This window comes from Cherax quadricarinatus, unplaced genomic scaffold (assembly GCF_038502225.1).
Source record: "Cherax quadricarinatus isolate ZL_2023a unplaced genomic scaffold, ASM3850222v1 Contig1523, whole genome shotgun sequence".
Lineage (NCBI taxonomy): Eukaryota > Metazoa > Arthropoda > Malacostraca > Decapoda > Parastacidae > Cherax > Cherax quadricarinatus.
The window spans coordinates 2,206-74,294 of NW_027196549.1; the positions used below are offsets into that span (position 1 = coordinate 2,206).

At 41.1% G+C, this 72,089-nt stretch overlaps 1 protein-coding gene and 1 long non-coding RNA gene across 2 annotated transcripts; both read right to left on the reverse strand.

Annotated features, from left to right (window-relative positions):
• Positions 1-21,840: 21,840 nt before the first annotated feature.
• On the reverse strand, positions 21,841-60,062 carry LOC138851674 (uncharacterized). The gene is made up of 3 exons (XR_011391342.1): positions 59,262-60,062; positions 41,080-41,173; positions 21,841-22,202 (listed from the first exon to the last, which is right to left on the reverse strand). It is a non-coding gene; the product is annotated as an uncharacterized lncRNA (long non-coding RNA).
• On the reverse strand, positions 49,524-57,010 carry LOC128705043 (uncharacterized). Its single transcript, XM_070081036.1, has 2 exons — positions 53,113-57,010; positions 49,524-49,812 (listed from the first exon to the last, which is right to left on the reverse strand). Exon 1 carries the CDS (start codon positions 54,833-54,835, stop codon positions 53,465-53,467), a length of 1,371 nt encoding a protein of 456 aa, XP_069937137.1. The 5' UTR covers positions 54,836-57,010; the 3' UTR covers positions 49,524-49,812; positions 53,113-53,464.
• Positions 60,063-72,089: the final 12,027 nt, after the last annotated feature.

Genomic DNA, 72,089 nt, shown 5'->3' on the forward strand with positions numbered 1-72,089 from the left:
AGAATTACTACATTATCGTGCCTTGTGGCCTTAACAATTTCCTCCCATAGTAGTCTCCCTTGGTCCCTAAGTTTGGGGGACGGTATATCACTCCTAAAATCAGTTTTTCATGCCCCTCTGAAAATTCTATCCAAACAGACTCTGTATGTGTTACTTCAGACTTAATACCCGTTTTTATGCAACAGTTCAAGCGATCTCGGACATACAATGCCACCCCACCCCCCTTCCCGATACTTCTATCTACTTGGAACAATTTAAAACCCTGAATATGACATTCCGCAGGCATGTCCCGACTTTTTGAATTAAACCACGTCTCAGTTAAGGCAAATACATCAATGTTACCTGCACTAGCAACTAATCTCAACTCGTCCATCTTATTCCTAGCACTACGGCAATTAGCATAATAAACATTGAAAGACTCTCCTTTCTCTTTACCCTTCCTGCTCATTTCTGTTTTTCTACTAAACCTATTACTGTCCTTATCACCCAAAGTCCCTGACTTTTCAATATCTACCTCGTTCTGCTTATTACTAGTTCCCCTAGAACTCGTAATATTACTACACTGGGACTTCACTGTTTTCCTGCCAAAACCCATACCACTAACTATTCCTAGTTTAAAGTCCTAACTGCTCCCTCCACTGTAGTTGCCAGTGCTACCACCCCAGACCTAGATAAGTGAACCCCATCCCTGGCATACATGTCATTTCTGCCATAGAAGATGTCCCAGTTGTCAAGGAATGTTACCGCATTTTCCTTACAGTATTTGTCCAGCCAGCAATTGACACCAATTGCCCTACACAACCATTCATTTCCAACTCCTCTCCTTGGCAAAATACCACATATGACAGGGTTCCCACCCTTACTCCTAATTATTTCTATTGCTGACCTATACCTGCTAATCAGGTCTTCACTCCTACGTCTGCCAACATCGTTGCCTCCAGCACTGAGACAGATAATAGGATTGCTCCCATTACCTCTCATGATGTCATCCAGACGGCTAACAATATCCTCCATCCCAGCCCCAGGAAAGCAAACTCTCTGTCTCCTACTCCTGTCCTTCAAGCAGAACGCCCTATCCATATACCTAACTTGGCTATCCCCAACAACAACAATATTCTTACCTTTCTTGATGTCGTTCGTCGTGACGTTCCCAGTAGTCGACTCACATTCGTCGGGTAGCACTGAGAATGTATTAGATGTTTCCACAACAGTTTCCACGGCAGTCTCTTTCTTCTTCATCGTTTCTACCTTTCCATTCGTCTTCTTGATCGTCAACTTCGTTCCCTGCTGTCCAGCCATTGACCAGTTTCCCTTCTTGACCTGAGGACTCAAAACAGGAGGACTACTCCGAATCTTCTTGTTTTCCTCGGTCAGTCGCCGAATCTCCACCTTCGCCAACCTCAATTCTTCCTTAAGCTGTTGGTAAAGTTGCTCGATGGAGGGCATCTTGCTTCAATTCGTAGAGAGCGCGCAAACAGGTCTTCACAGAGCTAAGTACACGTCAACACTGCGCAAAAGCCAACTCAATCAGGAGCTACTGCGCAGCACGTCCGCACTGCCCAATAGTTTTGGGGGCTGATACTTACCACAGGTAAAATTAACGAGGTGGTGTTATTTTGCTGACGTGTTTACCGTCAAGCTTATGTAGCGCAGAATTCGTCTTTATTGAAATCATAACTAAATCTCCACCTAAATTTTGCACGAATGTGTAATTTTGTGTTTATTGTGTTAGGTGGGTTTGAGTACTTATTAATGTATAGGAGGCTTGTGCATAGTAGTAATGAAGGGTGTTCGCTGTTAACCGCTAATTTGCGGTAACATTATCTGCTGGGAGGAAAAAATACGAAATTTCATACTTTGTGTTATCATACAACCGTCTCACGCTCCCTCCTAATGGCTGCTAGGTTTAACGGTGTTATGAACAGACTCCGCTCACATGATGCTGCGACTTAAAACGAGGTTGTGTGAGAGGCAACTCTGTGTTACAGACGAAATGGTAGTGTGAAAAATTTTCTCCATCGCAGGTTACAGAATTGTAATTGGTTATGAGTGCTTGTAGAGAGTAGTGCTTGTGACTTTTGATTTCTGGATTTAAATGTTCATGTGCGAGACTAGAATTATGTTGAGTATTGTGCTTGTTAGTTGTGAATGTTCGTGAGTTGTGAGGAATGCTTTTTTCACTAGAGTTATGTGGACTGTTGTGGTTGTGAGTCGTGATTTATAGATGTGAAATTGTAGAGTGTGTTTGGTTATGAGCTGCAGAATTGTGATTTTTGGTTGTGAGTTATGAGGAGTGCTTGTAGAAACTTGCAGAGAATGTTTGTAAAGACTTACAGAGAGTGCTTGTAGAGACTTGCACTGGTTGTGATAGTGCTTCTAAAGAGTTGTAGTATTGCTATATAGAGAGAGACTTGTAGAGTTTGGATGTGAGTTGTGATTTTTTTGGATGTAGAGTTGTGATTTTTAGATGTGAAATTGTAGAGAGAGACAAGTTGGGGGGGGGGGATGGGACTCTTATATATTTTCCCTCGTAGGTGTGTCGATAAAATGAAAAAGCCAGGATCACCTTTCCTCACGCGCACACCTATCGTATGAATCTGATGGTCCCACCGCGGAATCTGACCACCGTGTTGCCTCAGGATGACAGGTGACCTAGTCCAGTCCAACTCATCTCGTAGACACCACGAGTATCATGTCAAATATTTGTGTATACCTCTGTTTAAACATAACTGGAAAAGTTTCATTAACGTAGATAACACTTACACCGTAACACCACTATGCTTTTAACTTTTGTTACCTATGGGACCAAGAGCACTTGTTTACTCTTGGGGGACCTAGAGCTGTATCTTATGTGCATTATAATCTTAACATCCATATATATCCATGGGGACTTGTAGATGATGTGTCTTAAGATCCACACAAGTGGTCAGACAAATCCTCTTACCAATGCTTATCCTTCAAGGAATCAGGAGATATACCTTTGGTAGAATGAATATACCTGTGAGTGTACCAGGAGTTGTAGCTTATTACCTTGAAGGACCTAGAGATGTCTCGGAAACATCTACTTTGGGACACAAAATTCGTAGCACAGATTCATCTATGACTAATACTAGTAAAAATGTGCAAGTCCATGAATACTCTAAGAACATCAGTGATCACATTTCAGTAACTATGAAAAATCCCAAAGTGTGGCATGCGACGAGTATGTTACATTTTATTCGGTGTATGTCACACACCCATATACGCTGCCTCCCAGAAAGCAAACCAGGTGTTAAGGATTTAACGGTCGATAAGGTACCAGCCGTTAATTCAGCTCCCCGATTCGCTACGCAATCACAGACAAGCCTGCCAAAGCTGAAGCAATGTGGTTCACTTCTGGTCGAGCACGATGCATTTTCTGGGTTTTAATTTTGTTCTCTTGTTTCACCATGTTATACACTAATTATTCCACCACTGTGAAATAATGTACATAGTGTACATCCTTGTAAATACAAGCTTGTTAATATTTGGTGAAGCAAAATACAAGTCATGTACTATTGTTGAGTTTTGTTTGCTCCACTTAAGTCCCATTATGATCACGTACACATGCCATACTATACCTGTGTTCGTAAACAAATCATACCAAGGACAGGGTTAGAACCCGTGATCTAACCCCGCTCGTGGTATGGTTTGTTTGCAATCGTGTCATTACGATTTCGTAAATCCTGTGTTCGTAATATGAGAGCTCTAACCAGGAGCTGGAGCTGGTCGTAGTATCGTTTAGACTGTGTCATGTATTGCTTTTGGCATTGCTTGTCAGCATTGCTAACACTTTTAGTATTTAGTTTCAACCTTGCTATCGATTTTACTATTGAGTTTCAACCTTGCTGTCACTTTTACTATTGACTTTCAACCTTGCTGTCACTTTTACTGAGTTTCAACTTTGCTATCGCTTTTGGCAGTGCGTGTCGGCCTTGCTATTGTGCGTATCCTGCAAGTCGTAATGTGCTATTGCTGCATGTTGCTTGCATTGTAAACGACGTTTTGTTATAGCGGGTTATGCCACCAACACGTGTTAGGCACATGCACAAAAATCCTCGCACTCTCTCATACTTACTGTTGCCATTTTCCTTTTGTCCCATCTACCTCTTACTCTAACTGTAGCTACAACTAGATAATGATCTGATATATCCCGTGCCCCTCTATAAATATGTACATCCTGAATCCTACCCATCAACCTTTTATCTACCAATACGTAATCTAAAGAACTACTTTCATTACGTTCTGTATCATATCTTGTATACTTATTTATCCTCTTTTTCATAAAATATGTATTACTTATTACCAAACCTCTTTCTATACATAGTTCAATTAAAGCTCCCCATTTTCATTTACCGCTAGCACCTCAAATTTACCTACTACTCCCTCTACAATATTTTTACCCACTTTAGCATTGAGATCCCCAACTACAAGTGCTCTCACACTTGGTTCAAAACTCCCCACACACTCAACGTTTCCCCAAATCTCTCTCTCTCTTCTCCAGGTGCATGAACACTTACTATAACCCACTTTTCACATCCAACCTTTATTTTACTCCACATAATCCTTTAATACATATACATTTATATTCTTTCTTTTCCTGCCATAACTTATCCTTCAACATTATTGCTACTCCTTCTTTATGTCTATTAGAAACGCCTGACCGGACAACCAGCTTCTTGTCATTCATAACATCCACACTCAACTCTTTATCATTAGCACTACAACCACGCACATTCAACCATTCCACTTCGACGGGTTTCTTTTTCTTTTTAGTAAGGTATATGGGAAAAGGGGGTTACTATCCCATTGCTCCCTGCATTTTAGTTGAATTTTACAACATGCGTGGCTTACATAGGAAAGATTCTTATTCCACTTCCCCATGAATACGAAAGGAAAAGTAATAAGAACAAGAAAACCCAGATGAGTGTGTATACATAATGAGTACAGTCGATCCTCTGGTCACGAACGCTTCCGAACACAAACAAATCGGTTTATGATTAAAAAAAAAAGTCAGATTTTTGCATCTGGTCACGAACACATAATCGGGTGCCGAACAAACAAAGCCACGCCAATTTTTACATTCAGCACCGTTATTTTCACAAGTGCCAATTATCCCCACTTCCTGTTGTTTGTGTACACGTAAAAAAGACCCGTCGCCTTGTAGTCGGTCTCGGTACGTTTTTTTCCTTTTATTTTTTCTCTGTTAAACTGTACATCATTTTGTATAATTAAGATTTTTTTAAACTTTGATTATTTTCTCTGGGCTAAAAAAAAAAAATAAAAACGGAATACTATTACACTATGCATTCTATAGTACAATTAACTATTTTTATGCTTAAAAGTCTTAAAAAAACAATATTTACGTACAGTTCGTAGGGGTCGGGAACGGATTAATCATATTTCCATACAATCCAATGAGGAAATTAGGTTCGGGTCACGAGCAAATCGGGTACAACCAAATCGGGTTGTGACCAGAGTTTTAGAACGAATTATGGTAAGAGACCAGAGGTTCCACTGTACATGCAAGTGTAGTGTGACCTAAGTGTAAGTAGTAGTAGTGAGACGTACTTGAAATCTTCCATGTTTATGAGACAAAAACGACATAAGCAAGCCTACCATCATGTAAAACATAAGAACATAAGAAAGAAGGAACACTGCAACAGGCTTATTGACCCATGCGGAGCAGGTTCATGGACCCCCCCGGATTAGACCAATGACCCACCCACCACAGATTAGCCCAATGACATACCCAGTCTGGTCACCTCCACTCAAGGATGGAGCAAGGCACCAGACCCAGCAGCACAAGCTAGTCAGATCTAACTCACACCCACCCACACCAACTCATGTATTTATCTAACCTATTTTTAAAACTACACAACGTTTTAGCCTCAATAACTGTACTCGGGAGTTTGTTCAACTCATCCACAACTCTATTACCAAACCTGTGCTTTCCTATATCCTTTCTGAATCTGAATTTTTCCAACTTGAAACCATTGCTGCGAGTCCTGTCTTGGTTGGAAATTTCCAGCACGCTATTTACATCCCCTTTATTTATTAACGTTTTCCATTTATGCACCTCGATCATATCCCCCCTAATTCTACGCCTATCGAGAGAGTGCAGATTCAGGGCCCTCAGTCTATCCTCATAGGGAAGATTTCTAATGCATTGGATCATCTTTGTCATCCTCCTCGGTACGTTTTCCAGAGCATTTATATCCATTCTGTAATACGGTGACCAGAACTTAGCAGCATAGTCTAAATGAGGCCTAACCAAGGATATATAGAGTTGAAGAGCAACCTGAGGACTTCTATTATTTATACTTCTAGATATTAAGCCAAGAATTCTGTTAGCTTTATTGCGAACACTAATGCACTGTTGTCTTGGTTTAAGATTACTGCTAACCAAGACTCCTAAATCCTTTTCGCAATCAGTAGTTTTAAGATCTACATTTAATTTACATGTGGCATGGTTATTTTCCTGTCCAACATTTAGAACTTTGCATTTGTCAATATTAAACTGCATCTGCCACTTCTCCGACCATTGCCTCAGTCTGTTCAAATCATCCTGGAGTGCTCTAGTGTCCTCATTAGAATGAATTGGACGGCCTATTTTGGGGTCATCAGCAAATTTGCTTATGTCGCTGTTTATTCCCTCATCTATGTCGTTTATGTAAATTGTGAACAACAACGGGCCCAACAGAATGGGGGCCCGCTTGTGACGTGCCCCCATTCTGATTTCTCCCCATTTATGCAAACTCTCTGCTGCCTATTTGTCAGCCATGCCTCTGCCTAGGAAAAAATTTCTCCTCCTATTCCGTGTGCCTTAAGTTTCCTCAATAGCCTCTGTCGTGGAACTCTATCGAAAGCCTTACTGAAGTCCATATACACAATATCATATTCATTACCATGATCTACCTCCTCAAACATCTTAGTGAAAAAAGTTAGTAAATTCGTAAGACAGGAACGCCCCTTTGTAAAACTGTGTTGAGATTCATTAATCAATCTGTGCCTGTCAAGATGGCTACGAATTGCTTCGGCAATTATTGATTCCATAAATTTTCTCGCTATGAAGGTAAGGCTTATTAGTCTATAGTTCGAAGCCAAGGACCTGTCACCTGCCTTGTAAATAGGTATTACATTTGCCATTTTCCACTTATCAGGCACTATGCCAGTTTGTAGTGGTATGTTAAAAAGATTAGCCAAAGGTATGCTAAGTTCCTCTTTACATTCCTTTAACACCCTTGCAAACAGTTCATCAGGGCCTGGGGATTTGTTAGGTTTTAGTTTCTCTATTTGTCTGAGGACCATGTCACTAGTTACCGCAATCGTGCATAGTTTATTATCCTGTTCTATATAATCTATTATTTCAAGAATATCGCTAGTATTTTCCTGGGTGAAAACTGAGAGGAAGTAGGTAATGAGAATTTCACATATATCCTTATCACTGTCAGTGATCTGACCACAGTTAATCTTAAGTGGGCCAATCTTGTCCTTAATCTTACTTCTGTATACCTGAAAGAAGCCTTTTGGGTTAGTCTTTGAATCCCTTGCGACCTTAGCCTCATAATCCCTTTTCGCTTTTCGTATTCCTTTCTTTATTTCTCTCTTTAATTGAATATATTGATTTCTTAACTGCCCCTCCACTCTTTCGATATGCCTATATATGCATCTCTTTTGACCAATGAGATGTTTTAATCTATTGTTCATCCATTTCGGATCATTTTTGTCAGATCTTATTTCCCTACTCGGAACAAAATTTGTCTGGGCAGCTAGAACTATGCACTGAAAAACGTCATATTGGCAACCAAGATCACCTATCTGACCCATAGTCAGGACATCCCAATTTAGCTCACCCAGGTAATTTTTCAGTCCCATGAAGTCGGCCAAGCGAATATCTGCGACAGAGATTTGATTGCAGTTACCTGGGTAATTCCATGATTTATTGAAATTAAGTGATTTGTGATCACTTTCCCCAAGTTCATCATTAACCTCAAGATTATTAATTAGTGAATCTTTGTTGGCAAGAACCAAGTCAAGCAGATTGTTTCCTCTAGTTTGTTCTCTCACAACCTGTTCTAAAAAGCAATCCTGAACCGTATCAAAAAAGTCACTAGACTCAAGATTTCCTGTTATATTGTTCCAATCAAATTGTCTAAAGTTAAAATCTCTCATTATCGCAACATTTTCATATCTAGATGCCTTATGAATTTCGTCCCATAACAGCTTACTGCACTCTCTATCAAGGTTTGAGGACCTATAAATCACACCCAAAATTAATTTGTCACGTCCCTCGAGAAACTGTAGCCAAACAGATTCTGTGTTCGATGTTTCTAATCTTACATCATGTCTAAGACAACAATTTAAATTTTCTCTGACAAAAATTGGCTCTCCGCCACCCTTCCTGTTGACCCTATCAGTGTGGAATAGTTTATAACCCTGTATGTTGCATTCAGAAGGCATTTCTCTATCTTTCAGGTTGAACCAGGTCTCTGTTTTACCAATAATATCTTATTACCCACACTTGCAAGTAATCTTAGCTCATCTATCTTATTTCTTAGACTCCAGCTATTTGTATAGCAAACCTTAAGGGAGCTAGTCACTCGTTGCCCTCTACTATCTCTCTGTTTGTTGATAAATTGATTTGCCATTACTAGCATCTTTATTTTGAATATAGTCTTTTAAACATATCCCTGAGGCATCCCGGTAATAACTGCTATTTTTAACCCTAATGCTGCAGTCTGATTGTTTCCCACAAACACCCATACCTCTATAATCTGTCAGTTTAAATTCCTAGACAAGTCATCAATTACCCTATCAACTGAATTGGCTAATGCAACCACTCCATCCCCAGAGAGATGAACCCCCTCCCTTGCATACATATCACATTTGCCAAACAATAGGTCCCAGTTATCAATGAATGAGATTGCAAGTTCCTTGCAGTACCTGTCTGGCCAGCAATTTATACCAATTGCCCTAGACATCCATTCATTGCCCACTCCCTTTCTAGGCAAGATGCTACATATGGCTGGGATCCTTCCCTTTGACCTAAGTACTTCTATGGCTAACCTGTACTTATCCAGCAGCTCCTCTCTCCTGCCCTTCCCAATGTCATTACCCCCAGCACTAAGACAGATACTGGGCTTGTTCCCATTACCTGCTATAATATTATCCAACCTGCTGACTATGTCACCAACACCAGCTCCAGGAAGGCACACTCTCTGTCTGACCTTTCTGTCTATGTTACAAAATGCACGGTCCATATGTTGGGGATTTTCTTTCTTTTTGGGTCACCCTACTTCAGTGATCTATCTTACCTGAGAATCGCCTACTATTAAAATATTCTTACCTTGATTAGCACGGGAATCAGTGATACCTTCAACCTCACTAACCACTGAAGTACACTCGTCTTGGAGAACAGAGAATCGATTTCCTACCTTCACATCTTCTCTCATCTTCCTTCTTCCTGAACTGTGAACCATTGCCACTTAAAGCGGCTGCCACTATCACTGCTGGTGACCATTCCTTCCTTACCAGCTAAATCCTTCTCACACTCACTCCCAAACTCATCTATGCGAAGCTTCAGCCTCCTATTTTCCTCCTGAAGAAGTAGAATCTCCTTCTTCAACACTTGAACCTGAGATTCTAAAACACTACAACAAGCCATGGTGCTTGGTAACAGCCCGCGCTAACTCCCAAGAGCTTAGGCAGGCTTCCATTTAACACTCACCTCGTAGGACGGTAGTACCTCCCTTGGCGGTTGCTGTCTAGCAACCTATATATATATATATATATATAAATATGTATATATATAATATATATATATATATATATATATATATAGTAGGTTGGTATATATATATATATATATATATATATATATATATATATATATATATATATATATATATATATATATATATATATATATATATATATATATATATATAAATATATATATATATAATATATAAAGAATAGCAAAAATCTCCACAGTCATACAAACAGTTGAGGCTTTTTTTCTCTTGCTTTCAGATCACTCTCATGCACAAACTTCAAGCTGAAGTCGGACACTAAACTTATCGTCAGGTTTCCCCGATATTTCTTCTCTATAATGATGTCGGTGAAATCGTTCACCCTGTGGGCTCTGTTTCACAGAAATTGTACGTGGAAGAAAACTAGTTAGATTCGAATTTAACGGGTCAAAATTATTTAGAAATATATGTTTTTAAACGTAGCGATAGGGACAAAGGCTATAGGAGTCAAAAATGACAGTCACAGCACGATAGTGGCTCAAAAAATATTTAAAAAAGTAAACGACGAGCTAGTGTTGAGTGGTGTTCCACAAAGTTATTCCAACTGTACGAAAGCAAAAATCCTCGTTGAATTAGAACTCTAATGACATTTAATTTAAACAGACTTGGAACATATGATAAATAGTCTAAGCCTAGACCAGTGACTGTTAGTTTACGAAACACAGAAATCTCAAAACCATTAGCGTTGACTAATTCAAATACCTATGAATGAGGGGGGTATTTTCCATTTGGGTCTCCACAGTAAATTTAATGTAGAGAGAATGGAGCGAAACAGAGTGACTTCAAGAGTGTATCAGTCTGTAGTGTAAGGAAGGCGGGGTAGGGGTCGGCCTAGGAAAGGTTGGAGAGAGGGGCTAAAGGAGGTTTTGTGTGCGAGGGGCTTGGACTTCCAGCAGGCGTGCGTGAGCGTGTTTGATAGGAGTGAATGGAGACGAATGGTTTTTAATACTTGACGTGCTGTTGGAGTGTGAGCAAAGTAACATTTATGAAGGGGTTCAGGGAAACCGGCAGGCCGGACTTGAGTCCTGGAGATGGGAAGTACAGTGCCTGCACTCTGAAGGAGGGGTGTTAATGTTGCAGTTTAAAAACTGTAGTGTAAAGCACCCTTCTGGCAAGACAGTGATGGAGTGAATGATGGTGAAAGTTTTTCTTTTTCGGGCCACCCTGCCTTGGTGGGAATCGGCCAGTGTGATAATAAAAAAAATAATAAAAAAATCATAATATGGCCTTCCTTTCTGACGAGCTAAAAAATATTAATAGTTTAACGTCTGTTAAATACTGGTTTAAATTCATTAAACGATGTGTTATAGGTAGTCATATTTGAAATGTATTAATTTCAGTTACATGAGTATAGTTCTATTGTTAATCTGTATTATATTATACATAAGAAATAAACCTAGTACTATAATTCGTGATTCTGAATTGTTAATTTTTCATTACCCAAAGAAAATCTGCAATTTTGTAGCCTGTGGATTAAAAACAAGAAATCTTTCTAAAACAAGAAATCTTTCTATATTCATATGACAAGGCATACGATAATTCATTCTTGCAGATAAGTAATCAAAACTGCTGCCAATCATTCATATGACAAGTAGGCAGATAAGTAATCATTCATATGACAAGTAGGCAGATAAGTAATCACCAGTAATTGGTACGTATTTACAAGAATGCTCAGTAGTTTTCCTGCTTGTTAAGAATCATATTCACATTATTATGTGGTAGGTTGCGTCAGTAATATACTGAAAAAATTATGTGAAAACAAATAATCCTCACTCGAAATAGAATATTCTCTGGATCAATTTCTATATCAAAAGATCAGTGGAAAACTGATGCTGTAACTGCCAATGCACTCGTCCCTGTACACGACATAGCCCTCGTACCTAATTCCTGCTCCTGACAGTCCCCCTCCTTCTTGGTTTCTGCACCTGACTTCGCTCCTGTACGTGACTTGTTCCTGCACCTGCATTAGTTCCTGTGACTACCTTTGATTACAGGCTTTTTAAGCAGGATGATGTTATTTTATTTGATAGGGTGAAAATCTTACCTCTAGAAGCTAGTTGATGCTTAACCACAGGCATATGCCAGCAGTATCCAGCACCTGTTTAAACATTGGTACAATTGGCACCAACGTCAGGAGACACTTTTTCCCCGGCTTCTGGCGAACAAAACACTTCCAATAGTGGTTTCTCACTCGTTCTCTTTTTTCTCTCTCTCTCTCCTCTCTCTCTCTCAGGTGCCATTTTATTGTAAATATGTAAGCTACTTTGTAACATGAATGGTAGTGCAGGGTGAACAATGTGTGTAGAATTGTGTAGCACAAAGTATATATATGTAGCGACGAGTAAATGTTATTGGGTAGTGTAAAAAAATATGTAGGGTGGTGGAAAGTATATATAGTGTAGCGCTTAGCATTTGTTGGTTGGTGTAGAGAATTTGGAGGATGGTATATAGAATAACTAGGGAGGCTTAAATTATGTAGAGAAAAAATATGTGATGTAAGATATAGAATATGTAAAATGGTGTAGAGAATGTGTAGGATGGTGTAAACGAAATGTAGGCTAAGGTAGTATATCTAGGATGGTACTGTATTTGATGGCAAATTGGTTCATATAAACAAAAAAAAAAGCTTAGCTACCATAATCACAGCAACAAGGTGTCAACATATGAGGTACACGATAAATCAGTCTTCTACCAAGCCCTCACGGGGGTGACGGGTGTGTTCGTTGAAGGATAAGGATCGAACCTGATTCATTCATTTTACCACGTACTGTATTACTCCAACGAGTTTACTGATTCCCACACCAATATAATAATATTTCTACTGATGGTAGGATTGCTGGTTTCTTTTTCTGTCTCATAAACACGCTAGATAACAGGGATATCTTGCTACTCCTACTTACACTTTGGTCACACTTCACAGACACGCACATGCATATATATATACATACATCTAGGTTTTTCTCCTTTTTCTAAATAGCTCGTGTTCTTCTTTATTTCTTCTATTGTCCATGGGGAAGTGGAAAAGAATCTTTCCTCCGTAAGCCATGCGTGTCGTATGAGGCGACTAAAATGCCGGGAGCAATGGGCTAGTAACCCCTTCTCCTGTAAACATTTACTAAAAAAGAGAAGAAGAAAAACTTTATAAAACTGGGATGCTTAAATGTGCGTGGATGTAGTGCAGATGACAAGAAACAGATGATTGCTGATGTTATGAATGAAAAGAAGTTGGATGTCCTGGCCCTAAGCGAAACAAAGCTGAAGGGGGTAGGGGAGTTTCGGTGGGGGGAAATAAATGGAATTAAATCTGGAGTATCTGAGAGAGTTAGAGCAAAAGAAGGGGTAGCAGTAATGTTGAATAATCAGTTATGGAAGGAGAAAAGAGAATATGAATGTGTAAATTCAAGAATTATGTGGATTAAAGTAAAAGTTGGATGCGAGAAGTGGGTCATAATAAGCGTGTATGCACCTGGAGAAGAGAGGAATGCAGAGGAGAGAGAGAGATTTTGGGAGATGTTAAGTGAATGTATAGGAGCCTTTGAACCAAGTGAGAGAGTAATTGTGGTAGGGGACCTGAATGCTAAAGTAGGAGAAACTTTTAGAGAGGGTGTGGTAGGTAAGTTTGGGGTGCCAGGTGTAAATGATAATGGGAGCCCTTTGATTGAACTTTGTATAGAAAGGGGTTTAGTTATAGGTAATACATATTTTAAGAAAAAGAGGATAAATAAGTATACAAGATATGATGTAGGGCGAAATGACAGTAGTTTGTTGGATTATGTATTGGTAGATAAAAGACTGTTGAGTAGACTTCAGGATGTACATGTTTATAGAGGGGCCACAGATATATCAGATCACTTTCTAGTTGTAGCTACACTGAGAGTAAAAGGTAGATGAGATACAAGGAGAATAGAAGCATCAGGGAAAATAGAGGTGAAGGTTTATAAACTAAAAGAGGAGGCAGTTAGGGAAAGATATAAACAGCTATTGGAGGATAGATGGGCTAATGAGAGCATAGGCAATGGGGTCGAAGAGGTATGGGGTAGGTTTAAAAATGTAGTGTTAGAGTGTTCAGCAGAAGTTTGTGGTTACAGGAAAGTGGGTGCGGGAGGGAAGAGGAGCGATTGGTGGAATGATGATGTAAAGAGAGTAGTAAGGGAGAAAAAGTTAGCATATGAGAAGTTTTTACAAAGTAGAAGTGATGCAAGGAGGGAAGAGTATATGGAGAAAAAGAGAGAGGTTAAGAGAGTGGTGAAGCAATGTAAAAAAAGAGCAAATGAGAGAGTGGGTGAGATGTTATCAACAAATTTTGTTGAAAATAAGAAAAAGTTTTGGAGTGAGATTAGCAAGTTAAGGAAGCCTAGAGAACAAATGGATTTGTCAGTTAAAAATAGGAGAGGAGAGTTATTAAATGGAGAGTTAGAGGTATTGGGAAGATGGAGGGAATATTTTGAGGAATTATTAAATGTTGATGAAGATAGGGAAGCTGTCATTTCGTGTATAGGGCAAGGAGGAATAACATCTTGTAGGAGTGAGGAAGAGCCAGTTGTGAGTGTGGGGGAAGTTCGTGAGGCAGTAGGTAAAATGAAAGGGGGTAAGGCAGCCGGGATTGATGGGATAAAGACAGAAATGTTAAAAGTAGGTGGGGATATAGTTTTGGAGTGGTTGGTGCAATTATTTAATATATGTATGGAAGAGGGTAAGGTACCTAGGGATTGGCAGAGAGCATGCATAGTTCCTTTGTATAAAGGCAAAGGGAACAAACGAGAGTGCAAAAATTATAGCGGGATAAGTCTGTTGAGGTGGCCCGGTGGCCTGGTGGCTAAAGCTCCCGCTTCACACACGGAGGGCCCGGGTTCGATTCCCGGCGGGTGGAAACATTTCGACCCGTTTCCTTACACCTGTTGTCCTGTTTACCTAGCAGCAAATAGGTACCTGGGTGTTAGTCGACTGGGGTGGGTCGCATCCTGGGGGACAAGATTAAGGACCCCAATGGAAATAAGTTAGACAGTCCTCGATGACGCACTGACTTTCTTGGGTTATCCTGGGTGGCTAACCCTCCGGGGTTAAAAATCCGAACGAAACCTTATCTTATCTTAACCTGGTATAGTGTATGGTAGAGTTATTATTGAAAGAATTAAGAGTAAGACAGAGAATAGGATAGCAGATGAACAAGGAGGCTTTAGGAAAGGTAGGGGGTATGTGGACCAGGTGTTTACAGTGAAACATATAAGTGAACAGTATTTAGATAAGGCTAAAGAGGTCTTTGTGGCATTTATGGATTTGGAAAAGGCGTATGACAGGGTGGATAGGGAAGCAATGTGGCAGATGTTGCAGGTTTATGGTGTAGGAGGTAGGTTACTGAAAGCAGTGAAGAGTTTTTACGAGGATAGTGAGGCTCAAGTTAGAGTATGTAGGAAAGAGGGAAATTATTTCCCAGTAAAAGTAGGCCTTAGACAAGGATGTGTGATGTCACCGTGGTTGTTTAATATATTTATAGATGGGGTTGTAAGAGAAGTAAATGCGAGGGTCTTGACAAGAGGTGTGGAGTTAAAAGATAAAGAATCACACATAAAGTGGGAGTTGTCACAGTTGCTCTTTGCTGATGACACTGTGCTCTTGGGAGATTCTGAAGAGAAGTTGCAGAGATTGGTGGATGAATTTGGTAGGGTGTGCAAAAGAAGAAAATTAAAAGTGAATACAGGAAAGAGTAAGGTTATGAGGATAACAAAAATATTAGGTGATGAAAGATTGGATATCAGATTGGAGGGAGAGAGTATGGAGGAGGTGAATGTATTCAGATATTTGGGAGTTGACGTGTCAGCGGATGGGTCTATGAAGGATGAGGTGAATCATAGAATTGATGAGGGGAAAAGAGTGAGTGGTGCACTTAGGAGTCTGTGGAGACAAAGAACTTTGTCCTTGGAGGCAAAGAGGGGAATGTATGAGAGTATAGTTTTACCAACGCTCTTATATGGGTGTGAAGCATGGGTGATGAATGTTGCAGCGAGGAGAAGGCTGGAGGCAGTGGAGATGTCATGTCTGAGGGCAATGTGTGGTGTGAATATAATGCAGAGAATTCGTAGTTTGGAAGTTAGGAGGAGGTGCGGGATTACCAAAACTGTTGTCCAGAGGGCTGAGGAAGGGTTGTTGAGGTGGTTTGGACATGTAGAGAGAATGAAGCGAAACAGAATGACTTCAAGAGTGTATCAGTCTGTAGTGGAAGGAAGGCGGGGTAGGGGTCGGCCTAGGAAAGGTTGGAGGGAGGAGGTAAAGGAGGTTTTGTGTGCGAGGGGCTTGGACTTCCAGCAGGCGTGCATGAGCGTGTTTGATAGGAGTGAATGGAGACGAATGGTTTTTAATACTTGACGTGCTGTTGGAGTGTGAGCAAAGTAACATTTATGAAGGGGTTCAGGGAAACCGGCAGGCCGGACTTGAGTCCTGGAGATGGGAAGTACAGTGCCTGCACTCTGAAGGAGGGGTGTTAATGTTGCAGTTTAAAAACTGTAGTGTAAAGCACCCTTCTGGCAAGACAGTGATGGAGTGAATGATGGTGAAAGTTTTTCTTTTTCGGGCCACCCTGCCTTGGTGGGAATCGGCCAGTGTGATAATAAAAATAATAAATATACTGTCTGACGGCAAGTTATCCACGACTACTGCTGGCGCTGTTATCCACGACTTTTGCTGAAACTTATCCACGAATACTGCTGCCACTTTTATCCACGGCTACTGCTGATACTGTTATCAACGACTATTGATGACACAGTTATCCAGCAATGCTCTTGGCTCGTGTACCTCGCCGTGGTTGTTTATCCAACTCGTCGGGTTTAGCGTCCATCAACCAGACTGAACCCTTGTTGACGGACACTGTTTTTTTTTTTACAAGTTCACACTTGTGCCAGAATGCTTTTGTGCAGCTTTGTCAATTTGTGGGTATTGCAGCGGTATTTTGATTCATGTGTTGTAGCAGAGTCATGATTGATGTGCTGTATTCTTAATGACATGTATTAGTGATATGTTTAGATTAATGTCATGTAGCAATGGTGTTACTGATGTGCAATAGTGGTTGTTTAATTTTGTGGCAGTAGGGGTGATTGGTGTGCTTTGAAAGTGATGTAAGCTATATTGTAATAGTGGAATGATTGTTATGTTATAGTACGGGTGTGACTGATGTGTTGCAACACTGATGTGTTACAGTTATGATGTATCTCGTGATTTGCCGTTATTTGTGCTTCAGTGGCCTGATGAAAGGTGAGCGCAGTTCCCACTGTTTCTGTCCTTTTTACATGTCATACTTGAACCAGGTAACCTGTCCTCACCTCCCCCTATCATGCTTTTGGAGTAACCTGCACTTCCATCTGAATATTCTTTGTATCTGCATGTAGAACAAGCCTAATGCTCATCTGGCCTTTGGATTTTGTATCACCAGTCAACTCCAAATAATTGTTAGGATCTCGGTACATTTTGGTCTCAGTGGCATTCATAGTTGTGACTGCTTCAAGCCAGAGAAGAGGGAGAACTCGGGAACCATAGGCAGAGAAATTTGCTCTGCTACTTTGCCAGCATTACTGATTTGCTTTTCTGATTAACTTTATTTTGTATACCATGATAAACATTTTTTCTCTTGCTACATAAATCTTTTGAATGTGACCAAAGTTACTCAACAGAAAAACGAGTTCAAAATTTCCCTATTCTCTCTGATTGATAATCTTCTCGGCGGCTTTTCTGTGCTGTGACAATCAGTGAATCGTAGAGATTCAATAACTGCTGCTCTCTTGTAAAGCCTATTTTGGGTAGTCTTTATTTGAAAGCAACCAATAGATTTTGGATTCTTAACCTATTTAATATCTCGTTTCAGAATTCTGTCCAGTTCTCCATGGCAGACGTACGGTGTGTGTGTGTGTACTCACCTAGTTGACCTCACCTAGTTGAGGTTGCGGGGGTCGAGTCCGAGCTCCTGGCCCCGCCTCTTCACTGATCGCTACTAGGTCACTCTCCCTGAGCCGTGAGCTTTATCATACCTCTGCTTAAAGCTATGTATGGATCCTGCCTCCACTACATCGCTTCCCAAACTATTCCACTTACTGACTACTCTGTGGCTGAAGAAATACTTCCTAACATCCCTGTGATTCATCTGTGTCTTCAGCTTCCAACTGTGTCCCCTTGTTACTGTGTCCAATCTCTGGAACATCCTGTCTTTGTCCACCTTGTCAATTCCTCTCAGTATTTTGTATGTCGTTATCATGTCCCCCCTATCTCTCCTGTCCTCCAGTGTTGTCAGGTTGATTTCCCTTAACCTCTCCTCGTAGGACATACCTCTTAGCTCTGGGACTAGTCTTGTTGCAAACCTTTGCACTTTCTCTAGTTTCTTCACGTGCTTGGCTAGGTGTGGGTTCCAAACTGGTGCCGCATACTCCAATATGGGCCTAACGTACACGGTGTACAGGGTCCTGAATGATTCCTTATTAAGATGTCGGAATGCTGTTCTGAGGTTTGCCAGGCGCCCATATGCTGCAGCAGTTATTTGGTTGATGTGCGCTTCAGATGTGCCTGGTGTTATACTCACCCCAAGATCTTTTTCCTTGAGTGAGGTTTGTAGTCTCTGGCCCCCTAGACTGTACTCCGTCTGCGGTCTTCTTTGCCCTTCCCCAATCTTCATGACTTTGCACTTGGTGGGATTGAACTCCAGGAGCCAATTGCTGGACCAGGTCTGCAGCCTGTCCAGATCCCTTTGTAGTTCTGCCTGGTCTTCGATCGAGTGAATTCTTCTCATCAACTTCACGTCATCTGCAAACAGGGACACCTCAGAGTCTATTCCTTCCGTCATGTCGTTCACAAATACCAGAAACAGCACTGGTCCTAGGACTGACCCCTGCGGGACCCCGCTGGTCACAGGTGCCTACTCTGACACCTCGCCACGTACCATGACTCGCTGCTGTCTTCCTGACAAGTATTCCCTGATCCATTGTAGTGCCTTCCCTGTTATCCCTGCTTGGTCCTCCAGTTTTTTTTTTTTTGTGTTTTTTTTTTTTTTTTTTTTTTTTTTTTTTTTTTTTTTTTTTTTGTGTGTGTTGTGTGTGTGTGTGTGTGTGTGTGTGTGTGTGTGTGTGTGTGTGTGTGTGTGTGTGTGTGTGTGTGTGTGTGTGTGTGTGTGTGTGTGTGTGTGTGTGTGTGTGTGTACTCACCTAGTTGAGGTTGCGGGGGTCGAGTCCGAGCTCCTCTGTGTGTGTGTGTGTGTGTGTGTGTGTGTGTGTGTGTGTGTGTGTATGCGTCTCGCCCCTTTGCTCGCCGTTACAAGGTTTGCTCTCTTCTGGTTTCGAGAGCCCCATCATACCTCTTCTTAAAGCTGCATCATTTATCTTCTTCTACCATTCAACTCTCCAAGTTGTTCCACTTCCTTGCAGTCCTAACCCTGAAGAAATGCCTAACATCATTGTGTCTCATGTGTGTTTTCAACTTCCTGCTGTGTCTTTGTGTTCCTGTTTCCCGTCTCTCAAATAATCTGTTCTTGTACACCCTATCAATTTCCATCAGTTTTTCATGTCATCATAAGGCCCCTAAACCTTCTCCAGTTTTTTATTTGCTTGATCAAAAGTGTGTTCCATACTAGTGCTACACATTCTAATATGAGCCTGATATATGCTGTATAAAGTGCGATAAATGACTGCTTGTTTAGGTTAATGTAAGTTAATCTTAGATTTGCCAGAAGCGCGTTTGTTACAGAATTTATTCTACCGACGTGTGCACCAGGCGATATGATGAGTACAATGCTCACGCCATGGTCCTTATAAATGAGTAAAGCTTGCAGTCTTTGTCCCCGAGCCTGTACTCCTTTACCTGTTACCAATCTTCATGACTTTGCAGTTGCTGGAGTTATATTCTAGTGGTCATTGTCAGACCAGACCTGCAGTCTTTCTAAGCCCATTTTTTTTCTGGTCCTCACCTGTTAGTAATCTCTTCGTTAGTTAACATCTGCGGACAGGGGTAACTGTCTTGAGCAATGTGTTAATTCTTTCGACATTGTGAAACCATAACGAATGAAGCACTTACATTATGACCCCAGTCCTCTTGACTAAATTGGTGATTAGCAATGCACTAAACTGAACCTTGTACCACTGAGTATTGCATCTAAAAGTTCAATTCATTCCTGCTGTTGTTAAATGATTTTGCTTGTTGTTAAATGATTTTGTTCCAACAGATTGGCCCAAGCTCATTCTTTAGGCCTTCCAGGCAATTTGCCACTTTTCCTTATGCATTTCTTTTCTGAAAGACATTCCTGTGTCCGGGTTAATATGTTTTGCCCTGACTTTCTCCAGGTTGAAGGCGTCCCTCAGGGTAGTGTTCTCATCACCACTCTTTCTATTCGCTCACAGTTACCTTACCTGTCTCCACTGTGATATTTGGTCGTCACTTTATGTTGATTTTGCTATAGGTTGCGCAGGCACTGTCACTTAGTCGCAGCCTCTGTCCAGAATGCTACTGTGTTTCCCTCTGGGGCACTAATAATTTTTTTTTTAATTTTCCGCTACTGAAGCCCATTTCTTTCACAAAAAGATCTGATGTCTCTAAATTCAGCCTTTTATCTGTATGGTTCTCATTTCCCAGAAAGAGATTGTCAGGTTCGTAGGCATTTTGTTTGATTTGCCTGATTTCTTGGAAATGTAGCAAAACCTCCCTGAAAATAATTTGCTATAGCCGACTGAACCTCCTTAAAAATCTTGCCCATGTTTCTTAGGGGGATGATAGACGAACTTTTCTTTGTCTTAATTCTGTTATCTTATCAAAACTGGATTATGGCGACAAGATATATTCTGCGGTCTCTCCTGGAGCTCTTCATTACGTCCATGGTGAGAGCCTATATGCAGAGCTGAATGTTCCATGTTTGCAAACTTGGCCTGATGCCCATTGTCTCCGTTATTTTATCTGCTCTCATTACCTTTACAGTCCTTCTACATCACTACATCCTTCCCTCATCACTACGTCCCCATTCTTTCCTTATTCACTCTCATGGCTACCCTTCATTTACCCTTCATTCTGTATGTCCATCAAAGCATCTAACTTGTATCTTCCACCTTTGGAAGTTTCAACAATTCGTGTCTGTTCTTCCTCACTTCCTTGTGCGAAACCTCTATTACTTACTGTAGCCTTTATCTCCCTTTTTCATAACTATTCCCTATTTCATTCTTGTACTACTGCAGTTTACAGTGATGGTTCTAATTCCTTTGACCGTGTGGGGTTTGTAAGTTTTTCCGGACAGTTATACGAAGTCATTTAATAAACTCAACTAGCATTTTTACAGCGAGTTACATGTAATTCTCATGATCTTTATACCTATTGCTTCATTACCTAACCTCAGCATCTGTAGTAGTTTCAGACTTTCTAAATGCATTAAATGCTATCCCGAAATTTTCTTCTCATCCTATCGTTCATCGTATACGAAATTGGTTGCGCCGCATTTCTGTTAAAACTTCTGTGTCCTAGAGGTATTGCAACAGAAAAAAATGAACTGTCAAACCCCCTTCGAATAAATAAATATTTGATGTCGCTATTAAAATACTAGGCATTTTAGTATATAATACCACTCCAATGTCGGAAGCTTCATAAGAAAAAAGAAGAAACGATATTTTCACAAAATCTGAATAAAGATCGAACAGAAAAATAATAGTGTAGGCTGTGGAGCACACATACATAAGTTGCTCAGGCTGCTGTTGATATTTTACTAATATATTCTCATGTAGGTCTGTGGAACAAGTGTCTGTTTTTCTTTACCAATTCACAGAATAGAAAGTCTTTATTCCTTTAATGATTTTGTGGAAATCGACCATGAAACTATTTCGTGGATTAACGATATGCAATATATGCGCAAAGATTTTTCATGAGTTTTTAATGAACAAGATATTTTTCATCTTTCTTGTTTTTCAAAACTCGGATCTAAAAGTTTTCAGAGGCTATTTCGCGAATGAAACAATAGGAGACTGCAGCATTTGAAGTTAAGAAAAAAATTGATGTCGTTATTAGGAAGACTCCGATGTGTCATAATGAACAGAGTTTTGCATTGCACTTTGAAAACAGAAATAAAAATCTTTCAAGAAGCTTTGATGACAGAAAAACTATGTCTCTGATTTTTAATATATCTGATTTTTACTATGCCTCTGATTTTTACTATGACTCTGATTTTTACATTACAATATATTCAAGAATGGTCCCCCCTTTCACTTAGTGTATTTGCAAAAATGGAATGGGGTTTCTAAAGTACATCTTTTGGTGGGGAAAAAATAACAGAATGTGCCCGAGAAATGAAGATTATCTTGCCAACCTTCATTACATACGAAGAAAGCCTCTTTGATGATTTCAGTGATGTCACAAATTATGCAACTGAAAGTAAATTAAATGAATGTAATAATGGTAATTGTAAGATATGAGTCATTGAAAAGAAATCTTTGAACGTCTTTAGAAGGATCAGATCACCAGCAGTGAGAGCTGCTAGCAAGTTTACATTTTACATTGACAGAATCTGATTCTTCAGTAGAATTCGTTATGAACTGGAGAGAAAGCCAACTTAAATTGGACGCACTTAAATCAATACTGATTATTAAAACCTATTCTATGGGTGAATCATGTTCAAGGTTTTCGATGTCATATCCTGAAAAAAAAGCGTTTAGAAATATCAATACTTCTAGTATATTTAATGCTTATATCAGCAGTGACGAAAGAGATATCTTTTGAAGGAGGAGAGCCATTAAAAAGCCACTAACAGGGAGGAGTAAGAGGAGTCTGGAGTTACGTAGAATAAGTTATTGGTAAAAAAAATGGCTTACTTAACTTAATTTCTAATCTAATAATCTCTAACTGATTAGTCAGGCTGTTGGTAACTGCGTCATTAATTCACATGAACGTGTAGCAGAAATAAGCCAGTCAGTTTGGCCTTTGTATTTACTCAATGTGTCCAAATAAGAAATGATGAGTCAGATTATTCAGTTGGGAGTCAGTGACTATACTATGATGACTAAGCACTTACGAGTAATGGCGAGTACAAAGGGAGAATAGCTGATCGGAATGCTAGAAAACAGAAGAAACAACTTTTTGTGTAAGATTGACTTCCGTAAATTCAATGGTACAACGTAATAGAGAAACTGACCTGGTAAACTATGATGATCTGCTTCACCATGGAGTGCTGGGGGGCTATGGAGTAGTTCAGACTAGTAAAGAATAACAGGGAAATAAGAAGAGAGAGCCAGTGATTCGTACTGTTCTAAAAGAAAGAAAGAGTAATAGAGCATAAAGAAATGGGACAGACTCGAAGGCAATAAAGACGTGAACGAACTGGTTAAAAAGGGCGGGAAGCCAAACTACATACATAGCTTTACAAGAAGGTATCATCAGAAATAAGAAGAAACTTTGCCACACAATTAGAGATTAAGAAACCGTGTTGTATGCTGAAGATGGACGACCAGTACTACCCTCTCAGGCATTGTTTCAGAGGCAGGAGAAACCAATTAACATTAAGGTGCATCCCACTCCTTCCCCCCTCTCCCTCTTCCAATATTGCACCTAAGTGGCGACTAGGATCGGCAAGACTTGTGGAAGCCGGTAAAATATTCGTATGGTAGTGTGTGTGTGAGCGAGAGGCCGCTGCTTGATACCTGAGCATGTTTGCTCCAGCCTGGATACTGCCTCCACAATGTTTGCTGCAGTCTGGATACTGCCTCCACAATGTTTGCTGCAGTCTGGGTGCTGCCTCCACAATGTTTGCTGCAGTCTGGGTGCTGCCTCCACAATGTTTGCTGCAGTCTGGGTGCTGCCTCCACAATGTTTGCTCCAGCCTGGATACTGCCTCCACAATGTTTGCTGCAGTCTGGGTGCTGCCTCCACAATGTTTGCTGCAGTCTGGGTGCTGCCTCCACAATGTTTGCTGCAGTCTGGGTGCTGCCTCCACAATGTTTGCTGCAGTCTGGGTGCTGCCTCCACAATGTTTGCTGCAGTCTGGGTGCTGCCTCCACAATGTTTGCTGCAGTCTGGGTGCTGCCTCCACAATGTTTGCTGCAGTCTGGGTGCTGCCTCCACAATGTTTGCTGCAGTCTGGGTGCTGCCTCCACCTGCCTCCACAATGTTTGCTGCAGTCTGGGTGCTGCCTCCACAATGTTTGCTGCAGTCTGGGTGCTGCCTCCACAATGTTTGCTGCAGTCTGGGTGCTGCCTCCACAATGTTTGCTGCAGTCTGGGTGCTGCCTCCACAATGTTTGCTGCAGTCTGGGTGCTGCCTCCACAATGTTTGCTGCAGTCTGGATACTGCCTCCACAATGTTTGCTGCAGTCTGGGTGCTGCCTCCACAATGTTTGCTGCAGTCTGGGTGCTGCCTCCACAATGTTTGCTGCAGTCTGGGTGCTGCCTCCACAATGTTTGCTGCAGTCTGGGTGCTGCCTCCACAATGTTTGCTGCAGTCTGGGTGCTGCCTCCACAATGTTTGCTGCAGTCTGGGTGCTGCCTCCACAATGTTTGCTGCAGTCTGGGTGCTGCCTCCACAATGTTTGCTGCAGTCTGGTTTGCTGCAGTCTGGGTGCTGCCTCCACAATGTTTGCTGCAGTCTGGATACTGCCTCCACAATGTTTGCTGCAGTCTGGGTGCTGCCTCCACAATGTTTGCTGCAGTCTGGATACTGCCTCCACAATGTTTGCTGCAGTCTGGGTGCTGCCTCCACAATGTTTGCTGCAGTCTGGGTGCTGCCTCCACAATGTTTGCTGCAGTCTGGATACTGCCTCCACAATGTTTGCTGCAGTCTGGGTGCTGCCTCCACAATGTTTGCTGCAGTCTGGGTGCTGCCTCCACAATGTTTGCTGCAGTCTGGGTGCTGCCTCCACAATGTTTGCTGCAGTCTGGGTGCTGCCTCCACAATGTTTGCTGCAGTCTGGATACTGCCTCCACAATGTTTGCTGCAGTCTGGATACTGCCTCCACAATGTTTGCTGCAGTCTGGGTGCTGCCTCCACAATGTTTGCTGCAGTCTGGGTGCTGCCTCCACAATGTTTGCTGCAGTCTGGGTGCTGCCTCCACAATGTTTGCTGCAGTCTGGATACTGCCTCCACAATGTTTGCTGCAGTCTGGATACTGCCTCCACAATGTTTGCTGCAGTCTGGGTGCTGCCTCCACAATGTTTGCTGCAGTCTGGGTGCTGCCTCCACAATGTTTGCTGCAGTCTGGATACTGCCTCCACAATGTTTGCTGCAGTCTGGGTGCTGCCTCCACAATGTTTGCTGCAGTCTGGGTGCTGCCTCCACAATGTTTGCTGCAGTCTGGGTGCTGCCTCCACAATGTTTGCTGCAGTCTGGGTGCTGCCTCCACAATGTTTGCTGCAGTCTGGATACTGCCTCCACAATGTTTGCTGCAGTCTGGGTGCTGCCTCCACAATGTTTGCTGCAGTCTGGGTGCTGCCTCCACAATGTTTGCTGCAGTCTGGGTGCTGCCTCCACAATGTTTGCTGCAGTCTGGGTGCTGCCTCCACAATGTTTGCTGCAGTCTGGGTGCTGCCTCCACAATGTTTGCTGCAGTCTGGGTGCTGCCTCCACAATGTTTGCTGCAGGCTGCTGCCTCCACAATGTTTGCTGCAGTCTGGGTGCTGCCTCCACAATGTTTGCTGCAGTCTGGGTGCTGCCTCCACAATGTTTGCTGCAGTCTGGGTGCTGCCTCCACAATGTTTGCTGCAGTCTGGGTGCTGCCTCCACAATGTTTGCTGCAGTCTGGGTGCTGCCTCCACAATGTTTGCTGCAGTCTGGGTGCTGCCTCCACAATGTTTGCTGCAGTCTGGGTGCTGCCTCCACAATGTTTGCTGCAGTCTGGGTGCTGCCTCCACAATGTTTGCTGCAGTCTGGGTGCTGCCTCCACAATGTTTGCTGCAGTCTGGGTGCTGCCTCCACAATGTTTGCTGCAGTCTGGGTGCTGCCTCCACAATGTTTGCTGCAGTCTGGGTGCTGCCTCCACAATGTTTGCTGCAGTCTGGGTGCTGCCTCCACAATGTTTGCTGCAGTCTGGGTGCTGCCTCCACAATGTTTGCTGCAGTCTGGATACTGCCTCCACAATGTTTGCTGCAGTCTGGATGCTGCCTCCACCATGGTGGCTGCAGCTCTGGGTGCTGCCTCCACAATGTTTGCTGCAGTCTGGGTGCTGCCTCCACAATGTTTGCTGCAGTCTGGATACTGCCTCCACAATGTTTGCTGCAGTCTGGGTGCTGCCTCCACAATGTTTGCTGCAGTCTGGGTGCTGCCTCCACAATGTTTGCTGCAGTCTGGGTGCTGCCTCCACAATGTTTGCTGCAGTCTGGGTGCTGCCTCCACAATGTTTGCTGCAGTCTGGGTGCTGCCTCCACAATGTTTGCTGCAGTCTGGGTGCTGCCTCCACAATGTTTGCTGCAGTCTGGGTGCTGCCTCCACAATGTTTGCTGCAGTCTGGGTGCTGCCTCCACAATGTTTGCTGCAGTCTGGGTGCTGCCTCCACAATGTTTGCTGCAGTCTGGGTGCTGCCTCCACAATGTTTGCTGCAGTCTGGGTGCTGCCTCCACAATGTTTGCTGCAGTCTGGGTGCTGCCTCCACAATGTTTGCTGCAGTCTGGGTGCTGCCTCCACAATGTTTGCTGCAGTCTGGGTGCTGCCTCCACAATGTTTGCTGCAGTCTGGGTGCTGCCTCCACAATGTTTGCTGCAGTCTGGGTGCTGCCTCCACAATGTTTGCTGCAGTCTGGGTGCTGCCTCCACAATGTTTGCTGCAGTCTGGGTGCTGCCTCCACAATGTTTGCTGCAGTCTGGATACTGCCTCCACAATGTTTGCTGCAGTCTGGATACTGCCTCCACAATGTTTGCTGCAGTCTGGGTGCTGCCTCCACAATGTTTGCTGCAGTCTGGGTGCTGCCTCCACAATGTTTGCTGCAGTCTGGATACTGCCTCCACAATGTTTGCTGCAGTCTGGCTACTGCCTCCACAATGTTTGCTGCAGTCTGGGTGCTGCCTCCACAATGTTTGCTGCAGTCTGGGTGCTGCCTCCACAATGTTTGCTGCAGTCTGGGTGCTGCCTCCACAATGTTTGCTGCAGTCTGGGTGCTGCCTCCACAATGTTTGCTGCAGTCTGGATACTGCCTCCACAATGTTTGCTGCAGTCTGGATACTGCCTCCACAATGTTTGCTGCAGTCTGGGTGCTGCCTCCACAATGTTTGCTGCAGTCTGGGTGCTGCCTCCACAATGTTTGCTGCAGTCTGGGTGCTGCCTCCACAATGTTTGCTGCAGTCTGGATACTGCCTCCACAATGTTTGCTGCAGTCTGGATACTGCCTCCACAATGTTTGCTGCAGTCTGGGTGCTGCCTCCACAATGTTTGCTGCAGTCTGGGTGCTGCCTCCACAATGTTTGCTGCAGTCTGGGTGCTGCCTCCACAATGTTTGCTGCAGTCTGGATACTGCCTCCACAATGTTTGCTGCAGTCTGGGTGCTGCCTCCACAATGTTTGCTGCAGTCTGGGTGCTGCCTCCACAATGTTTGCTGCAGTCTGGGTGCTGCCTCCACAATGTTTGCTGCAGTCTGGGTGCTGCCTCCACAATGTTTGCTGCAGTCTGGATACTGCCTCCACAATGTTTGCTGCAGTCTGGGTGCTGCCTCCACAATGTTTGCTGCAGTCTGGGTGCTGCCTCCACAATGTTTGCTGCAGTCTGGGTGCTGCCTCCACAATGTTTGCTGCAGTCTGGATACTGCCTCCACAATGTTTGCTGCAGTCTGGGTGCTGCCTCCACAATGTTTGCTGCAGTCTGGGTGCTGCCTCCACAATGTTTGCTGCAGTCTGGGTGCTGCCTCCACAATGTTTGCTGCAGTCTGGGTGCTGCCTCCACAATGTTTGCTGCAGTCTGGATACTGCCTCCACAATGTTTGCTGCAGTCTGGGTGCTGCCTCCACAATGTTTGCTGCAGTCTGGGTGCTGCCTCCACAATGTTTGCTGCAGTCTGGGTGCTGCCTCCACAATGTTTGCTGCAGTCTGGGTGCTGCCTCCACAATGTTTGCTGCAGTCTGGGTGCTGCCTCCACAATGTTTGCTGCAGTCTGGGTGCTGCCTCCACAATGTTTGCTGCAGTCTGGGTGCTGCCTCCACAATGTTTGCTGCAGTCTGGATACTGCCTCCACAATGTTTGCTGCAGTCTGGATACTGCCTCCACAATGTTTGCTGCAGTCTGGGTGCTGCCTCCACAATGTTTGCTGCAGTCTGGGTGCTGCCTCCACAATGTTTGCTGCAGTCTGGGTGCTGCCTCCACAATGTTTGCTGCAGTCTGGGTGCTGCCTCCACAATGTTTGCTGCAGTCTGGGTACTGCCTCCACAATGTTTGCTGCAGTCTGGGTGCTGCCTCCACAATGTTTGCTGCAGTCTGGGTGCTGCCTCCACAATGTTTGCTGCAGTCTGGGTGCTGCCTCCACAATGTTTGCTGCAGTCTGGGTGCTGCCTCCACAATGTTTGCTGCAGTCTGGATACTGCCTCCACAATGTTTGCTGCAGTCTGGGTGCTGCCTCCACAATGTTTGCTGCAGTCTGGGTGCTGCCTCCACAATGTTTGCTGCAGTCTGCGCTCTGCCTCCACAATGTTTGCTGCAGTCTGGGTGCTGCCTCCACAATGTTTGCTGCAGTCTGGGTGCTGCCTCCACAATGTTTGCTGCAGTCTGGGTGCTGCCTCCACAATGTTTGCTGCAGTCTGGGTGCTGCCTCCACAATGTTTGCTGCAGTCTGGGTGCTGCCTCCACAATGTTTGCTGCAGTCTGGGTGCTGCCTCCACAATGTTTGCTGCAGTCTGGGTGCTGCCTCCACAATGTTTGCTGCAGTCTGGGTGCTGCCTCCACAATGTTTGCTGCAGTCTGGCTGCCTCCACAATGTTTGCTCTGGGTGCTGCCTCCACAATGTTTGCTGCAGTCTGGGTGCTGCCTCCACAATGTTTGCTGCAGTCTGGGTGCTGCCTCCACAATGTTTGCTGCAGTCTGGGTGCTGCCTCCACAATGTTTGCTGCAGTCTGGGTGCTGCCTCCACAATGTTTGCTGCAGTCTGGGTGCTGCCTCCACAATGTTTGCTGCAGTCTGGGTGCTGCCTCCACAATGTTTGCTGCAGTCTGGGTGCTGCCTCCACAATGTTTGCTGCAGTCTGGGTGCTGCCTCCACAATGTTTGCTGCAGTCTGGGTGCTGCCTCCACAATGTTTGCTGCAGTCTGGGTGCTGCCTCCACAATGTTTGCTGCAGTCTGGGTGCTGCCTCCACAATGTTTGCTGCAGTCTGGGTGCTGCCTCCACAATGTTTGCTGCAGTCTGGGTGCTGCCTCCACAATGTTTGCTGCAGTCTGGGTGCTGCCTCCACAATGGAGATTAAAGCGCACTTCACGAGCAAAAATATCAAGGCATCACCAGAGGTGGAGAGGGAGGTAGGTAAGATCGAGAGTGGAGATGAGAAGAGAGGAAGAGGTGAGGCGGACATGAAAAAGACCTTTTTGCACAAATCGAAGTTATCTATTAAACTCCTTTTCAAAAGCTTCGTTCCAAATTAATGCATAAAGTCTATGTGGATAAAAGAGGTAACAGTAGAAGTATCTGTCCTCTCCCTTCCAATTCCCGTCTATTATGAAAGTCGAGCGATGAAACATTATGCTGTACGGGAAAAAATGCGTTAATATAATTTTGAATGGGGGGATAAATGAGAAACATAGGTTTAAAATAGCTACTAATACTTCTAGACATATTACAACTATCGCTATTTTTGCAGATACCACAACTATTACTTCCAATACTACTCCGACAGAAATTAATTAATGGCAACTTTATAACCCACAGAACATACGGTGCATGAGAATTAACATACGCAATTTATGATCAAGCCATATGATAACGCATATTAAGAATTAAATACATCAAGATTTGAATATTTTTTTTATTTGTGTGTAAGGTGAGTCCCATGTATATTTCAGGTGATTTTTAATACCTAAACATTACGTGGATAATTACAATTATTTTATGTAAATTATGAACACACTAAATATTGACTAGTATAATAGAACTGAAATTTCGACTCTCCACTAGGGACAAATGAACTCATCTACGTCATCTGTGTTTTGAATTTATACGGGTAATAAATGGTAAAACGATTTAGTACAAACGTACCCAAGTACTGCATTATTTAATTTATATCACTGGGTTCCAAAAATTTTATTTGGGGACACTGGCATACAGAAGTGAGCCAAGATTTTGCCTGTACCAAGTTGACTGGTACATCATTTAAAACCTCTGTTTTATACCGTAGCCAGCAACCACCCAGGGAGGTACTACCATCCTGCCAAGTGAGTGTAAAACGAAAGCCTGTAATTGTTTTACATGATGGTAGGATTGCTGGTGTATTTTGTGCCTCATAAACATGCAAGATTACAGGCATGTCTTGCTACTTCTACTTACACTTAGGTCACACTACACATACATCAACAAGTTTATTTATACACACTCATCTGAGTTTTCTTTGATTTTATCTTAATAGCTCTTTTTTCTTATTACTTTTCTTTTACATCCATGGGGAAGTGGAATAAGAATCTTTCCTCCGTAAGCCATGCGTGTTGTAAAAGTCAACTAAAATGCGGGGAACAATGGGCTAGTAACCCCTTTTCCTGTAATAATTACTAGAAAGAATAAGAAGAAAATTGTCAAAGTGGGAAGTCTGAATGTGCGTGGATGTTGTGCAAATGATAAGAAAGAGATGATTGTGGATGTTATGAATGAGAAGAAGCTGGATGTCCTGGCTTTAAGTGAAACAAAGCAGAAAGGGGTGGGAGAGTTTCAATGGAGAGGAATAAATGGGATTAGGTCAGGGGTTTCAAACAGAGTTAGAGCTAAAGAAGGAGTAGCAACAATAATGGCAGGAAAAGAGAGACTATAAATATATTAATTCAAGGATTATATGGAGTAAAATAAAGGTTGGATGTGAAAAGTGGGTTATAGTAAGCGTATATGCACCTGGAGAAGAGAGAAGTGTAGAGGAGAGAGAGAGATTTTGGGAAAGGTTGAGTGAATGCGTGCGGAGTTTTGAACCAAGTGTGAGAGTACTTGTGGTTGGGTATTTCAATACTAAAGTGGGTAAAAATGTTGTGGAGGGAGTAGTAGGTAAATTTGGGGTGCCAGGGGCTAAATGAAAATGGGGAGCCTTTAATTGAGCTATGTGTAGTAAGAGGTTTGATAATAAGTAATACATATTTTATGAAAAAGAGGATAAATAAATTAGATTATGTATTGGTGGATAAAAGGTTGATGGATAGGCTCCAGGATGTGCACGTTTATAAAAGGGCAACTGATATATCGGATCATTATCTAGTTGTAGCTACAGTTAGAGTAAAAGGTAGATGGGACAAAAGGAAAATGGCAACAAGAAGTAAGAGGGAGGTGAAAGTGTATAAACTAAGGGAGGAGGAAGTTCGGGCAAGATATAAGCAACTATTGGCAGAAAGGTGGGCTGGTGCAAGTACGTGTAGTGGAGGGTTTGAAGAGGGTTGGAATAGTTTTAAAAATGCAGTATTAGAATGTAGGGCAGAAGTTTGTGGTTATAGGAGGGTGATGGCAGGAGGAAAGAGGAGTGATTGGTGGAATGATGAAGGGTGTGATAAAAGAGAAAAAGGTAGCTTATTAGAGGTTTTTACAAAGCAGAAGTGTTATATGAAGAGTAATATAAATGGAGAGTAAAAGAAAGGTGAAGAGAGTGGTGAGAGAGTGCAAAAGGAGAGTAGATGATAGAGTGGGAGAGGCACTGTCAAGAAATTTTAATGAAAATAAGAAAAAAATTTGGAGTGAGTTAAACAAGTTAAGAAAGCCTAGAGAACGAATGGATTTGTCAGTTAAAACAGAGTAGGGGAGTTAGTAGATGGAGAGATGGAGGTTTTGGGTAGATGGCGAGAATATTTTCAGGAACTTTTAAATGTCGACGAAGAAAGGGAGGCGGTAATTTCATGCACTGGCCAGGGAGGTATACCATCTTTTAGGAGTGAAGAAGAGTAGGATGCGAATGTGGAGGAGGTGCGTGAGGCATTATGAAGAATGAAAAGGAGTAAAGCAGCTGGAACTGACGGGATCATGACAGAAATGTTAAAAGCAGGGGGGATATAGTGTTGGAGTGGTTGGTATTTTTGTTTAATGTATGAATGAGGGGAAGGTACCTAGGGATAGGCGGAGAGCGTGTATAGTCCCTTTATATAAAGGGAAGGGGAACAATAGAGATTGTAAAAATTAGAGAGGAATAAATTTCCTGAATATACCAGGAAAAGTGAACGGTAGAGTTATTATTGCAAGAATTAGAGGTAAGACAGAATGTAGGATTGCAGATGAGCAAGGAGGCTTTAGATTGGGTAGATGATGTGTAGATCAAGTGTTTACATTGAAGCATATATGTGAACAGTATTTAGATAAAGGTAGGGAAGCTTTAATTGCATTTATGGATTTAGAAAAGGCATATGATAGAGTGGATAGGGGAGCAGTGTGGCAGATGTTGCAAGTATATGGAATAGGTGGTAACTAAATGCTGTAAAGAGTTTTATGAGGATAGTGAGGCTCAGGTTAGGGTGTGCAGAAGAGAGGGAGACTACTTCCCGGTAAAAGTAGGTCTTAGACAGGGATGTGTAACGTTACCATGGTTGTTTAATATGTTTATAGATGGGGCTGTAAAAGAAGTAAATGCTAGGGTGTTCGGAAGAGGGGTGGGATTAAATTATGGGGAATCAAATACAAAATGAGAGTTCAGAGAGCTACATTTTGCTGATGATACTGTGCTTATGGGAGATCCTAAAGAAAAATTGCGAAGGTTAGTGGACGAGTTTGGGAGTGTGTGTAAAGGTAGAAAGTTGAAAGTGAACATAGAAAATAGTAAGGTGATGAGAGTATCAAATGATTTAGATAAAGAAAAATTGGGTATCAAATTGGGGAGGAGTATAGAAGACGTGAATGTTTTCAGATATTTGGGAGTTGGCGTGTCAGTGGATGGGTTTATGAAGGATGAGGTTAATCATAGAATTGATTAAGGAAAAACGGCGAGTGGTGCGTTGAGGTATATGTGGAGACTAAAAACGTTATCTATGGAGGCAAAGAAGGGAATGTATGAAAATATAGTAGTGCCAACACTCTTATATGGGTAGGAAGCTTAGGTTGTAAATGCTGCAGCGAGGAGGCGGTTGGAGGCAGTGATGTCCTGTCTAAGGACAATGTATGGTGTAAATATTATGCAGAAAATTTGGAGTGTGGAAACTAGGTGTGAAGTTAATAAAAGTATTAGTCAGAGGGCTGAAGAGGGGTTGTTGAGGTGGTTTGGTCATTTAGAGCGAATGGATCAAAGTAGAATGACATGGACAGCGTATACATCTGTAGAGGAAGGGAGGAGGGGTAGGGGTCGTCCTCGAGAAGGTTGGAGGGACAGGGATAAAGAAGGTTTTGTGGGCGAGGGGCTTGGACTTCCAGCAAGCGTGCATAAGTGTGTTAGATAGGAGTGAATGGAGACAAATGGTATTTGGGACCTGACGAGCTGTTGGAGTGTGAGCAGGATAATATTTAGTGAAGGAATTCAGGGAAACCGGTTATTTTTATATAGCGGGACTTGAGTTCTGGAAATGGGAAGTACAATGCCTGCACTCTAAAGGAGGGGTTTCGGATATTGGCAGTTTGGAGGGATATGTTGTGTATCTTTATACGTGTATGCTTCTAAACTGTTGTACTTTGAGCACCTTTGCAAAAACAATGATTATGTGTAAGGTGAAAGTGTTGAATGATGAAAGTATTTTCTTTTTGGGGATTTTCTTTCTTTTTGGGTCACCCTGCCTCGGTGGGAGATGGCCTACTTGTTAAATATATATATATATATATATATATATATATATATATATATATATATATATATATATATATATATATATATATATATATATATATCGTCCACTCCCAAATATCTGAATACGTTCACCTCCTCCATACTCTCTCCCTCCAATCTGATATTCAATCTTTCATCACCTAATCTTTTTGTTATCCTCATTACCTTACTCTTTCCTGTATTCACCTTTAATTTTCTTCTTTTGCACACCCTACCAAATTCATCCACCAATCTCTGCAGCTTCTCTTCAGAATCTCCCAAGAGCACAGTGTCATCAGCAAAGAGCAGCTGTGACAACTCCCACTTTGTGTGTGATTCTTTATCTTTTAACTCCACGCCTCTTGCCAAGACCCTCACATTTACTTCTCTTACAACCCCATCTATAAATATATTAAACAACCACGGTGACATCACACATCCTTGTCTAAGGCCTACTTTTACTGGGAAATAATTTCCCTCTTTCCTACATACTCTAACTTGAGCCTCACTATCCTCGTAAAAACTCTTCACTGCTTTCAGTAACCTACCTCCTACACCATACACTTGCAACATCTGCCACATTGCCCCCCTATCCACCCTGTCATACGCCTTTTCCAAATCCATAAATGCCACAAAGACCTCTTTAGCCTTATCTAAATACTGTTCACTTATATGTTTCACTGTAAACACCTGGTCCACACACCCCCTACCTTTCCTGAAGCCTCCTTGTTCATCTGCTATCCTATTCTCCGTCTTACTCTTAATTCTTTCAATTATAACTCTACCATACACTTTACCAGGTACACTCAACAGACTTATCCCCCTATAATTTTTGCACTCTCTTTTATCCCCTTTGCCTTTATACAAAGGGACTATGCATGCTCTCTGCCAATCCCTAGGTACCTTACCCTCTTCCATACATTTATTAAATAATTGCACCAACCACTCCAAAACTATATCCCCACCTGCTTTTAACATTTCTATCTTTATCCCATCAATTCCAGCTGCCTTACCCCCTTTCATTTTACCTACTGCCTCACGAACTTCCCCCACACTCACAACTGGCTCTTCCTCACTCCTACAAGATGTTATTCCTCCTTGCCCTATACACGAAATCACAGCTTCCCTATCTTCATCAACATTTAACAATTCCTCAAAATATTCCCTCCATCTTCCCAATACCTCTAACTCTCCATTTAATAACTCTCCTCTCCTATTTTTAACTGACAAATCCATTTGTTCTCTAGGCTTTCTTAACTTGTTAATCTCACTCCAAAACTTTTTCTTATTTTCAACAAAATTTGTTGATAACATCTCACCCACTCTCTCATTTGCTCTCTTTTTACATTGCTTCACCACTCTCTTAACCTCTCTCTTTTTCTCCATATACTCTTCCCTCCTTGCATCACTTCTACTTTGTAAAAACTTCTCATATGCTAACTTTTTCTCCCTTACTACTCTCTTTACATCATCATTCCACCAATCACTCCTCTTCCCTCCTGCACCCACTTTCCTGTAACCACAAACTTCTGCTGAACACTCTAACACTACATTTTTAAACCTACCCCATACCTCTTCGACCCCATTGCCTATGCTCTCATTAGCCCATCTATCCTCCAATAGCTGTTTATATCTTACCCTAACTGCCTCCTCTTTTAGTTTATAAACCTTCACCTCTCTCTTCCCTGATGCTTCTATTCTCCTTGTATCCCAACTACCTTTTACTCTCAGTGTAGCTACAACTAGAAAGTGATCTGATATATCTGTGGCCCCTCTATAAACATGTACATCCTGAAGTCTACTCAACAGTCTTTTATCTACCAATACATAATCCAACAAACTACTGTCATTTCGCCCTACATCATATCGTGTATACTTATTTATCCTCTTTTTCTTAAAATATGTATTACCTATAACTAAACCCCTTTCTATACAAAGTTCAATCAAAGGGCTTCCATTATCATTTACACCTGGCACCCCAAACTTACCTACCACACCCTCTCTAAAAGTTTCTCCTACTTTAGCATTCAGGTCCCCTACCACAATTACTCTCTCACTTGGTTCAAAGGCTCCTATACATTCATTATTATTATTATTATTATTATTAATTATTATTATTATGGGGAGCACTAAACCCGTAGGATTATACAGCGCATGTGGGGGGATGGAAGGTAATGAGGCTCAGTTCAGGGAACCAGAGAACAGATCCAATTCCCTATATCAAGAGCCTCTCACCAGAGTCAAGGAACCTCCCTTAAGGGGAAGTAAATGATGAGGTTTGGAAATTTATTACGACTATCGAGATTTTTTTTATCAGTTTATATTTGTAAATTCGTGTTCCTTGGATCAGTGACGTAGGATTATTGAAGACCTGGTTTTCTAAGATTCTTTTGGAGCAAAATCCAATTTTTAACAATAATTAAAAAAATATATCTTTAAACGATGCCGACAAACTCTACGCATGATTCATGTGACCCCTTTAGAAGCCGAGTGAGTCAGTTGCTGCGAGTAATGAGAAAATAGGAGGCCAATTTTTCTTCGAGAGTAACAGAAAATGGAACAATTCCACTACGGTTGACTGAAGAGTTATTACGTGTGTTACCTAATGACATACAGAAGCTTTTGTTGACGCTGTTCATATAGGAGAGAATCAGTTCACTCTAGGTGCTATTTCCAATCGGCCCTTAAAATCCTTAAAAACCTACTGAAAAAATGAATTGCCTCTTAAATTATGCAATGCTCTTCCGTATTTTCCGTGCTGTAAAAGGCTAGAGTCCAGGGGTTCTTAACCGAAGGTATCCATACCCACTGGGGTATGAAAACCAAATAATATGGTATGGGAACGAAATAATGAGGGGTATGAGATTCGATCACTGAACAAATTAAAAAAAATTGTTGTTAGATTAGAATAAACTACCACCTGTTATATTGCTAGCTATCAATATGTAAGGTAAAACCACACTATTGACATCTTTTCAAGTCATACTGGTATCTAACAGGACTGTTGGTGGTGGTGATTTCGGCAGTCTGGGGAATGGGGGAGGTATGGGGACATATTAGAAGATTCATTGTGGGATCTATAAAAAACAAAGGGGTGAGATTTAAGTAATCTGGGATAGACAATACAGCTCCTTGTTCGAATTCATTCATTGTGGGCTCTATTATGTACAATGACCTTGGTATTCGCCGGGTGTCCAATAGATCTCAGGTGAGCACAGATCACATTACTCCTGCCTGACCCGTATGGAGTACATGTGTTTACAGGTTTAACGACGGTAGAATCTACCACAACCTATTAGATAATAAGTGTTGTCTGGAGAATCATTCATGAAATTATCACTGAAGATGGAATGCTGGAGGGCCTCTGGTTATTCAGTAAGATTTTTATTGGACGGTAAATTAATACATTGTTCAGGGACTGCGATTGCCGTGGTTCATTTCTATATTTTTTTTTTCAAAAGAAAATGCTCTCTATCATAAGTCCTTTGGGTATCTCAGTTTAGACTCAATTTCGAAGAATATGTTAAAATCATCATCAGGGCTACATATTATCAAAGTCCTTGGGAACTTTGTCAAGAAAGTCGTCCTCTTAATTCTATTCTCATGGACTAAGTAATAGTGCCTTGTATCAGCGTAGCGAAAAACACTAACTTTCGTAGCTAATCTATTCTATCCAGGCAAGAAATCGTCAAAGTTCTCATAATCGGGTACAATTACAGATCATCCGCCTAGTGTTGATAGGCAATATGTTCTTCTAAAGTTTTGCTGCAAAGAATTTGATACATATATTGTTCTGAACTAAAGGAGTTATCAAAAATATACCATATTTTGGGCCGTAAAACTTAATGACTAAGAATTTTGAATCAAAGCACACTTTGACCAATTCAATAATCGGCTTAAGTAACAGGTCATGTTAGGCTTAGCAAATCTGATTCTTGCACATTACTGATCAAAGCAGTCACATCAAAGCTAGCTAACTTGTAATCACTTGTTATCTCTGATGCAAGAAGTTACTCAGTTAAATTTATATTTATCATATACGAGTCTGATACTTTGACAACGAAAGTAGGCTAGAAAGTCCATAGCAGCAGGATTAAAAGCACTCTTTTAGGGTATGACAGACCAATGTTCGAATCCCCAAATAACACACTGATTTGTTGCAAGGATTCACTAACCTAAATATCTCATGGATGACAACAGAACAAGAGAGTCATTGCTGCCAGTTTTGATTGCTGTGGGTTACTGACTAAAAAAATGTAGTTGGATCGTGGTTAGGGATCACTTGCAATTCTATAGCTACTGTTGGTACCAGGTTTGACGGCAGCCATTTAGGACGGGATGGCTTAGTACTTAATTAAGCCGTCAGGCTCACAGCTGACAGATAGACATACAAGTCCCCCCAAAACACTTAGAATTGTTACAAGCGTTCATTGTGCAAAATAACAGAAGGCAGAAGCTAGTCATTACTATCAGGTTTGAACGCAGAGAATTGCTGACAGTAAAAACATGGACGAATTACAGTTGATGGTTATTATAACTTTCACAGCTACAGTAAGTAGATTTGAAATCAGTTATTTAGGGCGTGATGACTTGATGCACAACATATTGGACCGACACCTGACTTGTCTACAGACTTGTGACACCAGGCTAGTTATATGTCATTGGATACTAGACTGATAAAACAGATAATTAACCTTGATATCTGCTCTAGTAGCTGTAACTAAACACTAGGAGTACTTTGGGGCATAGTGCGCCATTTGCCTTTCCTTGATTCTGGAAAGAGCAGCACGTCTTCAAAATGAATGTTATTTTTGCATGATAAATATTTCTTACGTTCAAAATGATGAAGGTAAAAAAAAAAATGCTGTTAATCCGAACCTTTCATCAAGTACTCAGCACCATACAGGGAAAAATTACTAATTCCTAGTCTACCTTTAAAAGTAGACCCATCAAGAGAGATGCTTTGATGTCAGTGAGGCGCTTTTGATGTAAGGATTAGGATCTGTCCTTCCTTCCCGTGGATGTAATCTGATTCTCTCATCTTCCCTGGAGCTGTATGAACCCCCAACAAATTTGGCGTTACCCCATCCCTTTCCATCCGTGAATGTGTTAACGTAAATTCAGTAGAAGCTTAATATTCTGAAATGAGTAGAGATATGTTAATGAATCATGGTTAACCATATCATATTTATCCATTTAAGTGACTGTCAGGGACATTTCGTTTCAGGCAGGAATTTACTGGGTCTTACTAGCAAGATATCTACGTACAGGCGCATTTGTTGAACCAGTCTAATGTTGGCCATTGAATAAAGATACTGAGAGGTATAACGGTATTTGGCATGGATTTCTAAGTAACAGGAATGGAAACCCCAAATAGATAGCTGCAGGGTATCCCAAATTACGCTATTTGTTTACTGTGACTTATTCAGACAAGATTTTTGAGACGGGAGTCACGAAGGCGGTGAACATATCACCGGACACTCGAACTATGAAGAAGAGGAACCAGAGGAGATGCGAGAAAATGCCATGACCTGACTACTTCTGGGGTTTGATTCGAGTGGGACCCAGAGAGCATGAACAATGTTGCTCAAGTGATTATTTCCAATATTAATGTCCTAGTTGAAAATTTGTAGCACGTAAAATGTAATAATATTTTCGCGATGATTACATTATTCAATATAACAAATTTGCAGAATTAGTATTTTAACTTCTGGAAGACATTTGATGCCATTTTTGGGAACGATGTACAAAAAACATTTAAGCTCATATGAAAAAAAAAAAAAAAAAAAGTTAACACAACTTTTCCTGAAATCTTTTGCATAGTTTTTCATTAAAAAAAAATCCCTCAGAAATCAGGAATCTAATTGCTGAAGCTTTTCGAACTTTCAAGCGACTCATTGTTATTGCCAGATAGGAAAAAAAGCAAAATAATATATTTCACTTATCACAGCTGAAGCATTCCTCCAGGTGAGGATGGTTACGGAAACTGGCGTAGAGGTGTCACCACCAGTACCTATATAGGAAAGAAAATTCAGTATTAAACACCGATAAACGAGAGGCTAATATACTCTAGTAATCACAGGACTATACATTATAAACTTGTTGTAAAATACATATAGCAAGAACATGAGTATTTATAGTCAAGTTTAAGCATAAATTAAGCATAAATTATCAAAGTTCACATGACCAAGAGGAAACATTACTGGGATATCCTTATGCGCCAGGGAGGGAACTTCACTAACATTACTGTAGCACGAAAAACAGCTTTATAATTAATCTAAGCAAATTTGGAAAACCATGAGCTAAAGATTTTATATAATACTGGAAACCTAATCTAAAAGATAAGGTATAGCGAAATAAAAGTGAAGGTTAAATGTTCAAGGAGCTTAAGGAAGTCTTTCCAAGGTAAGCGTATCGCTTGCATGATCTGTAACGTAACCTGGAAAACACAGTATAATCTCCCTCCTCTCCCTTTTGCTCTCTTTGTAAGATAACCTGGAAACACTACAATGAGCTTTCTGCCTAACAGTGTCTGGATAAATTAGAATTTATTATCATTTTCTCTCTCTTTCATTCTCTCCCTGTAACAGCGTTGAAACACAAGTGTGATTTTCTCACACTGCAACATAGCTTGCAAAAACTACTACTACGGTCTCTCTCTCTCTCTCTCTCTCTCTCTCTCTCTCTCTCTCTCTCTCTCTCTCTCTCTCTCTCTCTCTCTCTCTCTCTCTCTCTCTGTAATATAGCCTGGAAACAGTCTCCTTCCTCTTCTTGTAACATAGCCTGGAAACACTAGTTTCCGCTCGCGTGCTAGGGGGTCGAAACCAGCTTCGCCTGTACGAAGTTTGTGCCATTCCAAGCTGTTACAGGGCTGCCAGATCTACTACTCTGTCAGCACTTTCTTCCTGCGCCTCCTAGATCCTATTCATCACGCTGGGTTATAGCTTTGTCCGGGTGCATTCCATACTTTCCCTACTGAAAGTCACTTTGCTAAGTGTGGTGAGGAACTTGGCCTGTGCTGCCTGTTCAGGGTTCACCATAACCTTGTTCACCTGGTTTTGCTTCGTTCATCATGCGAGGCTTCTTGAATCCCTCTCCTGGATTGTGAACTGCATGTCTTTGCAGTCAAAATGGCTTCTTTCCCTGCGTTAATTGAACAGTGCCTGAGATGCATCTTCGTGGGCCCAAGTGATGACCTTGGATAAATACTTTCATTACTAGCTAGAAGGAAAAGTTCATACCTTATAGCTGTATTTGACTTAAGTTAGCTTATGTATGTAGGTATAATATAATAACTACATCTCTCATTATGCTCGCTGTTGGAGTTTTAATTGGCTGCCAGTGCTGCAAACTACCCGCCCAATTGTTATATTGTTCATTTCAGACGTTACCTGGTAAGAGTCACCTGATGTCGGAGCTGCAGGCTTGCTTCTCCCTCTGGCTGCTGTTCGTGGAAGAAACGTCTCATTTCTGCTCAGTCAGCTCCTGTCATTTAGACTCCGTTTAGACTCCGGGACATACATCTCGTAACTTTGTGCAACTCTGTTTACAGAACATTATTTAAACTAAGTGATATTTGACGTTTGAAGAGGATGTATGTTGTGGAGACACTATGATAAACATAAATTTAACTGAGTAACTTCTTGCATCAAGTGGTATGGAGTATATAAAACTGTTAAAGTACATGTTCACCATTGTGGTTTAGCGCAACTTTTTGAGTATAATAACAATAACGTAAATGTTGGGGGGGGGGTGAGTCACTAGTATTGTAAGCTGCTTTGTGTTATTTTATATAATGAAAAAAAAAACAGTGATGGAAGCACTGTGTATTTTGCAGTAGTGTGTTAGTTATGTAGTTAGGTGTATATCATAATCATTATGAATACTGTTACTTAGTGGACCGGAACACACCCACTGATAATGAATCTTTTTATATATATTTATATCACATTTATGTACGTAACTATGTATATTGTATGAACTGTTTTAAATAAAATATAAAAAAATAATAATAATAAAATAGGGATAATACCATGGTATTTTTTATATATTTTAACAGATAATTATATAACGCCGAAAGTCTCTATTTTAGCTATAAACGGGGACTTTCGCGCTATAATATTAAGTGATGATCATATTCTCTTACAATAGTTAAATAACACAGGATGACCAATTTCCAAGATATAACAACAGTCAACACTAAACCACAATTATCGCTACACCACAATAATCACTACGCTACAATCGCTATATCAAAATCATTACTACACTACAGTCATTACAAAACAATCATCACTACACTACAATAATCATTACACTACAATCATTACTGCGCTACAATCATCACTACGCCACAATCACTACACCACAATATCACAATAATCACTACTCTACAATCATCACTACACTACAATAATCACTACACCATAATCATCACTACACAATCACTACATCGCTATCACTACACCACAATAATCACTACACCACACCACAATCTTCATTACATCACAATCCTCATTACACCACAATCTTCACTACACCACAACTATCACTACACCACAACTATCACTACACCACAATCTTCACTACACCACAATCACTACACCACAATCTTCACTACACCACAATCACTACACCACAATCCTCACTACACCACACTCCTCACTGCATCTCAATCCTCACTACACCACAATAATCACTACACCACAATCCTCACTACACCACAATCATCACTACCCAACTATCACTACACTACAATCATCACTACACCACAGCCATCATAACATCACAATAATCACTACACCACAATAATCACTATACCACAATCATCACTACCCAATCACTGCACTACAATGATCCCTACACTACAACCACTTCACAACAATAATCACTACACCACAATAATCACTACACCACAATCACTACGCCACAACTGTTACTACAGGTCTTAACATCGCTATGTATCTTCATATCACTATATATCTTCCCAGTGTTCTATACTTGACAGTTCAGTAAGTAACTCAGTAACTCAGCAAGATCTCGGTGGAGGAAAGATTAATTTTCATTATCCAAAACTTGTGATTCTCGTTCCTAGTATATACACAGCTACGGTTAGTTGTTTAATGGTAACAATGGAGTTCCTGGATGCTGATGTCGTGGAGGATCTTATCCGTACCAAGGAGAGGCTCCTTGGCGAGGGATCTTACGGCAACGTTTATCTTGTGACTTACCGCGACGAACTAGCAGCTCTGAAGACATCAAAATGTCGACAAAAAAAGGATAAAGCTTTAGAAAAATATTGTTCAAGCTTCCTCAAGGAGGCCAAAATTCTTCAAGCCCTGAAAGGAGCCGGTGGCGCCCCTGTTCTTCACGGAATTCAAGACAATCCTTCTGCAATGCTCATGTCCTACAAGGGCAGCCAGAACCTTCTGGACATCTTACAGGGTTCTACATACAACCTCCTTGATGTTGGAATCCAGATTGGCAAGAAGTTGCAGGAGATCCACGAAGCTGGTTATATCCATAACGATTTAAAGGAGGATAACATAATCATCGATGGATCAGCTGAGGAACCTCAGGTTAGCATAATTGACTACGGACTGGCGTGTCCTAAAGGACGTATTATCTTCATGGAAGGTGATCCTGAAGACTTTCCTTGGTGTGCTCCAGAGATCCTTTGCTGGAAACCATCCACTCCAGCTACTGATGTTTTCTCATATGGGTATGTGATGTCATTAGTCCTGAAAGCACTGAAGAGCTGGCCTAAAGGGTTGGATAACTTAGTCAGTCAGGCTATGGATCCTAACCCAAAACATCGACCATCACTGCGGGAATTGTTGCGTCGTATTGATAAATGTCTACGACCCGCTGAGGAGGCAGTGCAAGCAGAAGAACCAACACCAGTACAACAATCTAAAGAAACAACAGTAAAAAAAGCAGAGGGAATAAAAGTAGAAGACAGAGGGAAGGAAGAGGATGAACCAAAAGATGAGCAAAAACGACGAAGAAAAAGAGGAAAAGGAAAACGACGAGGAAAAGGACGATAATAAGAAAAATGATGAGGTTACTTCCTTCTCTTACTTCATGGCCGGACGCAAATTATGATAAAATATTAATAAAAATTACACAAAATATAACTGACAGACATAGCAATATAAGATAAAGGATAAATAAAAAAAATCAATTGACACTAAACAAAATATAAAGACCGAAATATAATAATATACAAGAAGGAACAATAAGCAATGAAGCAACAAAGAAAAATAAGAAGGAAATCGTCGTAAGACAAACAATACAAATAAAAAAAATCAAACTAATGATGAAAGCAAGTATTAAATACAACAAAAATCAAGCATTTATATAAAAACGAAATAAACAAGAATAAATAAAAAAAAACTTAGGTACGCTTAATCCCAATATTTTATATTTTTGATCTTTGGTTAACAAAGGAAAGGCGTTAATTTTTTTTGTTTGTCTTTAGTTAACAAAGGAAAGGTGTTAATTTTCGTGAGTTATATTGTCCTAATTACACCTTAGTTAACATGACTCACGAAATCGTAATGACACGATTGCAAACAAGCCATACCACGGGTGGGGTTAGAACCCGCGATCAGAGAGTCAGAAACTCCAGACCGACGCGTTAGCCACTAGACCAGCTGACTACAATAGCAGTATATGTGTACATATACTCACCTAATTGTGGTTGCAGGGGTCGAGACTCAGCTCCTGGCGGAGCCAGGAGCTGAGTGTGATCGGTTAGACTCGACTGAGACTGATATGTTGCAGTACTTCCCATAATATACTTCCCACCTTGTTGCAAAGTACTTCCCACCTCCAAGATTCAAGTCTAGATAACTGGCTTCCCTTAGTCCCTTCAAAAATGTTACTTTGCCCGCACTACAACACTGAAACGTCTCGGATGGAAAACCAACTTCAACGTATTTTAGCCAGGTAATGGTGTTGGGAATGAGGTTAAATTTCTCGGTCTCTGGTTCTCCATGGAGAGACTGGCAAACACAGCAACGAGTAGGCTGCCCATTGCTATCCCAAAGCTTTGCAGCAGTTGTTCTGATGCTTGAAGAGGATAGATTAACACAATGATCCACTGGACTGATGAAATCTAGAAGAAGTAATGGGATATCGTGGTTGTCGATGAGCCTGTCTCAGAATATTTATTGTAGCATCAGTAAAGGGGTAAAGAGGGCTTTAACATTGAAGGAAACTATAGGATTTTTGTTTTTGACATTCGGTAGGAAAACGCGAGAGGTCACCTGAGTGTTTAAGACGGCCATGGCTGATGGTGCCTATAAGATCGAGAGGTACCTATTAACACCACTGACAGCCGAACTCTGTAATCCACTGGGCTGGTTGCAATCACCATATTGCAATCACCATATTCCAATCACCATATTCCAATCACCAATCACCATGCTGCAATCACCATATTCCAATCACCAATCACCATGCTGCAATCACCATGTTGCAATCACCATATTCCAATCAATGTTGCAATTACCAATCACCATGTTGCAATCACCACATTCCAATCACCATGTTGCAATCACCATGCTACAATCATGTTGCAATCACCATGTCCCAATCACCATATTGCAATCACCAATCACCATGCTGCAATCACCATGTTGCAATCTCCATATTCCAATCAATGTTGCAATCACCAATCACCATGTTGCAATCACCATATTCCAATCACCATGTTGCAATCACCATGCTGCAATCACCATGTTCCAATCACCATGTTGCAACCACCATGTTGCAATCAGAATATTCCAATCAATGTTGCAATTACCAATCACCATGTTGCAATCACCATATTCCAATCACCATGTTGCAATCACCATGTTCCAATCATTATGTTGCAATCACCAATCACCACGTTGCAATCACAATGTTGCAATCACCAATCACCATGTTGCAATCACCAATCACCATGTTGCAATCACCATATTCCAATCACCATGTTGTAATCACCATGTTGCAATCACTATTCCAATCACCATGTTGCAATCACTATATTCCAATCACCATGTTGCAATCACCATGTTGCAATCACCATGTTGCAATCACCATGTTGCAATCACCAATCACCAGGTTGCAATCACCATGCTGCAATCACCATGTTACAATCACCATGTTGCAACTCCAATCATGTTGCAATCACCATGTTGCAATCAGCATGCTGCAATCACCATGTTGCAATCAATCACCATGCTGCAACCATGTTGTAATCACCATGTTGCAATCACCATGCTGAAATCACCATGTAATCACCATATTACAATCACCATGTTGCAATCACCATGTTGCGATCACCCATGTGTACCTTTGTATGCCTGAACTTAGTAGGGTTTTGGATCTCATGAAAAATAAGCCACAGCATCCGCCTCTCTCCGACCATCCTAGGTGAACCACAAACGTGCCGCCATGTGCATCCCTGCCTGAATAAACTCGCCTGCCTACAACACACATCAACACATCAACCAGATAACTGGTGCAGCATATGGGCGCCTGGCAAACCTGAGAATAGCGTTCGGATACCTTAGTAAGGAATTGTTCAAGACACTGGACACTTTATACATCAGGCCCATACTGGAGTATGCAACACCAGTTTGGAACCCACACCTGGTCAAACACGTCAATATATTAGAGAAAGTGCAATGGTTTGCAACAAGGCTAGTTCCGGAGCTCAGGGGGTATGTCCTACGATGAAAGGTTAAGGGAAATCGGACTGACGTCACTGGAGGACAGTAGGGTCAGGGGAGACATGATAACGACATACAAAGTACTGCGTGGAACAGATAATGTAGACCGGGGCAGGCTGTTCCACAGAGGAGACACAGAAACAAGGGCTCACAATTGGAAGCTGAAGACTCAGACGAGTCAGAGGGATGTTAGGAAGTATTTCTTCAGTCATAGAGTTGTCAGGAAGTGGAATAGCCTAGCAAGTGATGTAGTGGAGGCAGGAACCATACATAGCTTTAAGACGAGGTATGAGAAAGCTCTGGATGCAGAGAGAGGACCTACTAGCGATCAGTGAAGAGGAGGGGCTAGGAGCTGAGTATCGACCCCTGCAACCACAATTAGGTGAGTACACACACACACATTATATTATATATATATATATATATATATATATATATTATATATATATATAATTACATATACACACACACACCACACACACACACACAAACACTGATCTCTGGCTGAAGGAGACTCAAACCTACGAACCTTGGAACAAGGTACGCAGTGCGTTGTGGAGCGCTAAGGGCACGATGAGGCACTATGGACATCCTGGTCAACCACTGCATCCGATCCCATCTCCAGTCGTCTCGACTTTGTTTTGCTACTGGCCTCAGATGGCTCCGGACGAGAGAGTGAGGTCGACGCTGCGCAACTCTTCCTTTAAACAAAGTTACAGCGCATGTCATCAGTCATCCATCATCAGTCACCATTCTCACCACACTGGACCAATACCTTGGCGTCCAGCTTGAGCTAGACGTTGATCCAAGGAAGCCAGCTTTCAGGGAGAATGGTAATGCACTGCGTACCCTGTTCCAAGGTTCGTAGGCTCGAGTCTCCTTCAGCCAGAGATCAGTGTTTGTGTATATTTTGCCTGCTCTTGCGAATTCTTTGCATATATATATATATATATATATATATATATATATATATATATATATATATATACCCGTGGTAATATATTAGTACCTATGAAACTTCAGCAATGATGGTTTACGAAGTTATCTAAGGAATTCCAGGATGCTAGGGAGTTTCAATAGCTTTAATCACTCGTATCTGTAATTTGTTCCTGGTTACCGTACACATGTGTTGAATATTTGAAGGTGATTGGAAAACACTTTTTCCAATCACCTCAGTCATCAGTATAGCGACTAACACACGTTCTGTAAGCATCTCTTGAGTTCTTGTTGTGCATCTTGTGAAGGTAATGAAACCAGAAGGACGAAATTTGATGGATAAGTTACGGAATTACACTGTCGTGAAGCTAGCGTCTCAATGATATTACGCATCGGTGATTTCGCCCTCTTTGAGCCCTATTTTGGTCCAATTCCATTGTTCCAGTCAACTGAACTCAAAGCTATTTCGCTAGAACTACTTTATTTCTGTCGACTGAGTGCAAGAAACTGTCCTTTTACTTTTTTGAACTACCCAGTAAAGTGATCTGAAATTACTAAATTAGCCAATTTCACACACAAATCAAGAAAGGCCAGTTTCAAAACAAAGTCCAGCATAAACAATGCAAAATATTCCTGGCACTAAAATACAATCATCGCTAAACCAAAGTCATTACTACACTACAAAACAATCATCACTACAGTCATTACTGCGCTACAATCATCACTACACCACAATAATCATTACACTACAATCATTACTGCGCTTCAATCACTACACCACAATCATCACTACAATACAGTGTTGCGAATAAGAAATTTTATAAGGAACTTCAGAATGTGGTCAGTTACTATTTTCTTCATAGGCAACAAGATTTGGGATCAGAGTTAGTTAAAGGTATTTTTGAGTCTAGGGGAAATAATTTCAACTGGGAAACTCCATAGAATAATATTCAAATTTATTAAAGTATATAAATACAATACTTTATCTTTTCTCTGTATCTAATATTATATCTTAATACTTTGTACAATAAATTTACAATATACATATTTAGTTCAAAATCATGGAAGTATCACCTTAATAAGGAAGATTAATTTTTCTTCCTGTAATTAAGTCTTCACTAATATTTACATCTTTGTCTTAACAAGACTGTGTAAACTCAAACTACAAAATGTACAAGATTCAACAAGACCTTTGAATCCGGCCGTAAAGGATGTAGAAAGCAAGAGTTTGTCTGAGAAGATGTATCTCTATGGATTACTGAACTGACCAAGAATATAAATGTCAAAACAATCTTTCAGAGCAACGAGGAACAAACTGAGTCAGCTCTAGAGTAATTCTCAAACCCATTCAAACTGTACACCCTAAGAGAGAACCAATATACGATCAGTTGTCAAGGCTAGAACAGGGAGCGGACTGACTACCTGCCAGTCTGTTGACCCGTCGTCAGGTTGGATCACCTGACCCAAACGTCAGTCAGCCGGACATAAACAATTGAACAATTCACCGGATGGTTCCGAGACTTATGCTCTATATACATAATAATCCTACCTAACAACAACAACAATAATAATAATAATAATAATAATAATAAAATAGGGATAATACCATGGTATTTTTTATATATTTTAACATAATAATATAACGCCGAAAGTCTCTATTTTAGCTATAAACGGGGACTTTCGCGCTATAATATTAAGTGATGATCATATTCTCTTACAATAGTTAAATAACACAGGATGACCAATTTCCAAGATATAACAACAGTCAACACTAAACCACAATTATCGCTACACCACAATAATCACTACACTACAATCATCGCTATTTCAAAATCATTACTACACTACAGTCATTACAAAACAATCATCACCACACTACAATAATCATTACACTACAATCACTACACCACAATCACTACACCACAATAATAACATCACAATAATCACTACTCTACAATCATCACTACACTACAATAATCACCACACCATTATCATCACTACACAATCACTACATCACTACTATCGCTACACCACAATAATCACTACACAATAATCACTACACCACAATAATCACTACACCACAATCCTCATTACACTGTCAGTGGAACGCCTTCCAACTGAACAAAAGAAACTAATGGAAAAATAAATAAAGAAATGATTTAGGAAAAACAAGAAAAATGATTTTTGAGAATTTTACTTAAAATTTAAATATAATAAAAAAAAATGGCCTTCAGTTCTTGTAGTTGGGTAGGAGTAGGTATGGCCCTGGATAGTTCCTCTGATGTTATTTATGTAGGTTATCCTGGGCAGATGGTAATCCGATGTTCTGGAATCTCCTACCACTTGGATGGAACACAAGTAGAATAGGTAAGGGCCGGTAGTAGTAGAATAATGTTAATAAGTATTATTAACATGTCTTGCTCCTTTATCTGGCGTCTATCCTGGAAGACCACGCCAGGAACAGAGCTGGTAAATAAGAGAAAATAAACTGGTTACCCATAGTTATGATAATATAACATTTAAGAATTGAAAAGAATGATAAATGCCAAAATCATTACTGGTAACCAGCAAACAAAATAAAGAAACAAACAGTGATACTCCTGGTATATCACCCTACCTGATTAGGAGAAGAGTGGAGGTGAAGTGACTCTCCAAACTTCAACCCACACCAGGTAAGGTCAATATTACCAGGAGTAGAAACTAACAAATCGGACACCAGGAACTAGTTTCGCCCCAGCCCGCCAGAGAGGAGGGGGGGGGGGTGCACGCGACGTAACTAATGGTTCCTGGTTGCCCGAACAACCTTAACCCCACTTACACCTACTTTTCCCTCACAATACCCCCTTCCAAAACTTATGGACGGAGTCAATAAGTCAACGAACAGAGGGAAAAGAACTAACTACAACCTCGGCTCAGCCAATCTGAAAAGTGGTTTTCAGAGCCAGAAATATAAACGACTTTAAACTTATAGGGCTGAATAGCCAGAGCCCATCTCAAGAGTCTGCTATTTGACCCTTTAAAGTTTTCCAAGTACATCAGTGGCTTGTGATCTGTTTCAAGCACAAAGGGTTTACCGTATAGGTAGTATTTAAATCTGCTTATACCCCATACTAAAGCATAACATTCTTTCTCCACAGTGGAATATCTTTCTTCTCTGGGCAGAAGCTTCTTACTGGCGAAAGATACTGGGAAAGGTGTCTCCTCATAATATTGAAGTAGTACAGCCCCGAGTCCAGAATGGGAGGCATCTGTTCGGAGACAAAATATTTTATTAATATCTGGTAATTTTAGGACAGGGGGGTTTGAAAATATCCTCTTAATTTCTTCGAAGCTTTGGAGGGCTTCCTCAGAACAACTAAGAGGTTCCTTGACACCCTTTTTCAAATAGTCTGTAAGAACTGAAGTTAAGCTACTTAGATTTGGTACGAAATTTCTATAGAAGTTTACAGATCCAAGGAAACTTCTTAATAACTTTTTGGTAGCAGGGAACGTACTTTCTAAAACAGCTTTGGTCTTATTAGGAAGTGGTGAGAAGTTGTTATCAGAGATAATGAACCCAAGGTATTGTACCTTATGATAGCCAAGAAAGCACTTTTGTGGTTTAACTGTAAGGCCGTGAGTTCTTAGTCTTTTCAAAACAAGCGCTAGTGTATTTAGATGGTCTTCCCAGACATTTGTCATGATATAAATATTATCAAAATACACTGATACATTCTTTAGATCAGAAAGAACTATTCTCATAAGCCTAATATACGTGGCACATGCGGTAACCAAGCCGAAAGGCATTGTGCGGTATTGCATTAGACCTCTATGAGTAGGGAAAGCAGTGTATGGTTTCGAGTCTGGGTGTAATGGCACTTGATGGTATGCTTGTGAGATGTCTAATTCCGAGAAGAATTTGCAGTCATGGAATTTATACAAGTCATGATCAATTACTGGCATGGGTTCTGCATCCCATTTAGTTATAGTATTCAAATAACGAAAATCTTGTGCCAGTCGGTAAGAATTATCGGGTTTCTTAACCATAACAACTGGTGAACAGAAAGCTGATTTCGAAGGTTCTATGATGTTTAAGTTAAATAGTTTGTCCACCTCATTATCAAAAGTTTTCCGTAAGTGAACGGGAACAGGGTAGATTTTCCGCCTTACTGGTTCATGATCCGACAATTCAATCTTGTGTACAATAGTGGTGGTAAGTCCTGGTACCTCTGTGAATACGTCAGAAAATGAATTTACCAAGGCACTTACTTGAGACTTTTGTTTATTTGACAAGTCGTTGTTAATGTTGACATTTGACTTCTTTGGTGAGGGATCATGCGTTAAGATATCCAGTAGTTCCTTCGATTCTGTAAAAGACTCGTCATCTATAATACAAACTCTACATTCGTACGAATCACCACTTGTATCCAAGCTGAAAGAAGAAGTATCTTCGTCAAAGGCATTTACGCAAAGATTAACTTCTCTTCTATGGTACCGTTTCAAAATATTGACGTGATACATTCTCTCTCTACCCTTGACATCCAAGATATAATCTACCTTATTGCAGACCTTCACTACTTTATACGGTCCGCGCCAGGTAATTAGCAATTTGTTGGATTTGTCAGGTAGGAGAACTAAAACTTCATCACCAACATTAAACGTACGCTTGGAGCTTTTATGGTCAAAATAGGTCTTGTACGTTTCCATAGACATCTCTAGGTTTTTACTGACCAAATCGGCGGTTTCTTCCAACCTTTCCCTTAGATCTAAAAGAAACTGATAGCTGTTTTGAACCTCAGGTTTGATATCTTTGGACCAAAGTTCATTCAAAATAGATAGTGGACCACGAGCTTGTCTCCCATAAAGCAATTCAAAAGGGGAATAACCAAGGGAATCACTTGGAATCTCACGCATTGCGAAAAGAGCACATGGTAAAAATCTATGCCAGTCCGTTGGTTTAAGAATACATAGTTTTTTTAGTATTGACTTTAGGATGGCATGTTGTCGCTCCACTCTTCCGTTACACATCGGATGGTAAGGTGTAGTGAAAAGAGGTTTAACACCCACAAGTTGATAAACGTGTTCCATTAATTCTGAAGTGAATTGAGCCCCTTTATCCGACAGAATTTCACGAGGTATACCTACACGTGAAAAAATAGAAAATAAGGCTTCTGCGACTTCTATGGACGTAATGGATTTTAAGGGTACCGCCTCTGGGAAGCTGGACGCGTAGTCAATCATAGTTAAAATATATTTATGACCTCCTGATGAGCGAGGTGTGATAGGACCAACTATATCTACTGCAACCCTTGCAAAAGGGACTGAGAAAATTGGCATCTTTACCATAGGAACTCTCCTAGTTCTACCCTTCTGCGTGGAAAGTTGACATACGTGACATGATCTGCAGTACTTATAGATGTCAGAGGACATGCTAGGCCAGAAATATAGGTCCTTGATTTTATTATAGGTCTTCCTATGTGAAAAATGGCCAGAGACTGGCAAGTCATGAGAAATCTTTAAAATGGTTTCACGGCAATCCTGCGGAATGACTAACAGGCTTCGACCAACGTCATTGGGTTTGTCCGCAGACACTATAGTCTTGTACAAAAGATCGTGTTTGAACTCAAACTTGTAAGAAAATTTCTTTCTCTGGGTCACCTTGCCATTTAAAGCTAACTTCCGAGATTCCTCTAAGGAAGGACAAGTCTTTTGAAGACCCTCTAAATCTATATGAGACAGCTCGATTGGCTTTCCTTTGGAAAGAACTAATGGGTGGATAGGTTTTACCTTAGACTGAGCTCTGGTAACGACGTTAATCGAGTCTAGTTGTTGTATAGATTGTGCCACACGTAGTTTTCCACTGGCGTCTGCGTTGTCCAGTTCAAGTGACTGACTTACTAAAGGTGTTACCGGAGTTTTGTAACCATCAGCTCTCTGATTTAGGTTATCCAACTGAATCTCATCTGGAACTATCTGTGAAGAAACAGAGATATTAGGTTCCAACCCTTCCTTGGAAACTCCAAATTCCAAACAGTCCTTCTCAGATGGGAAAGTAGCCCCTTGTATGTTCCCAACCAAAACAGAACATGAGGTTATCGGGGCAACTACGGCATCTACCCATCCTGAGAACCATTTGCACCTAACAAAACATCTGACTGTTGGAAAAAGAGTCGCTTCTTCCTAAATAGTCAGTTAACTTAGTGGACTTATAACGTGAAGAATCTAGGTTAGGGAAGAGCTTACTTGAGATAACAATACAGGAACATCCAGTGTCTCTAAGAATGGTTGACACATTCATACCATTGACTGTACCTTCACTAAAAGGTGCATTTATGTTTGATTCAGTGAAACATTTACCGACATTTTCACCTTTTTTTCTAGGACAGTCGGGCCTTCCATGACCCCACTCATTACAGTTGAAACACTTTACTGTGAAGGCCGTGGAATTCTTAGGTACGGAGGGTTTGGATCCCTCAGATTGCTTAGGCACAACAGGCTTATATCTGCTACGCTCCTTAGGGTAGTTATTATGAGCGCACGCATATATATCAGCAGCTTGTGCCATTTCCGCAGCCGTATGAACGTTTCGTTCTTTAATGAATATTCGTAAGTCAGAGTTTACAGAAGAAAGGAATTGATCTCTTACCATCAGGTCTCGTAAAGATTCGAAATCGTGGTCAACCTCAGCACTATCAATCCACGAATCAAATAATCTGAAAAGTGTTGTTAAGAATTGCATGTAATTTTGATGAGGAGTTATTTTAATGTGTCTAAACTCCGACCTGTAATGATGAGTAGTTTTTTTGAAAGCCTGTAGTATAGCTTTCTTCAGCAGGCTATAACTAGAAATAACATCAGAGGGTAGAGTGGAATAGACGTTTAATGCTGAACCCGACAGTAGTAAGCCAAGCCTAGTAGCCCAAGAATCTACTGGCCAGTCACAGAGAGTAGCAGTACTCTCGAATCTAGTAATATATGCCGCTATGTCATCTTGTTCCGAGAAAGGTGGTATTTGTGGCATCCTAATATTAGGTTCTTGGGAAGGGTATTCTAAAACCCCTTCATCTATTTTCTGCTTAGATAGTTCTATCTTCTTGGCTTCTAATTCCAACCTTGCTTGTTCTAACTCTATTTCCTTCATTTTGAAGGCTACCTCTCTTGCCTGAACTCTGTCTTCTCTAGCTATCCTTTCCTGTTCGATTTTATCTTCCCGAGCTAGTCTTTCCTGTTCCTCTTTCTTTTCTTGAGCTAGTCTTTTTTCTTCCCGAGCTAGTCTCTCCTGTTCCTTTTTCTCTTCTCGAGCTAGTCTTTCCTGTTCCTTTTTCTCCTCTCGAGCTAGTCTTTCCTGTTCTTTTTTCTCTTCAATAGCTAGTCTTTTCTCCTCTCGAGCTAGTCTTTCCTGTTCCTTTTTCTCTTCAATAGCCATTTTAGCAGTAATGTAACCATCAAGGCTTTGTCCAGTAAATCCCATTTCCTTTCCAGCTTTCAACCAGAAATCTAAAGAATCCATTTTGTAAAAAGAAATATTAAGCACCCAACTTCAACTGACTTACTTAAAATTAACAGTAACGTCTGTTACAAAAGAGGGACACAGTCCGCACACTTTAAACTTCCCAAAGTAGAAAATGAAATAAATATTTCTCCCTGGAAGAATACACTTGTGGGCTCAATAGCCTTCACTAAGCAAAATACACACGGTTCACACAGGAGGGGTTATCATCAAAGTTCCCCAGGTCCAACAAATAGGTGAACTTCTAAACCGAACCTTAGAACCAAACAACGGTAAGTCAACCAGACTACCAGTAATGACTTGACACCTCAACTAACTCACCCTTTTCTATCTTAAATGTTATACTCACGACCAGTTGAACCATCAGGACGATGTTGCTTCAAGAGTCGGATCCTGGCAAGGTCGCCATTGTCAGTGGAACGCCTTCCATCTGAACAAAAGAAACTAATGGAAAAATAAATAAATAAAGAAATGATTTAGGAAAAACAAGAAAAATGATTTTTGAGAATTTTACTTAAAATTTAAATATAATAAAAAAAAATGGCCTTCAGTTCTTGTAGTTGGGTAGGAGTAGGTATGGCCCTGGATAGTTCCTCTGATGTTATTTATGTAGGTTATCCTGGGCAGATGGTAATCCGATGTTCTGGAATCTCCTACCACTTGGATGGAGCACAAGTAGAATAGGTAAGGGCCGGTAGTAGTAGAATAATGTTAATAAGTATTATTAACATGTCTTGCTCCTTTATCTGGCGTCTATCCTGGAAGACCACGCCAGGAACAGAGCTGGTAAATAAGAGAAAATAAACTGGTTACCCATAGTTATGATAATATAACATTTAAGAATTGAAAAGAATGATAAATGCCAAAATCATTACTGGTAACCAGCAAACAAAATAAAGAAACAAACAGTGATACTCCTGGTATATCACCCTACCTGATTAGGAGAAGAGTGGAGGTGAAGTGACTCTCCAAACTTCAACCCACACCAGGTAAGGTCAATATTACCAGGAGTAGAAACTAACAAATCGGACACCAGGAACTAGTTTCGCCCCAGCCCGCCAGAGAGGAGGGGGGGGGGGTGCACGCGACGTAACTAATGGTTCCTGGTTGCCCGAACAACCTTAACCCCACTTACACCTACTTTTCCCTCACATACACCACAATCCTCATTACACCACAACTATCACTACACCACAATCATCATTACACCACAATCATTACACCACAACTATCACTACACATCACTACACCACAATCCTCACTACACAATCTTCACTATACCACAATCTTCACTATACCACAATCTTCACTATACCACAATTTTCTCTACACCACAACTATAACTACACCACAACCATCCCAACACAACAATCATCACTACACCACATTCCTCACTACACCATAATCATTAGTACACCACAATAATCACTACACCATCATTACTACTCCACAATCCTCACTACACCACAATCACTACAAAATCATCACTTCACCAGAATCATTATCCCACTACAGTCGTCACTACATTATAATAATCACTACACTACAAACTTTGTACCATAATAATCACTATTCAATCACTATACCACATTCATCATTTCACCACAATCATGACTCCACTACAATCATTACTACACTACAGTCGCCATTGCACCTTAATAATCACTACACTACAATGATCACTATACCACAGTCCCTACACCACAATCAATACACTACAATCCTCGTTACACCACAATCCTCGCTACACCACAATCCTCACTACACCACAACTATCACTACACCACAATCATCACTGCACAACTATCACTACACCACAATCATCACAACACCACAACTACTACACCATAATAATCTCTACATTACGATCGTCACTTCGGAACAGTCTTTACTACACCACAAAAATCATTACATCACAATCCTCACTACACCACTATCATCACTATACCACAACTATCACTACACCACAATCATCACTACCCAACTATCACTACAATCATCACTACACCACAGCCATCATAACATCACAATAATCACTTCACCACAATAATCTCTGCACCACAATAATCACTGCACTACAATGATCCCTACACTACAATCACCACCTCACCACAATAATCACTACACCACAATAATCACTACACCACAATCACTACGCCACAACTATTACTACAGGTCTTAACATCGCTATGTATCTTCATATCACTATATATCTTCCCAGTGTTCTATACTTGACAGTTCAGTAAGTAACTCAGGAAGTAGCTGAACAAGATCTCGGCAGAGAAAAGATTAATTTTCATTATCCAAAACTTGTGATTCTCGTTCCTAGTATATACACAGCTACGGTTAGTTGTTGTTTAATGGTAACAATGGAGTTCCTGGATGCTGATGTCGTGGAGGATCTTATCCGTACCAAGGAGAGGCTCCTTGGCGAGGGATCTTACGGCAACGTTTATCTTGTGACTTACCGCGACGAACTAGCAGCTCTGAAGACATCAAAATGTCGACAAAAAAAGGATAAAGCTTTAGAAAAATATTGTTCAAGCTTCCTCAAGGAGGCCAAAATTCTTCAAGCCCTGAAAGGAGCCGGTGGCGCCCCAGTTCTTCACGGAATTCAAGACAATCCTTCTGCAATGCTCATGTCCTACAAGGGCAGCCAGAACCTTCTGGACATCTTACAGGGTTCTACATACAACCTCCTTGATGTTGGAATCCAGATTGGCAAGAAGTTGCAGGAGATCCACGAAGCTGGTTATATCCATAACGATTTAAAGGAGGATAACATAATCATCGATGGATCAGCTGAGGAACCTCAGGTTAGCATAATTGACTACGGACTGGCGTGTCCTAAAGGACGTATTATCTTCATGGAAGGTGATCCTGAAGACTTTCCTTGGTGTGCTCCAGAGATCCTTTGCTGGAAACCATCCACTCCAGCTACTGATGTTTTCTCATATGGGTATGTGATGTCATTAGTCCTGAAAGCACTGAAGAGCTGGCCTAAAGGGTTGGATAACGTAGTCAGTCAGGCTATGGATCCTAACCCAAAACATCGACCATCACTGCGGGAATTGTTGCGTCGTATTGATAAATGTCTACGACCCGCTGAGGAGGCAGTGCAAACAGAAGAACCAACACCAGTACAACAATCTAAAGAAACAACAGTAAAAAAAGCAGAGGGAATAAAAGTAGAAGACAGAGGGAAGGAAGAGGATGAACCAAAAGATGAGCAAAAACGACGAAGAAAAAGAGGAAAAGGAAAACGACGAGGAAAAGGACGATAATAAGAAAAATGATGAGGTTACTTCCTTCTCTTCCTACATTGCTGGACGCAAATTATGATAAAATATTAATAAAAATTACACAAAATATAAATGACAGACATAGCAATATAAGATAAAGGATAAATAAAAACATCAATTGACACTAAACAAAATATAAAGACCAAAATATAATAATATACAAGAAGGAACAATAAGCAATGAAGCAACGAAGAAAAATAAGAAGGAAATCGTCGTAAGACAAACAATCCAAATAAAAAAATCAAACTAATGATGAAAGCAAGTATTAAATACAACAAAAATCAAGCATTTATATAAACAAAACGAAATAAACAAGAATAAATAAAAAAAAACTTAGGTACGCTTAATCCCAATATTTTATATTTTTGATCTTTGGTTAACAAAGGAAAGGCGTTAATTTTTTTTTGTTTGTCTTTAGTTAACAAAGGAAAGGTGTTAATTTTCGTGAGTTATATTGTCCTAATTACACCTTAGTTAACATGACTCACTAAATCGTAATGACACGATTGCAAACAAGCCATACCACGGGTGGGGTTAGAACCCGCGATCAGAGAGTCAGAAACTCCAGACCGACGCGTTAGCCACTAGACCAGCTGACTACAATAGCAGTATATGTGTACATATACTCACCTAATTGTGGTTGCAGGGGTCGAGACTCAGCTCCTGGCCCCGCCAGGAGCTGAGTGTGATCGGTTAGACTCGACTGAGACTAAGATGAACTAACATCTGACCCAAAAAGGCAATATAACTGTTTGCTTGAACAACAGGAAGAACAGTTAGTGAAACAGCAATGAAGGTCAAAACAGCAGTGAACAGCACAATGTCAGGCAAGGAAGGAGAGCAAAAACGACCCAAACTGGGTATACCCAGGTATACCCAGTTTGGGTATGAGAGTTCCGGGGGTCAACGCCCCCGCAGTCCGGTCTGTGAACCAGTAAGTCCTCCACATAAAGCAAAAAATTTCCTTATTACTGAAACTGCGTTTAGCAAATTCCAAACCCCGACTACAACTGCGTATACGCAAGGTCTCACGAAACTCAACCTTAGAAAACGTCAAAAACCACTAACTCTAATGATCTGTCAAGAGACTTGCACAAAGTTACAAGATGTATATTTCTGTTCACCAAAACAGTGCTGAGGGGTGATAGTTTTCTCCCAGAGAGAGAGACAGTCAGATGTTACTTCGACGAGGAGCTGTGTGTGTGAGTAAGAGAGAGAGGTAGGTGACCTCTACCGCCTTACCTCGCGAGCCAGTAACCAATCAAACAGGTAGTTCGCAGCGTGGACAATCAAAACTCCTTTTAATGAGAACAGAGTGTAGTTGTAGTGTAGTTGTTACATCCTCCCTACATACATAAACTGAAAGTATACGACAAATAAATTTTTTGATTTATCTATTAACGAGAAAAAATCAACATTTGATAATGAAAATATAATAAATTTTTTTTTCATTAACACCTCGACAGTTTCCCACTGAGACAGGGTGACCCAAAAAAGAAGAAATGCTTTCACCATCATTCACTTCATCACTGTCTTTCTAGAGGTGTGCCTACACTATAGTTAAAAAAACTGCAACATATTAACACTCCATACCACGGGTGGGGTTTGAACCCGCGGTCAGAGAGTCTCAAAACTTAACACTCCTCTGTCAGAGCGCGTGTTGATATGTTGCAGTACTTCCCATAATATACTTCCCACCTTGTTGCAAAGTACTTCCCACCTCCAAGATTCAAGTCTAGATAACTGGCTTCCCTTAGTCCCTTCAAAAATGTTACTTTGCCCGCACTACAACACTGAAACGTCTCGGATGGAAAACCAACTTCAACGTATTTTAGCCAGGTAATGGTGTTGGGAATGAGGTTAAATTTCTCGGTCTCTGGTTCTCCATGGAGAGACTGGCAAACACAGCAACGAGTAGGCTGCCCATTGCTATCCCAAAGCTTTGCAGCAGTTGTTCTGATGCTTGAAGAGGATAGATTAACACATGATCCACTTGACTGATGAAATCCAGAAGAAGTAATGGGATATCGTGGTTGTCGATGAGCCTGTCTCAGAATATTTATTGTAGCATCAGTAAAGGGGTAAAGAGGGCTTTAACATTGAAGGAAGCTATAGGATTTTTATTTTTGACATTCGGTAGGAAAACGCGAGAGGTCACCTGAGTGTTTAAGACGGCCATGGCTGATGGTGCCTATAAGGTCGAGAGGTACCTGTTAAGGTGGCTAGCTAATCTGTGAGGTGCTCTCCCTATGCTCGAAGTGATGGGATGTAGTATAGGAGAGACTATACCTGTGCTAATGCTCAATTACTTTGGTTTTGTTTTCAGGGTAGACGATCACAGACTATCCCACACGTTTCGCCCATCAGGGATTGCGATCCACCTTCGGTAGTGCCATTTATGGAGAATTTCATACTGTTAGCAAGTGTTAGTGATTTAGTGCCTCTGGGCTCCTAGTATAAAGAAAGTGTAAATGTAATATAGCAGAATAAGTAAATATGTTGGTAGTAGGGAAATATCTTTTCTGCTGGCACTTTCTGGAACTTTCTGATTCGTATAGTAATGCAAAGTTACTTAAACTTAAGTTTAAGGGGTGCACTGACGACGTAGGTAAAATAATTCCATATGGCAAGAGATCGGTTGATATCAATTAGATTTGGTTTTAGGCTGACTACCGCGCTACCTTAATATTCTGTAACTTGCTGTCTGTTAATCTCTGAGGTCCTCCACCTCCCTTTACCCCGGAAGGGTGTGAGGAGACAGGAGGTAAGTGTAGAGGTTGGTAATAGGCCTCACTCTGTGTGACATGGGCTGCCAATGATACCTTCTGCTTTACCTCACAGTTTTTCCCCTCATATCTGTTGCTGTCTTGTAACATTGCAAAGCTAATAATGCACGAGAGTGAAAACGATCTCGAACTAAAGTTTTCTCCCTATTTGGCCTCTTCTGCATATATATATATATATATATATATATATATATATATATATATATATATATATATATATATATATATATATATATATATATATATATATATATATATACATATATATATATATATATATATATATATATATATATATATATATATATATATATATATATATATATATATATGCAATAAGATCACAGTAAACAGGTGATTTCGGAATATGCAAAACAACCACTGTGAAAGAATAGAGAAGTTCCAAGCGCTTTCGTGACTACTCACATTATCAAGGATAATGTGAGTAGTCACGAAAGCCCTTGGAACTTCTCTATTCTTTCACAGTGGTTGTTTTGCATATATATATATATATATATATATATATATATATATATATATATATATATATATATATATATATATATATATATATATCTATATATATATAGAATTCGCAGAACAGGCGAAGTATTCACAAACACTATCTCAGATCGAAGGAGATTCGAACCTACAAACCATGGAACATGGTACTCAGTGCTCTACCACCTTACCACACTGGTGCAATACCTTGGCGCCCAGCTAACGCTAGAAGTTTTGGTCCAAGGCAGCCAGCCTTCAGGCAGACAAGCTAAAGGGTGGGGGAGGGGGGTGGAAATCCTTAGCTCAGGTACTTGCACACTTCTCAGTGCATCATCAGGAGCTATGCAATATTGCAAGAGGAGCAACTGAAGAAATGAGGATAAGTTTTCTCAGAGTAGAGCAGGGCGGGGTGACACCAGCTCCAGCTTCTCTCAGAATGTAAGAGGCACCGGTCCTCTTAAGCTCTTCACATACTTGATCGTTTCTTGTGAGCTCCCCCACCTTCTTTCCTCAGCCTGATTACCTGGTCCTTGACTGTCGTCTTCCTCCTGATGTGGCTATAAAGCAGTTTCGGGTCAGACTTGACTTTCGACGCTATATCGTTTTCGTACTGCCGCTGGGCCTCCCTCCTTATCTGTGCATACTCGTTTCTGGCTCGTCGACTAATCTCTTCGTTTTCCTGGGTCTTTTGCCTTCTTTACTTTTTCCATTATCTAGCGCTATTAGTTTTTGCCTCCCTACACCTGCTGGTAAACCAGGGGCTCATTCTGGTTTTTCCATTATTTCTGTTGGCCTTGAGAACAAACCTCTCCTCTGCCTCCTTGCGTTTTGTTGTTACGTAGTCCATCATTTCGTGTACTGACTTTGTGTGTGTGTGTGTGTGTGTGTGTGTGTGTGTGTGTGTGTGTACTCACCTAGTTGTACTCACCTAGTTGAGGTTGCGGGGGTCGAGTCCGAGCTCCTGGCCCCGCCTCTTCACTGATCGCTACTAGGTCACTCTCCCTGAGCCGTGAGCTTTATCATACCTCTGCTTAAAGCAATGTATGGATCCTGCCTCCACTACATCGCTTCCCAAACTATTCCACTTACTGACTACTCTGTGGCTGAAGAAATACTTCCTAACATCCCTGTGATTCATCTGTGTCTTCAGCTTCCAACTGTATCCCCTTGTTACTGTGTCCAATCTCTGGAACATCCTGTCTTTGTCCACCTTGTCAATTCCTCTCAGTATTTTGTATGTCGTTATCATGTCCCCCCTATCTCTCCTGTCCTCCAGTGTCGTCAGGTTGATTTCCCTTAACCTCTCCTCGTAGGACATACCTCTTAGCTCTGGGACTAGTCTTGTTGCAAACCTTTGCACTTTCTCTAGTTTCTTCACGTGCTTGGCTAGGTGTGGGTTCCAAACTGGTGCCGCATACTCCAATATGGGCCTAACGTACACGGTGTACAGGGTCCTGAATGATTCCTTATTAAGATGTCGGAATGCTGTTCTGAGGTTTGCTAGGCGCCCATATGCTGCAGCAGTTATTTGGTTGATGTGCGCTTCAGGAGATGTGCCTGGTGTTATACTCACCCCAAGATCTTTTTCCTTGAGTGAGGTTTGTAGTCTCTGACCCCCTAGACTGTGTGTGTGTGTGTGTGTGTGTGTGTGTGTGTGTGTGTGTGTGTGTGTGTGTGTGTGTGTGTGTGTGTGTGTGTGTGTGTGTGTGTGTGTGTGTGTGTGTGTGTGTGTGTGTATGTATGTGTGAGTGTATGTGTGTGTGTGTGTGTGTGTGTGTGTGTGTGTGTGTGTGTGTGTGTGTGTGTGTGTGTGTGTGTGTGTGTGTGTGTGTGTGTACTCACCTAATTCACCTAATTGTGATTGCAGAGGTCGAGACTCAGCTCCTGGCCCCGCCTCTTCACTGATCGCTACTAGGTCCTCTCCCTCTCTGCTTCCTGAGCTTTGTCATACCTCTTCTTAAAACTATGTATGGTTCCTGCCTCCACTACTTCACTTGCTAGGCTATTCCACTTCCTAATGACTCTATGACTGAAGAAATACTTCCTCACGTCTGTGTGACTCGTCTGAGTATTCAGCTTCCAGTTGTGACCCCTTGTTTCTGTGTCCCCTCTCTGGAACATCCTATCTCTGTCCACCTTGTCTATTCCCCGCAGTATCTTGTAAGTCGTTATCATGTCTCCCCTGACCTTTCTGTCCTCCAGTGTCGTCAGTCCGATTTCCCTCAACTTTTCCTCGTACGACATTCCCCTGAGCTTTGGGACTAGCCTTGTTGCAAACCTTTGTATTTTCTCTAACTTCTTGACGTGCTTGACCAGGTGTGGGTTCCAGATTGGTGCTGCATACTCCAGTATGTGCCTAACATACACAGTGTACAGTGTCTTGAATGATCCCTTATTAAGGTATCGGAACGCTATTCTCAGGTTTGCCAGGCGCCCGTATGCTGCAGCAGTTATTTGGTTGATGTGTGCCTCCGGTGACGTGCTCGGTGTTATGGTCACCCCAAGGTCTTTCTCCCTGAGTGAGGTCTGTAGTCTTTGTCCACCTAGCCTATACTCTGTCTGCGGTCTTCTTTGCCCCTCTCCAATCTTCATGACTTTGCATTTGGCAGTGTTGAATTCGAGAAGCCAGTTTCTGGACCACATGTCCAGCCTGTCCAGGTCTCTTTGCAGTCCTGCCTCATTCTCATCCGATTTAATTCTTCTCATCAGCTTCACATCATCTGCGAATAGGGACACTTCAGAGTCTATTCCTTCCATCATGTCGTTCGCATATATCAAAAATAGCACTGGTCCTAGAACCGACCCCTGTGGGACCCCGCTCGTCACAGGCGCCCACTGTGATACCTCTTCACGTACCATGACTCGTTGTTGCCTCCCTGTCAGGTATTCCCTGCTCCATTGCAGTGCCCTCCCTGTTATATGCACCTGATCCTCCAGTCTCTGCACTAATCTCTTGTGAGGAACTGTGTCAAAGGCCTTCCTGCAGTCTAGGAAAATGCAATCAACCCACCCCTCTCTCTCGTGTCTTCTCTGTGTGTGTGTGTGTGTGTGTACTCACCTAGTTGTACTCACCTAGTTGAGGTTGCAGGGGTCGAGTCCAAGCTCCTGGCCCCGCCTCTTCACTGGTCGCCACTAGGTCACTCTCCCTGAACCATGAGCTTTATCGTACCCCTGCTTAAAGCTATGTATGGATCCTGCCTCCACTACATCTCTTCCCAAACTATTCCACTTCCTGACTACTCTGTGGCTGAAGAAATACTTCCTAACATCCCTGTGATTCATCTGTGTCTTCAACTTCCAACTGTGTCCCCTTGTTGCTGTGTCCAGTCTCTGGAACATCCTGTCTTTGTCCACCTTGTCAATTCCTCTCAGTATTTTGCAAGTCGTTATCATGTCCCCCCTATCTCTCCTGTCCTCCAGTGTCGTCAGGTTGATTTCTCTTAACCTCTCCTCGTAGGACATACCTCTTAGCTCTGGGACTAGTCTTGTTGCAAACTTTTACACTTTCTCTAGTTTCTTTACATGCTTGGCTAGGTGTGGGTTCCAAACTAGTCCCGCATACTCCAATATGGGCCTAACGTACACGGTGTACAGGGTCCTGAACGACTCCTTTTTAAGATGTCGGAATGCTGTTCTGAGGTTTGCCAGGCGCCCATATGCTGCAGCAGTTATTTGGTTGATATGCGTCTTCTTTGCCCTTCCCCAATCTTCATGACTTTGCACTTGGTGGGATTGAACTCCAGGAGCCAATTGCTGGACCAGGTCTGCAGCCTGTCTTCATGACTTTGCATTTGGCAGGGTTAAACTCAAGGAGCCAGTTGCTGGACCAGGCTTGTAGCCTGTCCAGGTCTCTTTGTAGTCTTGCCTGATCCTCATCTGATTTGATTCTTCTCATTAACTTCACATCATCTGCAAACAAGGACACTTCTGAGTGTGTGTGTGTGTGTGTGTGTGTGTGTGTGTGTGTGTGTGTGTGTGTGTGTGTGTGTGTGTGTGTGTGTGTGTGTGTGTGTGTGTGTGTGTGTGTGTGTGTGTGTGTGTGTGTGTGTGTGTATGTGTGTGTGTGTGTATATGTGTGTGTGTGTGTGTGTGTGTGTGTGTGTGTGTGTGTGTGTGTGTGTGTGTGTGTGTGTGTGTGTGTGTGTGTGTGTGTGTGTGTGTGTGTGTATGTGTGCGCGTGCTCGTGCGTGTGTACTCACCTATATTTTCTCGTACTTTTCAACACTTCATTAATTTGATTTCAGTGTTTGGATTTTTTCGCTGTAACCATTGATCTTACTGAGCTTCTCCCATTGTTTTACGTTCAATCTTTCATCACCAACAATCCTTGTTTACGGTGGCATGGGAAGGTTCCCCAGTACCAGCTGTACAATTGCTGCTTTCACTTGCAACTACACTACACTAAACACTATGTTCTTTTGTTCTTCTCAAAGCGCATTGATATTTTCTTGAAGTATTTTTAGGAATGTGTAAATATACTTTACGGCTCTCACACATTTTCAGCATTCTTTCCGTGCGAAGGCCAGACGGAAAATCACTAATTGTTTGGAGTTCACACACAAGCACACGTGACCTTCTTAACATAAGAGCCGGGGATGCAATGGCCTCACAGAGATGTAGTGATCTCTGTTATCCTTAGTAACAAAATATACATAAAGATCACATTTTTATACATAGTAACACCAGAGATTCAAATATCAGACCGTTATTCACTGTAGCACCAGAGATACAAAGATTACGTTGTTTTACACAGTAATACCAGAGATACAGTGATCACATTGCTGTACATTGTAACACCAGAGATACAGGAATCAAGCTGAGATACATAGTAACACCAGAGATACAATGATCATCCTGTTATAAATAGCAAAATCCCCCCCAAAATAAACAAATATAACACATAAATAAAAGGATCAGATGAAAAACAGATGGTGTGGCTGGCTGGGAGGTTCCTGTCTTCTGGCTGGACCAGGTTTACAGGGATACAATGCTCACATGTAATAACATGGGAGGATACACAGATTTCTTTGTAACCTCCCTGTTATTATATCTACCTGTATATTGATATTCTATATGGGCAGTGTTGCATGGAGTTACCCTCACAACACACACTCAACACTCATTAACACTGTTATAATGTGTTCTTCAGTAACATACACTCATATTACCTCTATTCACACCATGTAATTGTTGTTTCTAACTGACTTCCTGTGACATTCAGATTTATTATTTACTTATCTCTTAACAAAACAAATAAAGTACAAATATACATTATTTGTTTCACTGATATTCTTATACATCGTGAAGTAACTTTGTTGTAAGAACATTTCGCTCACTATAATATGCATAACAACACTAGAGATACAGTGATCACACTATTATAAATAGTAACACCATATATATATATACACCAAACTGTTATACATAGTAACACCATATATACACACACCAAATTGTTATACATGTTAACACAGAAGATACAGAAAGATACATAAAATTAATTTTAACAGATTAAAAACAATAATTGGCCTCACCATGGTGGTGTAGCCGGATGGGAAGTTCTTCTCTTCTGGCTGGACTACGGTACGAGTCTACCCGGGTGGATGTATTTACAAAGCACAGATTTCTGTGTGTCCCTCTCTGTAATTACATCTCTCTGTATATAATGATATTAAAACATTTGTTCTAATATCATATATGGGTAATGCTTCATGGTGAGGCTACATTTGAAGAGTTAAGTTCCTCTTTGAGGAAATGCTGTGTTTGGGGTTCACAGCTCTCAACGTCCCCCTCAAATGTACTATAACAGTTCTGCTTTTCTTCTGATACGAAGCTGTTTTGTTAGCCGAGTGAATGTGTGAGTGTACAGTATATTATTGATAATTGTTAAAAAGTGTTTAGTGGGTGGGTGTGTTGAGCCGATTATTACACATTGTTAAAGTGTGTTGAGCGTGTTTGATAATGCAGAGTACACTATCACACATTGTTAAAGAATACTGAGTGGGTATGGGAGTGTAGAACACATTAACACACATTGACACAGAGTGCAGTGACTGACCAAGTCACTGAACAAAAATCAACATAGATCAAAACGTTATTCCATGAAAAGACTCTCCTGCAAACAATGTCTTTTCTTCACCTTCTTAAATAGCACAAATCATCACCTATTTTTTAAAACATTAATACTTTGTAATTTAATATAGTAAAGGAAGTTTTGTGAGTAATTAGAGCAATTGATGTTGACATCAATTATTGTAATTTCTAGTCGCACAATGGAGTATAAAGTGACATTATAAACTCTTTTCTCGAATCTTTGACTTGTTAAGATTCAACAAGTTGAATGTTTGCTGGCACATGTAAATACACTCGAATAAGTACACATAAATAACAACATTCATGAACATTAAGCGGAACATATAAATGTTCCACTACAAGATCAGTTATTTCTAACTGATCTTGTAGTTCAATGTTCTCAGGTGATGCAGAGAAATGTTTGTTGAACGACTGAACAATGTTCACTACCTACAACACATCAGGTACCAGTAATATTACCTAAAGTACCAAATATTAATATATGAGGAAATACGCTGTGTGATGTACAATTTATAATGGTGAAGAAAATAAACTTTATCAAATTATAACTTCATCAGTCTCAGAACTGTTATAATGTGTTCTTAACATTATAACAATGTTATAATGTGTTCTTAACTTATAACACTGTTATAACGTGTTCTTAACACAATGTTGAAATTGACATACACACTCAGCACTTATTAACACTGTTATAACGTGTTCTTCACTCACATACACACTCAGCACTCATTAACACTTTTATAACGTGTTCTTCACTCACATACACACTCAGCACTCATTAACACTGTTATAACGTGTTCTTCACTCACATACACACTCAGCACTCATTAACACTTTTATAACGTGTTCTTCACTCACATACACACTCAGCACTCATTAACACTGTTATAACGTGTTCTTCACTCACATACACACTCAGCACTCATTAACACTCAAAAGCTTTAAAAACCTAACAGATTCTTCATATAGGTGGCAGCCAATAGATTGGTTTTACTTGCTTAAGAAATTCGTTCAGAGAAAGCATCTTCATTCTGTCCAATTGATTCTTGATCTAAGGAAATGAATCCCCTTTTCTTTTCTATAATCAAAGTTTATTACGTCTCATTCCCAAATTTCTGGCTGACATTTATGGGTTTACGGTTTGTTCCTGAGGGTACTATGTGACGTGCATAGAGAGCATGGGCGAGCTTTAATTAGCAATGTAGCTTGTTAAGCTCTCTGTTATGGAACATTTTTCCATTTTTGTTGCATGACATCTGAACTGGTAGGAAGCACTGCTAGCCAGAGCTCAAGTGATTAATCAGTCTTTTTATAACTGATCTCATCATTCGAGTTTTGCAGCCATCTAATATTTCAGATTGAATAAAATATCGTGTGGAGCATCAAATGATCACACCACTATCAGAAAATTGGTAAAATCTGCTTCCTTGATTTAGGTAAATTTAATGCCACCCAAAATGTAAAATAATCACATGTCAGTTTATAAGAAATCGAAATTGTCATTATTACTGTTTGCGACCACTGTCAGCCTCAGAGTTATTTCTGAGTTACCAGACCTTGCCACGTCTTTAAGGTCCACTTACTGTGTTTCTGAAGTTTTCCCCAGGTCCATGTGTCCAGGAGTCCATCTGTGTTCCCTCAGATATTCTCCCTTCCCCACTTCTCCAAGGTCTGCCCCAATAACCAGTATCCTCGTCTTTCCCAGGTCCATGTGTCCAGGAGTCCATCTGTGTCCCCTCAGATATTCTCCCTTCCTCACTTCCCCAAGGTCTGCCTCAACAACCAGTATCCTCGTCTTTCCCAGATCCATGTGTCCAGGAGTCCATCTGCGTCCCCTCAGATATTCTCCCTTTCCCACTTCCCCAAGGTCTGCCTCATCAACCAGTATCCTCGTCTTTCCCAGATCCACGTGTCCAGGAGTCCATCTGTGTCCCCTCAGATATTCTCCCTTCACCACTTCTCCAAGGTCTGCCTCAACAACCAGTATCCTCGTCTTTCCCAGGTCCATCTGTCCGCCTTCAGATATTCTCCCTTTCCCACTTCCCCAAGGTCTGCCTCAACGTCTTTCCGAGGTCCATGTGTCCAGGAGTCCATCTGTGTCCCCCTCAGATATTCTCCCTTCCCCACTTCTCCAAGGTCTGCCTCAACAACCAGTATCCTCGTCTTTCCCAGGTCCATGTGTCTAGGAGTCCATCTGTCCGCCTTCAGATATTCTCCCTTTCCCACTTCCCCGAGGTATCCTTGCCTTTCCCAGGTCCATGTGTCCAGGAGTTCATCTGTGTCCCCTCAGATATTCTCCTTTCCTCACTTCCCCAAGGTCTGCCTCAACAACCAGTATCCTCGTCTTTCCCAGGTCCATGTGTCCAGGAGTCCATCTGTGTCCCCTCAGATATTCTCCCTTCCCCACTTCTCCAAGGTCTGCCTCAACAACCAGCATCCTCGTCTTTCCCAGGTCCATGTGTCCAGGAGACCATCTGTCCGCCTTCAGATATTCTCCCTTCCCCACTTCCCCAAGGTATCCTTGCCTTTCCCAGGTCCATGTGTCCAGGAATCCATCTGTGGGCCCCCGGATGTCTCCCCTTCCTCACTTTCCTTAGGATATCTTCCAGTCTCAGCCTTCCCCAGGTTATGTATCCCGGACTCAGCTCAGCCACCCCCAGTGATCTAGCCAGATGAGAACGAGGTCTTGTTTAGCTGGTCTACGGTAGAGACTGCCGAGATGGGTGGAATTACAGGAAGGGGACACACAGAAATCTGCGTCCTGTAATTATACACCTGAGTGATTGTCAGTAAGGTGTTACCAGTTATGTAACACCTGAGTGATTGTCAGTAAGGTGTTACCAGTTATGTAACACCTGAGTGATTGTCAGTAAGGTGTTATCAGTTATGTAACACCTGAGTGATTGTCAGTAAGGTGTTACCAGTTATGTAACACCTGAGTGATTGTCAGTAAGGTGTTACCAGTTATGTAACACCTGAGTGATTGTCAATAAGGTGTTACCAATTATGTAACACCTGAGTAATTGTCAGTAAGGTGTTACCAGTTATGTAACACCTGAGTGATTGTCAGTAAGGTGTTACCAGTTATGTAACACCTCAGTGACTGTCAGTAAGGTGTTAACAGTTATGTAACACCTCAGTAACTGTCAGTAAGGTGTTACCAGTTATGTAACACCTCTGTGACTGTCAGTAAGGTGTTAACAGTTATGTAACACCTCAGTGACTGTCAGTAAGGTGTTAACAGTTATGTAACACCTCAGTAACTGTCAGTAAGGTGTTACCAGTTATGTAACACCTGAGTGATTGTCAGTAAGGTGTTACCAGTTATGTAACACCTCAGTGACTGTCAGTAAGGTGTTAACAGTTATGTAACACCTCAGTGACTGTCAGTAAGGTGTTACCAGTTATGACAGTTTCCTCTACAAAACAATTAACTAAACATGATGAATGTGAGTGTAAGATTTGGAGAGAATTTTTATATAGAAATTGTTGGGAAACAATGTGATTCCTGGTGGATATTACCAGACACTGATAACATTAGTAGTAGTAGTAGTAGTAATGATAATAGTTGTAGTAGTAGTGATAATAGTAGTAGTAGTAATGATAATAGCGATAGTAACGATAATAGTTGTAGTAGTAATGTTAATAGTATTAGTAATGATTATAGTAGTAGTAGTAATGATAACTGTAGTAATATTAATGATAGTAGTAGTAGTAGTAGTAATGATAACTGTAGTAATATTAATGATAGTAGTAGTAGTAGTAATGATAATGGTAGTAATATTAATGATAGTAGTAGTAATGATAATGGTAGTATTATTAATGATAGTAATAGTAGTAGTGGTCGTAATGATAATGATAGTAATATTAATGGTAGTAGTAGTAATGATGATGGTAGTACTAGTAATAATGATAACAACAATGGTGTTAATTCTAGCAGTAGCCTAAACTCTTCTGTTCTTTCTATTGGAAAGTCAGTCATCAACACCAGAAGGCACAGAAACTAACCAAGTGTCACTAGTAACTGAATCCGTTCACCAGCAGGACACAGTTAACGTTCTTACCAGAGCTCAGTCTAAGGTAAAACCTATACATCCGATGATTTTTTTTCCAGAGGAAAACCCATTGAGCTTTCTCACATAGATTTAGAGGGTCTTCAAAAGACTTGTCCTTCCATAGAGGAAACCCGGAAGATAGTGTTAACAGACAACGTGATTCAAAGAAAGAAATTTTCTTATAAATTTGTATATAAAGATAATCTTCTATTCAAGAATACAGTGTCAGCAGAAAATCCTAATGACGTGGGAAGAAATCTGTTAGTAACTCCTAATAATTGCTGTGAGACTATTTTGAAGATTTCTCATGATCTGCCAGTCTCTGGCCATTTTTCACATAGGAAGACCTATAAGAAGATAAAGGACTTGTACTTCTGTCTTAGGATGTCTTCGGACATCTATAACTATTGTTTGTCGTGTCACATATGTCAACTTTCCTTACAAAAGGGTAGAACAAAGAGTCCCTATGGTAAAAAATGCCAATTTTCTCAGTCCCATTTGCTAGAGTTGCAGTGGA

Excerpts from the sequence above, each read along its gene's own strand:
- LOC128705043 (XM_070081036.1), bottom strand. The coding sequence starts at position 54,835 with ATGGATTCTTTAGATTTCTGGTTGAAAGCTGGAAAGGAAATGGGATTT.